General features: G+C 33.8%; 1 protein-coding gene and 1 pseudogene across 1 annotated transcript; both read left to right on the plus strand.

Moving 5' to 3' along the window:
• The first annotated feature begins 34511 nt into the window (after positions 1 to 34511).
• On the plus strand, positions 34512 to 35247 carry LOC149574935 (UPF0481 protein At3g47200-like). Its single transcript, XM_089815980.1, has 2 exons — positions 34512 to 34800; positions 34931 to 35247. The coding sequence occupies exons 1-2, from the start codon at positions 34512 to 34514 to the stop codon at positions 35245 to 35247; spliced, it is 606 nt and encodes a 201-aa protein (XP_089672106.1).
• A 1929-nt stretch (positions 35248 to 37176) lies between these two features.
• LOC149574936 (UPF0481 protein At3g47200-like) lies at positions 37177 to 37770 on the plus strand (annotated as a pseudogene).
• The last annotated feature ends 34319 nt before the right edge of the window (positions 37771 to 72089 follow it).

A 72089-nucleotide genomic window follows, 5' to 3' on the forward strand; every position in this document is an offset into this window, starting at 1 on the left:
TTATAATTATATGCAATTAGATATCCAATGTCTCATCTCTACAAAAAAATCATTTATGTTTTTCTTTTAAAAATTCATGGCCTCCAAAAAATAGGAATGAAAGAATGTCTATATGGTAGATGATCCATCTCACCAAAATGCATAGGTATTTAGCTACTACAGTCACCTAGTACATAGGATCAAATACTGGATACATAGCTCACTCCATCGAACCAAGAATGTAATAGAACCAATATAACCCCCTATAATTCTTAGAAGTAAGACATAAGCACTAAAACTAAATGCAATAGCTCTTGTAGAAAGAAGAACTACAAACATCAAGAGTGCAAAAGAAGTATAAACACCTATAATGACACGTACAATTGAGACATCATTAGACTAATGTCATGGAAGTAACACTCACTTGACAAAGGAAGATGGAAAATATGGCCAACATGAAACCCCCCAAGGTACTTTATAATGTAGTGCAAGTACAACAAAACACAAAGATGTTCAAGATCCCCAAATGCAATAGAGGGACACCTTATCTTAGTGTGTTTATAAAAATGCTAGAAAAGGGTGTCAATAAATATATAAAATGGCATAAAGTTGATACAAAAGATAATACAACCCATGAAAAATCATCTGAATAAACATAATCAATCTAAAGACTTGAAAAAACTAGGATATGCACCAAAATGAAAAAAAAACAAAAAAACAAATTGGATTTGACTAGACTAGAATTTGGAAAATAAAATGTCTTAAGATGTGTCTCCCAAAGTACAAAATAAAACCTTTGAGTCTTTCCACATAAACTGGCAACCAAACAACATTTAAATTCCAAATAAACTACACCATCATGATGATCTTGAAACCAACTTTCTGACAATATCTCAATTGTGAAAAATAGAGTCCATATGAGCAAATTATGACCAAAAAACCACATGTAGGTCAAAAAAAGAGCTAGAAGGGTAAAATAATTTTTTTTACCACCTTAGGATCTGTGCCAAAATGCCTCAAAAAGCATGTCCACCAGTATAAAAAATTACCTCTAGAAGTGTGCCAATTTTGTACTAAAATGATCTTGGTTCATGTGCAAAAATTTTGATTAGTGTGCAAAAAATCTTGATTTGCACACAAAAAAATCTCAATTTTTGAGAGGAAAAACAAGTCTTGATCTCTCTGCTGAAAAATCTTAATTTCCATGCCAAAAATCACAAAATCATTGCATCAGCAAATGTGTCCAATCTTGGAGCAATATTTTTTGCCTCAAATTTCAACTGTGTCCAAATTGGACAAATTTGATATGAAAATAGGGGTTTCTAGGCACTCTAAACTCAACAGTGATGTCTGTTTAGGCTCAAAGTACACCAAAAATTAGTGTCCCTTTGATTCAATATAAATAACTCTAAAAAAAGGCATAGATCTAAAAGCCAAGCCAAATCTCTCATAAAAGGAATAGGGGCATGAAGATCTAGAGCTCTGATACCATGTTGAAGTTAATAAAAGTTCAACCCCATAGCTCCCAAGGATCACCTATGGGTAAACACCTGTCACAGAAAGAGAGAAGCAAAAACAATGGAGGATGAAATTCCTAGATCAATAGATGAGACATTCTTGATGAGTAAAAAGAGAGATCGCTATTATCAAAAGTGGATTAATGTTTACAATGAGGGATCAATCCTTACAAAGGAGATCAAAACCCTAACATAAATAAAACCTAGGTTGCATGATAATAATTAATTACAAAGTTAATTATTATATGCCCAAAGTTTAGCTTAAATAAACTAGAGATAATGAGTGACTTAATAATTAAATTAATATGATTCAATTAATAAGTAAATACTTTATTACTCTACATAAATTTGTCTACATATTATATAGGAATTGCATTGGAAAATGGCTTAAGCATGATCAATTAATGTAAAGATTCATGAAAATACCCAATAATTATGCTTCTTATAACCTATCTATCCTATAGTCCATGATTATCCTAGTTAAAAAAATCACAATGGTAAAAATCTATCTTAGACTGGTTTCCCTTAATGAAGAATAAAATTACTATCCTATTTTAACACAAATGACATCATCAAGATGTATTTGTAGAAACATGATTTTCAGTGTCTAGTTTTTCCTTTGGTATATATACTTATTTGCCAATTTTTTCCTTATCCACTACATTTTTATATTGATTCACTAACTCTCCTTTGCTAATGTCATCTTTTTATGCCTTTTCTTTTCTATATTCTTCATTGATTTTTTCTCCTATTAGTTTGATTAATGTTCTGAGTTCTAGATAAGCCTCTTATTGTGATATGGAGCCTAATCATACTTCAAGGTTAATTTCTCTCACTTTAACCAATGCAATTTTTGCTAGATTATTACTACGAGGGTTTTCAAGGGTAATACCCCAAAAGCTTAATAAAAGTTATGATTGGAAAATGCGTCGACTACTATTTTTTCTATTGGATAACTTATTCTAGCCCTCAATTTTTTAAGAGGGAAAAGACTTGTATAAAATGGATTAGGATTAGGGATTTCATAATGTATGATAAGATTGTACCTTCTTCTAGAAATATTGAGTTGCAATGGATTGTAGATTGTAACTGGTGGCTAATAATAATACTATACTTGTTATTCATTGGTGTAGACCAATAATTGAGTGAACCATGTTCAATATTTGTATCATGTTCTCTTCTATGTGATTTATTATTTTCTAATATTGGTTATATTTGCATATAATTATTATTTCTGTCTATGGTTAATCCTAACAAGTGGTATCAAAGCAAGGTGTTACATTTGTTTTGGCTATCCTTTGTAGGAAAATCTCACTATTGAGTGGGACTAATGACATATGAGGGTAAGTTGAAGGTTCTAAAGTTTAATGGGAAAAACCTTCAGCTATAAAAAATGTAAATGGAGGACTATCTTTATTAGAACTTATGATGATTATTGGAAGAAAAATCCAATAAATTGGCAACTATGACAGATGAAGCCTAGAATATTTTGGATCAAAAGGCACTTGGAAGTATTCATCTATGCCTGATACAATAAGTGGTGTTTAATATTAAAAAATAATAGATGATTGAAGAGTTGATACAAACCCTAGCAAGGTTATATGAAAAGCCCTCTGTTTCAAACAAGGTATTACTCATGAAGTGTTTATTTAATATGAATATGGTAGAATGCAAACTTTTTATAGATAAATTAAATGATTTTAATATGGCTACTAGTCAATTATATTTTGTAAATGTTAATTTTGATGAAGAAATTAGGTCTCTCTTGGTTTTGTGTTCTTTGCCTAAAATCTAGAATGACTTGGTAATTTGGTTTTTTTATCTAATACCCTTAAAGGTGATGATTTGTTTGGTGTTATTTTGAGTGAGGAAACTCCAAGGAAAACCTTAGGTGTATCTATATTAAGAAGTGCTTTGAAGGTACAAAGAAGAGGAAGAACAAATGAGAGGGGGAACAATTCTAGAAATCATGGAGAATCAAAGGGAAAAATGTTTGAATCCAAAGGACCAAGAGATTATTGGCACTATACAAAACTAGGGCATAAGAAGAAATATTGCTAGACTCAAAAGAACAATGAAGGAGACAAACAAGAAGGAAGTAAGGAGACAAATGCAGTAATTAAAAATTTGAAAAGGATTTTTTTGTGATGTGGAGCCTAATCAGACTTGGAGGTTTATTCAGTGTAATTTTTGCCCATATTATTTCTGTGGGGGTGTGGGGGCAACACTCCCAAGATGGATTCAAGGGGCAACACCCTTGCAATGTCTTGGGGTAGTGCAATAGTATGTTGCTGCTATAGAGGAATCTAAGGAGATGATATGGGTTTATTTTTTCATAGAAGAATTGGGACATCCACAGAGGGATAATTATTTTCTTATAGATATCCAGAGTGTCATTTATCTTGCTAATAATTTTTCTTTGTATTTAAAGACAAAACACATATAGTTGTGGTACCATTTCATTTGGTTAGTTTTGGATGATAGATAGCTAAACCTAGAGAAGATACATATAGATATAGATTATAATCTAGTAGATATGTTTACTAAAGTAGTAACAAGGGAGAATTTGAACTCCTCTTCCACTTTTATTGGTCTTCTAGATTGAACAAAATAAAAGAAAAATAGAGTTCAGGGGTGGTTTGGTTTTTTGGTGGAAGATACAGGTTTAGCGGTGCTATGATTAGTCTCCAAGTGGAAAATTATTATGATGTGGAGCCTAATCAGATCTAGATGTTTATCTGGCATAATTTCTCCCAAGATTATTTCTATGAGGGTTTGGGTGTAGCAGCCCCAAGATAGGGTCAAGAGGTAATCACCCTGCAGGGTCGTAGGGTAGTGCCCTAGATGCATAGTATAGGGTGGGATCAAGGGGTTATACCCCAATGGGGTTTTTTAGGGGCAATGCCCTTGAAACCAAAAATGACCTTATATTGTAAAAGGTGTCAACTTTTACTTTTTTATATTGGATAATTTATTCTAGCCCTAATTTTTTAAGAGGCAAAAGCTTGTATAAACTGGCTTAGGATTAGGGATTTCATAATGAATGTTGATATCATAGCTTCTTGTTTGGTATGAGCTATAAGGGATTGTGATGCAGGAGCATCCAGAGGTATAAGGGCAATCCCGTGTCACCCAAAAAAATATACTTCGACTTAGTTTCTATTTCATGTCTTTACATTTTTGGATACCCATTTGGCTCAAATAAAGGTTCCAACTCTCATATTTCAACTATCAGTGCATTTGAAAATCCCAAAAAAATAGGAGCATGTATTTGGACCATCATTTTCGTAAACTAGAAGGTGTGAATTGGCCAGATGAATGTAATCATGATTTAGAGCATTCTAGAAAAAGAATCAGGTCAATAGGCCCCACGGTTTGAAAGTTATTGCAGTTTTTTGGGTTTTGGAGACCTCCTAAGAATGCTTCAAAGTCAGGTTTGGGGCATTAAATGACCTTGAAAAGGGTTAAAAATGGGGGACAAGCTAAGATTGTCCACAAGGCTATAGAGCACTTTGAGAGCTTTCTGAAAATGTAAACGGTTCGTTAATCGGAGCTACGGTTCAAAACTTATGCCTCCCGGAAGTTCAGTTACTGTTTCTGGATTCTTCTAGATTTGCACTAACTTCTAACGCAGCTTCCGGAACCTTCTATTTCATCGGTGGATGCCTACTAGCACTTTCTAGAATGTACTCCTAGTCCTTAACCCTTCGGGGTCTATTTAAGGAGATTTTTGGCATTGTAAAAGGCAGTTCGGAGTGGAGTTTGAGAGGGGGTGCTAAAAGGAGAAATATTCTCCAGATTTATGCTATTGTAAGCCCTTAGGGCATGTTTCGAAGTTTATTTTCTCTGCAATGTTGTACTAGCTTATTTTCTCAGTTAATATAATTTTCCCTTTCTGTTGGTTCCATTCTGTTCTTGGGCTGTGTCTCCATCAAATTGTGGATTGTAATCACTAGATAATAATAATATTAGAATTTGTTTTGGTGGATGTACCCCAAGGATTGGGTGAACCATGTTAAATCTTAATCTATTATTTTCTAATATTGGTTATATCTACATGTAACTCTTATTTCTATCTATGGTTAATTTTAACACATGTTTTTCTTCTTATTTAGAAAATGTTCATGATTAATGGGTATTAGATTCTGGAGCTTCATTTCATGCTACTCCCCATAGAGTTTATTTTCTTGATTATATCTAAGGGGATTTTGAGCATGTTTATCTGGGGGATAATGAACCCTATTAGATTGTTGGAAATGACAAAATTAATATTAATTTACAGAATGAGAATCATTTACTGCTACAAGAGGTAAGACATTTTCCAAGGTTGAGTGGGAATTTAATTTCAGCAGGACATCTAGATGATGAGTACACAGTTACTTTTAATGATAAAAATTGGAAGGTTAAAAAAGGTTCTCCTATAGTAGAAATAGGTGTAAAGGTAGGCACTTTATATCTTTGTACATGTCATGTTGTTACTGTTAGAAATATAAGAGGAGTAATTGGGAGGGGTGAATTAGTTACCACAAAAATAAATCCTAGATCCCTTAGATGTCAATACAAATCAAAATTCAATGAAAAAAAACTCTATTGCAACTCAACAAATACACATGCACTTAGTTTACACTAACAAATATTGAAGCTCGATAAACACTTAAATAACTCGTCAAATTCTTACCATGAAAAACTTAAGGTATTATCTATGATTGATCTTACTTTAACTTAGTTGCAAATACAAAAAGGAAATAGCATGAACATAATTGACACCAAGATTTTAACATGGAAACCCAATTTGGGAAAAATCACCAATTACAAGTTCTAGTTATAGATTTTCACTCTTCTAAAGTGAGCTCTATTAGGAGCCAACCCTATTAAAGGTTAAAAAACATGTTGTTAGGTGTGAAACTATTAGAGGATTTAATCACCCTATTAGGAGTGGCCTTGTTAGAGGTCTTTAGATAATTCAATAAAACTGTCACCTTGTTAGAGGATTTACGAATAGCTGTTAAGCCAACTTTGTTAAGAGATTTAGATCACTGCTATAATGGTTAGAGAGTAATAATGAGATGAATTGATTTCTAATACATCTATATTTCTAATTAAAAATCTCCTGTATACTTGATGCTTCCTTATCAAATGTATCTTTGCATCTCAACAAGGATATTCCATTTATCCTTCTAATTTACTTCCTCTAAGCATCATCAAATCCTCAATTTTATTCCACACATTTAATCCTCAAATTTAGCTCTTACACATTTTCAATTTGGCTTGAATATAAGTTAGAATAATTAATATTTATCTTTTTAGTCAGCTAGAACCAAAAAACAAAACTATTTAACTCAATAAGCCAAAACAAGAAAATCCTTCATTAGCCGACCATGCTTGGTAGATACTGACTTCAAAATTGATTTTTATGTGTTAACCAAGTGAACTTATTCAAAATTTCATATTCACAAAGTTCCTTTTGTAACTAAGAGAGCTTGATTAATACTGGCTCCATCCAACATTTCCTTTATTAATTGAGTGAGCTCGATTAACACTCAACTTTTGCAAACTTTCCTTTATCACATGAGTGAACTTAGTAGGCACTATCTTATGAACTAGGAAAACTCTACAATACTTGACATATATAGGAAACTATCTTTAATGCCCAAGTGATCTTTGCATACAATGATTGGAAATGATATAACATTTTGTGTAACATCAAAGACAATACACAATTAATCAATTATTTCCAACAATCTTCCTCTTTGGCATTGATGACAACATATGTCATAATACAATGAAATTTTAGAGAAAATATAAAGTAAGGAACATATACTTAATTTTTTTCTGATTCTCATCCTTGAGAACTCAACTCCCTCTATTAGTTTGAACCCTCTCTACCTTCAGTTCCTTCCTCTATTAGCAAAACTCTTCCTTCAACATCTTCTTCTGATAGAAAATCCTCCCTCTTTCGTATTAGACCAAGTTCTTCCTCATTGATATCAAAAAAAATTTCTTTTGATATGATAGCCAAACTCACCCTCTTTGACATCTCATGCCGAAGGCAATGTTTAGTGAATTTCAATATACCTTATGTATAGATTCATTTTTGATGTTCCCTTGTCAATACCATATCAACAAATTTTCTTCAACATGCTCTAGTTGATGCATCACTAAACTTTATTTAGCAATCTTCAAATAAGGAAATGACCCCTAACTTACATCTTAGATACATAAATGCATCCTTAGGTAACGGCTTAGTGAATATGTCTGCAATTTATTCTTTAGTATTCACATATTCCAATCTCACCTCTTTATCTTGTACCAATTCTCTCAAAAAATGATATTTTATAGCAATGTGTATTTTTTTGGTATGCATCACTAGATTCTTTGATATATTAATTGAATTGGTGTTATCATAGCATATAACCACTAAATCCTTGATCTTTATCTTCATACCTACCAATAGTTGCTTAAACCAAATTATATTAGAACAATTAACTATTGGTACCACATGTTTTTCCTTTGCTACGGATTGAAAAATACAATTATGTTTCTTGCTTGTCTAGGATACTAGTCTTTTACGAAAAGAATGCTCCACAATTGGTGCTTTTTATGTCATCAACACTTCCTACCCAATTAGCATCTGTGAATACTTTCAAATCCAAATTGCCTATTTTTTTATACCATAAATCATAGTCTTCAGTACCTTTTAGATATCTTATGATTCTATTGATTTCCATCATGTGATTTTCAATATTAGGCCTTATATGCACTACATACTACATTTTTTCAATCATTGACAAGTATGTGGTCTATTCTACCTCCTTGGAATCATCATTTTGGAAAGCTTATGTCCACTAGACATAGGAGTTCCAACTGGTCTTGAATCTTTCATTCCAAACTTTTTTAGTATATCCTTGATATATTTAGATTGAGTAATGTAAATACCACCTTTCTTCTCTTGGATTTGCAATCCAAGAAAGAATTTTATCTCTCCAAATATAGACTCAAACTCTAAAATTGCTTTGCAAAATTCATCATTTCCTATGAATAAAATGCCCTCCACAAATATTTCTTCCAACACAATCTTCTTATCAGGTCCTTCTTTGATATATAGACCGATGTTATCATTTGCTTTTTGAAAATCAATCTTTATCAAGTAGTTATGAAGTCTTTCATATCAAGCTCTCAGAGCTTTCTTGAGACCATACAATGCTTTTTGTAATTTGCAAAGCATATCTCTTTTGTTGGGATCTACAAAATTTTTAAGTTGTTCTATGTAGACTTCCTCATCAAGAATTTCATTCAAGAATGCAGATTTTACCTCTATTTGATAAACTTTAAATCCTTTGTGAGCTGCATATGCTAGTAAAGTTCTAACACCTTCTAATCTTGCAACAGGAGAAATTTTTTCACCATAATCAATACCTTCTTCTTAAGAATAACTTCTACATACTAACCTTGCTTTGTTTCTAGAAACTTCTCAATCTTCATTTATCTTATTTCTGAATACCCCCTTTGTGCCAATTACATTTTATACTTGAGTGTAGGAACAAGAGTCTATGATTTATTCTTCTCTATCTATTCTATTTCCTCATTCATTACTTCAATCCAACTTTCATTATCCAAAGCATCTTTAACATTTCTAGATTTAAATTCAGCAATTAAATATGTAGCTTTCAATTTGTTTCTTGTCATTGTTCCATCTAACTTGTCTCCAATGATCTGATCCAGTGCATGATGCCTTTTGATATATCTTGCTAACACAAGTAATTTAGATTTGGAGGTTTTTCCATTAAGTTCTTCATGATCTTTTGTATTAAGCTCGGGTCCCACTTTTGTGACTCGAGTCCATCAAACTTAGTTTTCTCTAACAACAACTTAGTAGCTTCTAACTATGACTCAGGTTCTTCAGACTGTGACTCGGGTTGCACTAGATGGAACTTGGTAGCTTTTGGAGATTTTTGGGACTTGGGAGGTGAGGCCTCTAGACTTCCAAATAGATTTGGCACTATATCAGGTTCAAACAAAACAATCTTATGTAATTTTGATGCCCTGCTTGGAGATCCTTGGAACAAGGATTAAATACAAGCCAACATATTTTTTTTTTTACAAGTATGAATGCACAAGAAAACATCATAAATGGATCACAAAGATTGCAATGGAAGAATTTAGGGTGCCACAATCCTAGCAACCAATGAATCTCCAAATGCCACAACCAAACTAGCACACACAAACAGAGGCCAACAATGACCACACATAGGATGAGGGATCAAAGAAACAACCACTTATCAACTAAACACCATGCTAGAAGCTAAATGCAGAATCTTGAAATTTGGCTAAGTCTAAAATCCTGAAGCCCTAAAATGTGGCTAAGCCTAAATTTTTAAAGCCCATATATTTTCTAGAATCTTTATTTTATCTCAAAGAGGTCTGAAACCTATCTCAAAAGACTCGTTGCATATATTAACATATATCTTAAGTATAAGGAATTAAATATACACCAACTTATGCATAAAAAATATATTTTTAACCTCTTAGAAATATTTTTTTGAACTAGAAAGGTTGAAATTCAACAAGCTGTCCAAAAATAACTTTCAAAACTTCTTTGGCCAAGCGTAACTGCTCCTTATTTCTTGCTCGAGTAATTGCACTAGTCTCAAGTTTTGTGCAAGACTTTGAATCAATGCACACAAGAAAGTGTATTTCTCCATGAGAGGATATGTATTACTCCATATGAGGATTTGCATTATTCTACATGAGAATTCACAACAACTCGCATGAGGCTTTATTTCTTTGTGCAAGGAAGTACATCATGAAATCACTCAACTGCCCTCAGTCTGGGAGTATGGATTCTACAAAAATCTCAATGATGTAACATGGCCAACCATCATAAATTTAATCAACTAACATTTTTCTAGGGGTATGGATTCTACATGAATCCTAGTGTCCACAAAAAAATAACAAGGGTCCAAAAGAAATAATATGACCAGGTATAAAATCACTCAACTGAACACAAAGTCAAGAGTACAGATGTGGAATGCATCCCAATGCAACCATAAACATACAATAGTGGTCTGATTGACATCCAAATGGATGATCTAGATCCATGACCAAACTCATGCCAATAAAACTTGAGAAAATAAGTTGGCACACAAAATGAGGTATAAACCCTAAAAACTAGAAAACTTCAAAATTAAAACCCATTTGGTCTTTTTGGCACAAAAAACCCATAAATCCAAAAAAATTGGGTTCGAACACTGTATGCAAAATTGAATACCATAATGGCTCAAAATCCCAAACCCCCATCCCAAAAATAGGGAAATTGTTCATACACAACTAACTGAGTAGAACTAGCAAATAGAAATGAAGGGGAACACTAGTTCTTAGCCTCCTAACAAATGGCTACCAAAAATAGAAGCTGGAATGGAGAAAAAATGATAAATGGGAGAGCCCTACCTCACAACCAAAAGGGAAAATAGGAATTTTAACCATAAAATAAAAATCCCACAAAAGTGGCCAAAAATTGCGACAATCTAAGGTCTCCCTGAGCTAGATCCAATGAGACCAACCTTACAATGATCCTATGCCCATAGCTTCCACAATGAATAAATTAGTAAATCCTCATGAAGATGATTTTGTTTTTTACTCTCAAACTTTCTAATTCAAAAGTGGGAAGTGAGGAATTAAATTCCTTTTTGGATACTTATTCACTTTTTGAGTGAATAATTGATTAGGAGAACTAACCAACCAACATAGTTAAACCTTGAATTGACCCAAAAAAAAATAGGCTATTCCTAGTAATTGGAATTCATCTATGAAAAAGCAGGCAAAAATTAAAATAAAATAAAATAAAGCCTAAAAACCCCAAAATCAAAAAAAATTCCTTAATAACTTTTGCAATAATGTGAATCTCTAGATGCATAGACACACTCATTGGTCTAATTACATAATGCAAATGAGTTTGGATTTGTTGAAAGGATTAATTAAATATTTATAATAAGGATAGGTCGACCATACAAGGATGACATTGGTAAAATATGTGTAAGAATTTTCCTTAGGGAAAAATTCACCCAAGATCAAGAGGCTCAAACACTAGCACAAAAATGGACCAAAGTATGATCAATATATCAATAATGAGAATTCTCTCTATTGTACAATACACACTAGGAGTGCCTGTATATAAAGGCCTCTAAGATGCATCTAGAATGTCTCTAGAAAGAAATAGGAGATAAGCATAAAAACTAAGCACATGTCCTCCATTGTGCATGAATGAGAGGATAAGTATGACAAGGTGTGTCTCATGTAGAGATCTTTTAGACACCATGTTTTTAATTAGAGTGCTAACTCTTGTGTTGTCAACATGACAAGTGAGATGAGTATGCATGCTCCTAGGTGACTAACTAATAAATAATAAAATACTGCATTGACCTAAGTAAACTTAAGTATAAATAGTGAATACTTATTTACATCAACACTATGTTCTCAACATGACAACTTAGATGAGTACACATACTCCTAGGTGACTAACTAATAAATAATAAAATAATGCATTAACCTAAGTAAACTTAAGTATAGTGTAAATAGTGAATACTTATTTACACTAACACCCCCCTTAAGTGAAACTTAGGGGAATGCACTTAAGCTCACAAATGCATGATGGGTCCTACCTACGAGGCCATGTTAGGTAACCATGTACAAAAGAAATGCTCCATAATGTGATACAGTGCAATCTCTCATAAAGTAGAGAAAGAGGGAAAACCTCATGGGAAAAACCCTCCTCCAAAAAAGAGAGATAAGTACAATAAAGAAGATGAGAGAGAAGAAGACCTCAAATGAGGAAAAGATCCCTCCTAGAAGAAATAAGAGATAAGTCAAGAGATTCCCCTCTCTGCAACATCCCACACCCCCAAGAGATTGCACAAATAAATATACTTGACCTTGATGAAGGGTTTGGTGAAGAAATCTGTGACCTACTCTACTATAGGAAAATACTATAATGAAATGATCTTCTCATGTATCAGCTCTTTGATATAGTGCATATGAAGCTCAATGTGCTTGGTTCATTGATTCTAAACTAGATGTTTTGAGATTGCAATAGCACTCTAATTGTCATAATGTATGATTGTAGGTTTAGATAGTTCAAATTCAAACTCCTCCAAGATGTGTTGTAACCAAAGAGACTTTGTCACTGCACTGACAACTCCTCGACACTTAGCCTCAATTGAAGAAAGATAAACATTATTTTTCTTCTTACTATGCCAAAAAATGGGGCCATAACCAAGGTGAAACATGTAACCTAAAGTAGACTTGCAAGAATCAAGATCCACTCCATAGTCTAAATCTATATATCCAACCAACTGAAGTCCTATACCTACTTCATAGTGTATCCCATGTGTATGTGTACCTTGTATGTAGTGCAAGATGCACTTGGTGGCCTTCCAATGAAGCTCATGTGGCTCTTGCATGAAGCAAGAAACCATACCAACTATAAAAGCTATGTCAAGGTGTGTATGTGTCAAGTAGATAAGGCTCCCAACCAATTGTCTATATAATGTAGCATCTTCAAATAGAGTGGTGTACTTGGGTTCTAACTTGACACCTAAAAGAAAGGGAGTAGGAGTAGGCTTGCAGTCACTCATGTGAAATCGGGAAAGAAATTCAAGAGCATACTTGGGTTGAGAAAGATTGATCCTTGTTGAAGATTGTGTGATCTCAATACCAAGGAAATAATGTAGTAAATCCAAGTTTATCATTGCAAATCTATCCTGCAAAGAGGTTTTGACACTAGCAATGATGGATGAAGTACTTCCTAAAATGATTAAGTCATCCACATAAAGCACGACTATCAAGTGTGAGTCATCCCTCTAAAGAATGTAGACATTAAAATCAAAATGACACTTAGTCAATCATGCTAAGAGTAAGAAGGGATCTGTCTTGGCATACCAAGCCCGAGGAGCCTACTTAAGACCATAGACAGACTTCTTCAATCTGCATACCATAGTAGAATCCTATATCAACCCATGTGGCTGCTCCATATAAGTCTCCTCATGAAGATCACCATTCAAAAAAGAACTATTCACATCCATCTGATGTACAACCCAACCATGAGCTGCAACAAGAGCTAGTGACAAGAAAATGGAGTTCATCTTGGCAAACCTGTGAGAAACCTTTGGCAACTAGTTTGGTCTTATGCTTATCAACACTTCCATCCATTGCAAATTTGGATTGATAGATCCACTTACATTGAACAAAATTTCTTCCCTTAGGAAGGGGAACTAAGTCCCAAGTATTGTTTTCCATAAAAGAGTTATATTCTTCCTCCATATCCTTGTCCCATTCTAGAATCCCTGATGCTTCCTTAAATGATTGTGGATTTGAAGAAATGGCAATATAAGCATGTGGAAATTATTTGTGTTGTAACCTTGTCCTCTCAGTATCTAAAGGATTCCCCACCAATGAACCTAATAAATCAAGGGTTTGTAGTGCCCAACGACGTTTAGTGGAAGAAGGATTGTCATCAACTATTTGTGGACCTTGTGAAGGTGGTGTCTTGTGAGTCAAAGTTGAAGGAATCTCATCTTCTAACTCACTATCATCACTATTATCACTTTCCATGAAAGAGGAAGGAGGAGGAGCTGAAGAAGCCAAACTTGGAAAAGTTTCTTCAAAGTGAACACTCCTCTCAAAATAGATTTCGCGTGTCTCTGAATCCATGAGTTTGTAGTGGGTTATTTGGTAGATGGAAAGGAGGTTGGTGCTAAGGTTAGGAACATGAAGAACACCCTTGAAGATTCCATTGTCCAACTCACCATTCCCTTTCCCTTCAACTACCAATTGAGTGTTATTGTCCACATAGATGTAAGGTACATTTGATGTTTTCAACGAGGAAAAATGCTCCCTTGAAGCACCCATATGATGTGTAGCTCCTAAATCAAGAACCCATTCCTCAACATTGTTTGTACTTTCTACCAAAGATTTTCCCTTACCCTTTGAAGTGGTTGAAGGTCCCTTATCTTTATAGACATTTGGTACATCAATTTTGTGTTTCCTCTTTAGGTTTACCAATTCAACAATCTGCTTATCCTTACACTCATGCTCATCATGACCATTCTTCTTACAATAGGCACAAGTTTTTTTCTCCCTTTTGTTGGAGTTGTTCCCCTTTTGGTTATTTTTGGAAAAAGACTTGCCTTGTTGTGAGGAATATTATTGAGTGGAAGAAGATTGATACAAGGAAGATTGTTGTTTAGAGGAGGATTGTTGCATGTCATCTTGTGGCTTAGCCTTCCACTGCTTCTTCTTCTTGTTGGAATTTTGACCTCTTGAATTCCCTTCATTAGCTACCAAGGCTTTGGTCTTGGAGGAATGGATAATTCCCATACTCACTAAATTGTCATGTTCTAAGACCAACATTTCTAAAAATTTCTTGAATGAAGGCTTAGTGCAGGAACTACCCATCGTTAATTTCTGAGTATTATAGTTGGAAACAAAAGGAGCATATTCAGGTGGAAGATGAGTCATTATGTGTTTGATCATCTTTCCATCCTTGATGGGTTCACCATAATCCTTAAGTTGTTCGCTATACATGTCTACTTGGCTAAGATATTCTTTGATGGTGTCAAAATTCCTAGGACCCAACTTGAGAAGTTTTTCCTCAATGGTGTAGGTCATGTCTTCATCTACAGTCCCATACAATGCTTCAAGTTTAGCCCATACCTCTATTTGATTGGAAAGTTTCCTAACATGATATTTGATGGGATTTGAGATATTTTTAACAAGGTTCCTAGGGCCATTTCTTGTTTGGATTCCCAATCTTCTTTTTGAGCCTCATCAATATTAGCAAGAGGTTTCTTTGCTGCACCAGTTACATTACATTGTAAACCTTTTCAACCAATGGTTCCTTTATGTTTTCTTTCCAAATAGCATAATTATGTGGAGTTAACTTTGAAAAAGAATGCATAATGCAAGATCATAATATAAAGGAGATGCAAAACACAATACAACCCCACCTTTTTCACTCAATAAAAAAACCCACCCAAATGAAATATTTTGGCACTTTATATGTAGTGCATTTACAATAGGCCACTTGACAAAATGGGCTTTTGATTTTTCTATTTACATCCTCTTTTTAAAGTACAAATCGAGAACTTTACAATGTAGCTAATAAAATACAACAATTGTAAAGCAATATAATGCAAATTCCAACCTATTTCTGAAAGTGGTATTTTTTTTGACACAATCCTATAATTTGATGGTAGATTTGAAAAGTAGATGAAAAAATATGCACTTTCAAAAAAAATAGAACTTGTTTTAGAGTCTAGATGAGCTCATACAGAGCATTTGAAGTTGCAAAATGCAAAATTGGACAGGTATAGTTGCCAAAAAATGTTATTTCTAACAAATCTATGTATCAAAACTAGAAAAGAATAGCACCATTGAAAAGTTTAGTAAATTTTACCCAAAATCAATAAAATTGCACTTGATTTGGAGTTTAGATGACCGCGTTATGGTCTCTCAAAGTCAGACTATCAAATCAAAACTAAATCTAGAAAGGGGTTTGGAGAGGAAAATATGATGTTAAATTTGAAAGTCAAATGGTCATCAGAGAAGTTTAAATTTTCCTCTGGATGATAGTCAGATGATTGTCAAAATTTAAGAAAGTGAATTGCTGACATCAGCAAAAATCTACCTCCCTGGATGACGTAATAGTGACATTAGCATTGTACAAAATTGTATGGTTGTATGGAAAAAGACATGTGTCCTACATGGTTATTGAACTAGTAGTATGACATGTTCTTGTACGATTCCTACTTGTTAGGCCACATAGCGATACACAGACAGGGCATTGTTGACTATGCTGGAGGGTACTCAATCTACGTGGTTTGCGTAGTGTTTGCAGGGTAGATCATCTAAATACTGCTTGGCAAAGGATTTTAGAGCCATGTATTTGGAGTTGTGAATGAATCTCTACAAATGGCACCAAAAAAGGTGAATCATCATCGGAGGGATGTAGACTCACCACTAACAGGTGCCAAAAATTCTACAGTGCTAGATTTAAAAAAAAAACATCTCATTACAAAATGGGAGGTTTAGTCCCACATTTTTTGTGGGAGGGATCTCAGAGGTATGTAAAAAAAATGGCCCATGGGTGGTAAGAAAATCAAGCTGCCATAAGATGTGGTCTTCCACAAAGGTTTGGGCTTGCTGACCAAAATGTGTGGTTGCCAGACTTTGTGAGATTCAGTTGTAGGTATGCTAGTTATGAGCTATGGTTACCATGAAATGGCTTGCTAAATTTTGGTAGAATGTGTGTTAAGACACTTCATAAATTTCCATTGATTAAAACTGAAATAATTTCTGCTAGGGCCAAGGTTTCACTACCTTGTTCATGCCAAAAAAAATTCTCTACAGGCACTTCTGGCCTTTTTTTTTTTGAAAAGATACTCTAAAAATGGTAGAGAAATTTAAAATGATAGATCTAAAACTTAAATGAATAGATTGATAATGACAATACTGAATTTGCAAATTGGGCCTTTAGGTTCTAGTTTGCAAAAGAAATTTTCCTCAAAATTGACTATGGCAAAAAATAGGCAAATTTATAGTCAATTTTCACCGAATCGACACTTTGGATGCAATGGTGAGGTCCAGTTTGGCTTTAGACACTCCCAATGATTGTAAATGCTCTAAATCTAAATCAGGTCCCTTCGAGAGATGAAGCAACAAGGTCTCCAATGGCTATGTGAAGAGAATCTCCCTCAACTCTGATACCATGTAAGAATTTTTGTTAGGGAAAAATTCACCCAAGATCAAGAGGCTGAAACACTAGCACAAAAATGGACCAAAGTATGATTAGTATATCAATAATAAAAATGCTCTCTGTTGTAAAATACACATTAGGAGTGTTGTATATAAAGGCCTCTAAGATGCATCTAGAATGTCACTAGAAAGAATTAGGAGATAAGAATGAAAACTAAGCACACATCATCCATTGTGCATGAATGCACATGCATCAATGAGAGGATAAGTATGGCAAGGTGTATCTTGTGTACAGATGTTGGAGACACCATGTGCTTAATTAGAGTGCTAACTCTTGTGTTGTCAACATGACAACTCAGATGAGTATGCATACTCCTAGGTGACTAACTAATAAATAATAAAATGATGCATTAACCTACATAAACTTAAGTAAAGTGTAAATAGTGAATACTTATTTGCACCAACAATAAGAATAGCTGAACCACTAACTCCATGTGCCACTACAAAGGTTATACATCCTACATAGTAAACAACACAACCAAGTGCAATTGCATATAACAACATAGTCGAAGCAATAAATTCTTTAAATAACTTGATTTAACCATTTATTCAATTATACTAAAATAATTTTTTTACATCACTCATGTTCACATAGCATAAGTAAATAACCATAGCATTAAATCTATCTCAGAATATAATCAGAGATATGTCCAAATATCAAATACCCAATTATCATCATAAAATACACTGTCATCTCAAAATGGCATCCTCATGCAATATGATCAACTGAACATCATAGTATTCTAACATCTATGATATTGAAATCAAAGAATAACATCTGACCCTCAGGTCATCACAAATGTAAAACATAACATGATTAACAAATATCTCTTAGGTCAAAATACAACAAGGTTAATATCTATAGAACATAACCAAAGATTCAAACATGGACAATCCATTTCTAATAATATAAGCATTTAATAGTGGTTTATTAAACAAAAAGAAAAGTCACTTAAAACACATAAGTGAACATTTCCATAAACATGATTAACCACTGCTATTGGAACCTAGTCTAGTGTAGTGTGGTAATAGTGCACAGTGCAATCTCTACACACATCTCAGGGTAACCATAGAACAACATCATGATACCACATCAATCCTAGTAACCACTAGCACAAGCCTCAGTGAACCATAAATCACATCATAATCTCATAAATCACCCATAAGCATAATCAAAGCAACTGATATAGTAACATAAATCCAATCACCTCAAGCATGTAGTCTATTCATGGTCCCAAACACAATTGCATCTCAAGGAGAGATCAAAAAAGTTGCATCCATTAGGATGACTTATAGAAGTCAAATGGGAGAGGCACTATAGTAATCCTTAGGTTCCTTTTGCTCTCTTGTTCACTCTTTTCTACAAACTCATCAATTCTCACATGTGCACTTTCTATGATTTTATGAGTAGACAAATTCAAACATTTGTATGCTTTACTTATTCAGGAGTATCCTAGGAATATGCTTCATCACCTTTGACATCAAATTTACCTTTTGTAGATTCCTTCAAGTAACTTACATTAGGTTTTTAGCAATATCATAATTCATAAGGTGTTTGATTTGAATCTTTCTTCAGTTTTACTCTATTCAAGGTATGCATTGCAGTACTAATTGATTCCTTCCATTATTTGATTGCAACATTCTTTTCTATCATCAATGTTCTTGCATAATCCATAATGGATATGTTTCTTCTTTTAGCTATACCATTCTTCTGAGGTGTACCAGGGGATACCTATCTCTTAATTCTTTTTTCAATGCAAAATTCATTGAACTCATTGGAAATGAATTCACCACCTCTATTTGATCTCAAACATTTCATCTTCTTTCTAGTTTTTTCTTTACTCTTGCCAAATACCACTTGACTTTTTGAAAAGCTTCATATTTTTCTTTTAGATACATTAGAGTCATCATTCTATAATAATCATCAACAAAATGAATGAAAAAACTTATCTCCACTATAACTCTCTATTCCAATAGTTCCACATAATTTTGTGTATACAAGCTCTAAGACTTCTTCAGAATGATAGTTCTTCCTTTTGAAACTAGTTTTTCCCATCTTACCAATTTGACAATTTTTGCATGGATGCATATCGAGTTTCCTCAAGATAGGAATACCTCTTACTCTTCTATTTTTTCTTATCTTGACTATATTATCAAAGTTTACATGACATAATCTTTTGTGTCATAGCTAGCTTTCTTCTACCTAAGTAGTAAAACATGAATTTTCATTGAGATTTAGATATAATAGACTACCTTTTGTTTGTTTTCCAGATCCAACCAAATTTCCTTTTCCATCTAGTAGTTTGGCCTTCCCATTCAAGAATTCTACCTTAAATTGAATGTTATTCAACTATGCCACACTTAGTAGATTATGCTTTAGTCCTTTAATCCAATAAGCATTGTCACATCTAAGTTTATTGGTTAATAAGATATATCCTTTTTACTTTATACAACAAGGTTCATTGTTTCCAAATCTCACACCACTACCATCATAATGTTCAATGTGTTCAAATTTTGTTTTATCACCAGTCATATGATGTAAGAAGCCACTATCAATATTCCATGTATCATTTTTCCTAACATGAGAGATAAGTTTCATTTTATCTCCTTCATCATTAGATTCATCTTTTATAGCAATATATATCATTTTAGCTTCACTGTTATCATAATATTTAGCCATAAAATAATATTTCTTACCGTTGTCCTTGTAGTTTTTAAATTCCTTCTTTCCTTTGAACTTATTATTTTTCTTTTCAACTTTTTCTTCTCTGTTTGGGCACCTTGTAGCAATGTGACCAACTTCTTCACAAGAAAAATAGATTAGAGGAATTTTACCTTTCTACATTCCTCTACCTTTGGAATATTTCCTTGCAAGTAGGGTTTCAACAACTTCAAGATCATTGTCTAAACTTTCTTATTCTTTTTCTTTACTTTCTAATTGATTGGATTCTGATTTCTTACCCTTTTTCTTGAGAGAAAGCTTCACTTCAAATGAAGAATCAATACCTTTGAAACTAGGGACATAGTTATTGTAGTTATCCAACTCAAAAGCTGTCAATCTTTTGACTAGAGAATCCAAAGTTATATTGCTATTTGGATCACATCTCATTTCTTGAGTAGTAGATACTCTAATTGCATTGATAGGAAGAAGGGTTCTAAGTATCTTGCACAACTATTTGGTCATCAATGTCTCCTCCAAATTCTTTAATTGACCTCACACTTGCTTTAAGTCACTCAACATATTTTGTTTAATGTTTTCATCTTCTCTCATCTTCATCTAATCAAACTGTCCTCTGAGACTTTTGAATTATCTCTTCTCACATAATAATCTCCTTCATAGATGGCTTTCAATTTGATCCACATATCATAAGCTATAGTGCAACTTTTGACTTCATCAAATTCAACATAATTAAGGGTAGAAGAAATGTCAATAATCATGATGTTATGATTTTTCTTTTCAACAATTTGTTCAACCGATAATGTTCCAATAGGAGTCTCACATTCACTATCAAGATATTTACAATCCGAATCAGTAATAGTTTCCAAATGTAATCTCATAAGTCCTTGCCATGCAACAAAGTTGTCTTGGTCCAACTTGGGAATCTCTCTTCTGTAAGATATCATAATCTTTAGCTTTGGTCCTTGAAACCTTATCTATAAGCACCAAAAGCTCTAATACCAATTTTTGGAAATATAAGAGGAGTAACTAAGAGGGGAGGGTTGAATTAGTTAGCATAAAAATAAATCCCATATCCTTTAGATGTCATTACAAATCAAAACTCAATGAAAACATAACTTTTTTGTAACTCAGAAAATAAACAGTCACTCAGTTTACACTAACAAATACTAAAGCTCTGTAAACACTTAAATAACTCATCAAATGTTTATCATGAAAAACTTAAGATATTATCTATGATTTATCTTACTTTAAATTAGTTGCAAAAGCATAAAGGAAATAGCACGAACACAATTGACACCAAGATTTTAACTTGGTAACCCAATTTAGGAAAAACTACCACTTAAAACTAGTTATTGATTTTTACTCTTCTGAAGTGAGTCATGTTAGGAGTCAACCCTATTAAATCTTACAAAACACACTGTTAGGTGTGACCCTATTAGAGGATTTAATTACCCTGTTAGGAGTGACCTTGTTAGAGATCTTTAGACAATTCAATAGAAATGTCACCTTATTAGAGGATTTATAAATAGTTGTTAAGCCAACTCTGTTAAGAGATTTAGATCACTGCTACAATGGTCAGAGAGTAACAATGAGATGACCTAATTTCTAATGCAACTAAATTTTTTTATTATAGATTTCAATTCTGTCTTGTATACATGATCTTTCCTGATCAAATGTATCTTTTCACCTCAATAAGTATATTTTGCTTATCCTTCTAATTTTCTTCCTCTAAGCATCATCACATCTTCAATTATGTTCCAAACATTCAATCCTTAGCTTGACCTCATATTTATATCTTACACATTGTCAATTCAACTTGAATATAACTTAGAATAATTAATATTCATCTTCTAATTTGGCTAGAATCAACAAACAAAATTATTTAACTCATTATGTAAAAACAAGAAAACCCTTTGTTAGTTGACCCTGCTTGGTAAAAACTAACATTAGAAGTGATTTTCCTATGTTAGCCAAGTGAACTTAGTTAACATTTCATATTCACAAAGTTTCTTTGGTAATCGAGAGAGCTCAGTTAACACTGGTTCCATGCAACATTTCCTTCATTGACTCAGTGAGCTTGGTTAACACTCAACTTTTGAAAACTTTCCTTTGTCACCTAAGTGAACTTAGTAGACATTACTTTTTGAACTAGGAAAACTCTAGAATGCTCGGTAGACATAGGAAACTATCTTCAATGCTCAAGTGAGGTTGACATACAGTGACTGGCAATAATATGACATTTTGTGTAACATCAAAGATAATACACAATTAATCAATTGTTTTCAATAATTACTTCTACTTTAGTTAGTTCAAAGAAAATTGGTTATTCATAAATAATTGTTGCAATCGAGTAAGGGGAACAAATAAATATTATAGATTCTGATGTAACACTATGACATAATAAAATTGGGCACATGAGTGAGAAAGGTGAGATATTACTCGATTCAAATAAAGTTTTACCAGGCCTAAAATCTGTCAATATGAATTTCTATGATAGTTGTATATATAGAAAATAATAAAGAATTAGTTTTGTGAAGAGTGAAAAGGAAAAGAAAGATGAGAAATTAGAGCTTGTTCATATAGATGTGTGGGGACCAGTTCAAGTGTCTTCCTTTGCTAGATGTCATTATTATGTTACATTTGTTGATGATGCAACTAGAAAAGTATGGGTTTATTTCCTTCGAAAAGAATCTTTGATATATTTCAAACTTTTAAGAAATGGAAATGCTTGGTTTAGAATGAGATTAATAAAAAGATAAAATTTCTATGATCTGATAATGGTGGTGAGTATTGTAGTAAAGAATTTAAAGATGATTGTTTCTCTAATGGTATTTATTGACATAAAATCATTACAATGACTCCACGGGAAAATGAAATGGCTGAACACATGAACAAGATAACAATGGAGCATGCAAAGAGCATGAAGTTAAATGTTGGTCTATCCTTAAACATGAATGAAGAAGCTATCAATACTATTGTGTATTTTATCAATAGAGGCTCTACTCCTTTAGGCTCTAGTATTTCAAAAGAGACATGGACTGGTAAGAAGGTGAGTTATTATTTTCTTAGAACCTTTGGTTATGAAGCATTTGCACATATAGATTGTGAAAATAGAACCAAGTTAGAAGCTAATTCAAAGAAATGTGTATTTTTTGGATATGGAATTGATTAATTTGGTTATAGGCTTTGGGATTTTGAAAATCATAAAATTATCAAAAGTAGGGATATCATATTCAACGAGAAAACATTGTACAAAGATCTATTGCAATAGCATGAGAAGAAAGAAAATGATTATGTAGTGTTGGATGATACTCAAAAGCATGAAGCTCCAACAGTCCCTCATGCTCAAAAAAAATCACAACAACAAATACTGCATACCTTCATAAATATTAGACATTCGACAAGGCTAAGTAGACTTCCAAAAATAATTTCTCCCTCTTTATATTCTATTTTATTAACAAATATTGGTGAACTTGAATACTATGATGAAATGGTGTAGGTAGATACAAATATTTAATGGGAGTTTGTAATGATAGAGGAAATAGACTCCTTGATGAAAAATCAAAATTTGGATTTATGTGAATTGCCTACAAGTAAAAGGGTTTTACCAAATAAACGTGTTTATAGGTTTAAAGAATAGGATGTAGGTAATAAAAGATCTAAATTCAGGTTAGTTGTAAAAGGATTTTCACATAAAGGGGGTATTGATTTTGATGAGATGTTTTCTTCTATTGCTAAAATGAATTCTATTTGCATTGTTTAAGTATTGTAGGATGTTAAAACAATTTTTCTTCATCATGATTTGGATGAAGAAATATATATGGTACAACCATGGGGATTTGAGGTCAAAGGTAAGGAGAATTTAGTGGGGTAGATTAAGGAAAAGTTTATATGGCTTGAATCAAATACCTCAAAAATGCTATCTTAAATTTAATACTTTTATGCATGACCATGGTTACAATAGGTGTCATTCAGCTCATTGTGTTTATTTTAAGAGATCAAATGATGACAGCTACATTATTTTATATTTATATGTTGATGATACACTTGTAGTTGGGTCTAACATGGATGACATGAAGGGGTTAAAATAATACTTAGCAAATTCATTTTCTATGAAGGATTTGAGAGTAGCACAAAAACCTTTGGTATGAAAATTTGCAAAGATAGGAAGAACAAAAATTTGAGATTATCTCAAGTTGATTATATTGAGAAGGTGTCACAATGTTTTTCTATAGAGAATTTCAAAGCTAACAACACACCTTTGTGTAGTCATTTGAAATTGACTAAGAAAATGAGTCCAAAGACACAACAAACATAGGGTAAAATGTCCAAGGTACCTTATGCTTCAAGTGTAGGAAGTTTAATGTATGTTATGGTATGTATTATGTCATTATGCATGCAATGGGTGTTGTTAGCATATATATGAGTCATCTACGGATAAAGCATTGGAATGTAGTCAAATAGCTTCTTTGATATTTGAGATGTACACATAGTAGATGTTTACATTTTGGTGGCTCTACTACTAATTTACAAGGCTATGTTAACTCAGATTTGGTAGGAAATCTTGATACTAGGAAGAGTATTATAGGTTATACATTTACTATTTGTGGGATAGTAGTGATTTGGATTTTTTGGATGCAGAAGGTCAATCCATTATCCACTACAATGGTAGGGTATGTTGCTACAATAGAGGCAAATAAGGAGATAACATGACGTAAGTTCTTAATGGAAGAATTGGGACATCCATAAATGGATAATTATTTGTTTATAGATAACTATCTTGTTTTATTCATCTTGAAAAGAATTCTTCTCTACATTCAAAGAAAATAATACATACAATTGTGATGTCGTCTTATTTGATAGTTTTGGATGATGCATAGTTAAAGGTGGAAAACATAAATATAGATGATAATCCAACATATATGTTTACCAAGGTAGTGAAAAGGGAGAAGTTGAACTCCTCTTCAGCTTTAGTTGGTCCTCTAGACTGAATAGAATAAAAAAACAATAGAGTTCAGGGTGGTTTTACATTCCAATGGAAGCTAGCGGATCAACAATGCTATGATCAATCTCTAAGTGGGAGGTTATTGGTATGGAGTTTGATTAGTCTCCTAGTGGGAGATTGTTGTAATGTGGAGCCTAATCAAACTCAGAGGCTAATTCTTCTCACTCTATTTGGCATAGTTCCCACTCAAATTATTATTGTGGGGGTTTTAAAAGGCATCACCCTCGACAGGTAAATCAACTTTATTATTGTAAAAGATGTTGACTACTATTTTTTTCTATTCAACAACTTATTCTAGCCTAAATTTTGGTAAATGGAAACAAGCTTCTATAAAATGGCTTAGTGTTAGGGATTCTATAATGTATGATAAGATTGTAGCTTCTTGTAGCAGTATTTAGTTGTCAGGGATTGTTGAATGCAATCACTAGATAATAATAATATTGGACTTGTTGTTGGTGGATATAGCCTAGAAATTGATTGAACCACATTAAATAATTGTGTTTTGTGTTCTCTTGTGTGCGATTTATTATTTTATGATATTGGTTATATTTGCATGATATTTTTATTTATGTATGTGGTTAATCCTAACACCTGCACCATGGTACTAGGGTTTTGTCATTTGATTTCTTCTTTTACCTCCATTTAACAAATTATAATAGTATACTCAATCATCAAATTTTATAAATATACTACTATAATAGTCTATGGTTTATTACTTTTAAAATATAGAAAATATATTTTCTTTAATTGAATTATAATAAAAATTGTATTAAAGTCATCATTATTTATATTACATTAACCAAGACAAGAACCTACAACACAATGATTGATTGTGAGCATTTGATCTTTGGGACAAGCCTACACAAACTTAAAATAGAATAATAATAAATAAAATAATCTAAACTTTAATCCATTAGCTATAGACAAAAAAAATTACATTATTCAAAATATTAGTCATTTAAAGGTTCTGACCAACGTTTGAATAAGGACATGCATTGAGTGAGGGAAATTTAGATAAGGTGGTTGCAAATATAGATTATTAATACCTCCTCCTACCACAACTATTGGGATTGGAAATGATGTAAAAGGGAAAGCTTGACTCAACTTCTTCTAAGGAGGTCGTCGAAGCAGCAGTTAAATCATCTTGGAAGAGCAACGATTTTGAATAGTAGGCAAATTGTGAATGTGGAGGAGTGATTTCTCTGCAAATAAGGAAGTGAAGTAATCTTGGAAGAGAATCAATTTCATCATCTTGGAATTAGATTACATTGAAGGAGAGCTAAATCATCTTGAGGGTGCAGTAATTCACAAAATCTAAAATTTGAAGGAGCAACAATTTAAACATTCTAGCAAATTTTGTTCAAAATCAAATATTCGAGGCATCACCATTGGCATACTTTTAGTTCAAACCTAAGTGTAGCATACTGTTAGTTTAAACTTGAGCGCAAATTAGATTTTTTCCATTAGTGGACTTTGATATGCACATCTCATAGACAAACATGGCACAGAGTGGGAAAAGGACCAGAAAGGTCAATTGGATCGATTCACAAAAGGGTTATGGATTCATTACCCCTGATGATGGCAAAAAATATATTTTCATTCACAAGACATTGATTCACTATAATGGATTTAGATCTGTAGCAAAAGGGGAATTGGTTAAGTTTCCTTTTGAGCATGAGCGATGTGAAAGGACTAGAGCCCTTGATGTGCATGGGAGGTTTTTAGACTAAGCTCATCTTCCTATTCTTTGTCATCATGGTGGAAAAATAGGTGTAAAGGATTTCAATATATCATATGGGTCTAGCCATAGTGGATGTGGTGCAAAGAAGTAAAAGCATGGTCTCAAGGCTAGCAAACCCCAAATCCAACCAATTTTTGACATTTGTTATGGCCACTTCAGTGGCCCACGACTATTTTTTCTAAAACTGGTAAGGAGATTAGACATTCCAAGTATCAACTCACTTCTTATATGTCATGGCCAAATAACATCTCCATTATCAATCCAAAATTTTTGTCTTATCCCAATAATATTTCACTTGGAGGTAAAAAATTTAGTGGAAATCAGCCTACCAAAGTTTGGAAGGAAAAATTGGGGTCTACATCTTCAGTAAGATCAACTGATTCCAATAATAATTTGGATAGTTCAAATACCACACTCAAATATGGTGATGCCCAACTTCTTGTGGTTGAAGACTTCTCAAATCATAGATCTCTTACATGCTCAACACAATAATCATCAGTAAGATTTGGTCCTTCCTCGCAACTACATGTCTTCTTCTTGGATGAAGCATTACTAGTATGGTGTTACTAATTTACTCTACATTGATCATGAGTCCTTTTTTAAAATTTCTATATTTGATTCTAGGCTTGCTTAGGATAATGTTCTTCGAGTTAAGAGTTGGTTTTGTAAATAGTTGGGAATATATAACAACATTTGGTCTCTAAACTTTAAACCTAGTCATACAGCTTGTGATTTTATGCCATTTTGGATAGAGCTTCCTACTTTACCAATGGAATATACAGATCTACAAATTATTAAATTAATAGAAAATAAATATTGGGTATTCATCCAACATGATCTAGTGCCTTTTGATGAACCACCTCTTTCTATAAGGTTTTGTGCCTTGCTAAATCTGAACAAACCATTACCTTCTTCCTTAATTATGTCATCTAAATATGGATGTTGGAACCAAATAATTATTATTTAGGACAAAATGAATGTGCTTAAGATAGGAGGCTGGTTGGGTCATTTTACTAATCAATGTTGAGATCAAAGTTGCTCTAATATGATAATTTGTAGTAACCATAACTCTGACCCACTGAAGTGCACTTTTAGGACACAGTCTGTTCATTTTGCCCCTAATGATGCTTCTGCATCTCAAGCTAAACTATCAAGTGACCCATATCATTTCTCATTTGTAAATCCAGTTGTTTACCATTTGCAAAAGGTTCATTGTTATACACAAAAATATCAATCCCATGGAGACTATTCAGGTCCTAATAACTCCCAGTGTTCATTTTTGGGGAATTCTTTTTCTCTTATGGTTTTTCCCAATTTAGGGACTTTTTCCTCTGATTTTTCCAAAACCTTTATGTTTTTTGTGACCCATCTTTTCTCTAAATGGAATACTCATCGATATAAGTATATAAGTCTAGATCAGTCTATTTTTACATCATCAACATCTTCTAAACTTGTAATTACATATCCAAATATCAATATAGAAGATGTTATTTATCCCTCTTAGATGGATGTTGTTGTTAATGAGTTCATTTTTAATGATCAACCTCTTTCTTTATTATCTAGATTGGAAGTTGCATCAATTTCCCAAGGACATTCATTGTCTTTTGAATATGCCCAAATCTTAGCAGTAGAGTGTAGTGTACCAATTCCTCCCAAATTCTTTGATGAAGATAACATGCTTCATGAAATACTTGAGGATAATGTACACTTTAAATTAGAACCCCCTTCACCTAGGATGGAGGACTTTATGAATGTTTTAGATGTTGGCTTGGTAGTCAAAAAGTCTTCTACTCAAACATATAGTATTGGTCAAACTAGGTCCTACTTTGCTGATCCACTTCTTACTAATGTTAGTTTTGATTTCTCTTAGAAATTGTCTATGCTACAAACCCCCCTCTCATCATCTCATATAACTAGGAATTCTTCAAAGCCTAGGGGTAGGCCATTGAAAGCTTCAAAAGTGAAAAAAGAAGTTGATGCAGGGATCTAATCAACTTTGGATGTTAATTATCCTACCTCTAAACGATTGACAAGGAGTGCCAAAAGTGCTCCTTGTTGGTTATTAAGATCGTCTCATGGAATTTTAGGGGCATTAATGCCCCTGAAAAGCATAATAGGATCAAATAGTGTCTTGATTCTATCTAATGTGATATAGTCTTGCTTTCGGAGACCAAGCTATCTACAAATAACTTTCTAAAATTTGTTGGATGTTGTTCATTATGGAATTCCTCACATGTTCCTAGCTTAAATGCTTCTGGGGGCCTTGTTGTATTATGGAATCCTCAGACTATCAAGGCTCAACATCTTCATCAAGGAACTAATTGGAAAATGTTATCCATTCAACACTATGAACTTTCATTCCATTTGATTAATGTTTATGGCCCTACCCCTACATCAAATAAACAAAGTTTATGGCTTACTCTTACAAGTTTTATCGAGCAATCAATAGGTGTCAAATTTATTAGTGCCACTGACTTTAATGCCATTCTTCATCCTAGGGATAAGTATGAAGGTATTATTTCCCCTCCTAGAGCTACTCAAGAGTTTAATTGTTTTGTTGACAACAATTCTCTATTTGATGTTCCACCACAAGATGGATCTTTCACTTGGACAAATAGAAGAGTTGGGTTGCACCAGATTGAAGTTAGATTAGATAGATTTTTTTGTTCATAATGTTGGAAATTTGTGAATTATACTATCCAATCGGATATACTACCATATTCAGAATTTGACCATTTCCCTATTTAATTGTCCATTCTTCCATCAAATTATCCTCTTACTAGTTTTTCTAGACCATCTTTTAAGTTGGAAAGTGTATGGTATCATCATCTCCACTCTGATGGCCTCTTAAAAAAATCATGGAAGGATGCTCTACTAGAGCTAGGAATCGAAATGTTTGAGTTTCACAAGAAAATGCAGAATGTCAAAGGGCTTATCAAGATATGGAATAAACATTTTTTTAAAAATATTTTTGAGGAGAAAAAGGTGGTAGAAGAAAAACTAGCTAAGATTAATGAACATATTTTACTCCATGGTTTAAATGCGAATATGCATTCAAGATAGAATAATTTGCAAGAGGAGTGGTCTAAATTATGTAAGCGAGAAGAAGAGTATTGGGAAAAAAAAGTACAGAGAATTATAGCTTCAACAAGGGGATCATAATACTAAGTTTTTTCATGCATCTACTAAACAAAAGAATGCTAATAATAACATCCTTACAATTCAAGACCATCTAGGAAATTTGATTTCTGATGCTAATGGCATTCAAAGTGAGAGTGTAAGGTTATTCTCTAATCTAGTTTTCCCTCCACTATAGGATTCACCCTCTTCTCACGTTATGGATGAGATCTTGGATTTCATTCCTTCTTTGATTATGCAACAAGACAATTTGATTCTTATGGCCCCATTTACTAATTTTGAGATTCGTATTGTAGTCTTTTCTATGCCTATTGATAAGGCACCAAGCCTTGATGGGTTCACTGCATTGTTTTTTCAAAAATGTTGGGATGTCATTTGTTTTGAATTGGTTGAAGAATTGATGAAAAATGTTTCCATTTTGAAGAACTTTAATACCACCAATATTGCTCTCATCCCAGAGGTTAATGATCCCTATTCTTTTCCAATTTCTGTCCTATTTATTTATGTAACACTATCTATAGGATTATCACAAAGACTATTTATTTGTGACTTAAACCGATTATTCCAAAAATTAGATCGATAGAACAAGGGGGTTTTGCTCTGGGTCAAGAAACATCAAAGGGAGCTATAATAGTCAATGAGACTCTTCATTCCATCAAAGAACATAATATTGCAGTCTTCGTTGCCAAACTAGATATGATGAAGGCTTAGAATAAACTAAATTGGTCTTTTATTCTTCTTGTCCTTCATTAGTTTGGTTTTTCTTCTAGGTGGTGTAAATGGATTAAAGCTTGCATTTTAGGTGCACATTTCTCCATTCTCATTAATAGTGCACCAATAGGTTTCTTTACCTCTTCCCGAGGAGTTTGTCAAGGTGACCCTCTTTCTCCATTCTTGTTTATCATTATGGCAAAGGCTTTGAGAAAACTTATTAACTCTTCTAATAAAAATGAGTTGTGGAAAGGTATCAATATTGTAGGTACATCTTTGTCCATAACCCATTCTCTTTTTATTGATGATACTTTACTCTTTGGATCATTTACATATCAAGAAGCACAAAGTATGAAGAAAGCCATTGATCTATATATACAAGTTTTAGGTCAATGTATCAACAAAACTAAATCTAAAATTTATGTTTTTAATACATCCCAATTGGTTAATTAAGAATAAGCCATCATTTTGGTTTTCTCCATGATCACTCACCTTCTACTTATCTTGTTGTTCCCTTTTTTATGGGATTAAACAAACCCTGTTATTGAAAATCTATGACTGATCATATCAATAGTACAATTAGTGCTTGGAAGGTTCGCTGGTTATCTCTCTCGAGTAGAATTTTTTTAATCAAAATTGTTCCCTCTGCCATTCCTAATTATTATGTCTCCATTCTACAAGCCCCCAAAGGTATCATCTCTCAAATTGAAAGTTTAATCCACACCTTTCTTTGGTCAGATAGTGTGAATTTTTAGAAGAAAATACTACTAATTTCTATTCATGCCATGTCTACCTCTTATAGAATAGGAGGTGTCAGACTTCCCAACATTACCAATAGGAATAAGGCTTTTTGTGCTAAACTTTTTTTGAAAATGTATTAAAAATTCTCTACTAAATGGTGTCGCCTTTTACAAGAGAAATTTTTAGATAACTTGGAACCTTCCAGAGTTCTTACTATGCTAGACCCACCAAAGGGGTTTGTCATGTAGGATTCCATGATGGCTTCTAAAGAAGTTATTAATTCATTCATATCATGGCAAGTGAACAACGAGATATTATCAATTTTTAGTTTGATTCACGAAATGGGTTCCCCCCCCTTACCACTTTTGATTCTTTAAAGGATTTTTCAAACATAGTGATTAAAGCTTGGGGAACATCTTTTTCTCCTTATGTCTCAGCTATTCATAGATTCATAGGGCTATTCATTTGGTAAGACCCCTCAATTCTTCCTATATCCCACAATCAATTTGCTTCTATTAAACAAGTACCAGCTAAAAAGAATATTTTTATGTCTAATCAACCAGATTGGCTCTTTTGGGTTCCAGCTAAAGATGGTAAATACTCTATTAAAGTAGGATACTTGGCTCTCCAACACAACCAGTTTAATTAGACCACATATCATATTTCTAAATTCTATTTGAATACCTCAGTTTTGGAAAGAGTAGGATGCTTTTCATGGCTTACACTAAAGAACTAAATTTTAACTAGTGATCATCTTCATAGATTGAACATTTCTAATGCCTTTAACTATGTGCTCTATCTGGAAGTTATAGAAAGAACATACCACCTCCTCTTAAACTGCCCTTTTGCCCAAGTTTTTTGGTATTTTGTCCATAATGTGCTTAATTTTCATATGTCATTACCTAATTCTCTATGAGATTTATTCCAAGAATGGCCAATCTTATACTCTAAATCAATGTTTTCATGTCTTTGGAAGTGCATCCTTGCATCTGTAGTATGGGCAATTTGGTGGAAAAGAAACAAGAGAATTTTTAGATAGACATCATCTCCAATCCCTCAATTTTTTAAAGGATTAGAGAGATCAATTGTTGAGATTGTTAATGCTTTAGTAAGTAAATATAAGTGTAAACATTTTTTTTTCTCCTTGGGATGGCTATGTTATTCATTGGTTGAAGGGTTTACTTTTTCCTCATCTAGTTGCTCCATTGTGTCCATCCAAGATTCCTCTTATCCGAGCACAAACCAAGTGGATTCCTCCAAGTGAGGGTTATTTCAAACTCAATTTTGATGGGGTCTCTAGAGGAAATCTAGGAAACTCTAGCTATGGCATAGTTATTGGAGATTTTAAAGGTCATGTGGTTGCAGCAAAATCATCTTCTCTCCCTCAATGTACTAATAACAAAGTTGAGGCCTTGGCCTTGCTTTTTTGTTTGGAACTTGCAAAATCACTTTTCATATCTAAGTTACATGTTGAAGGAGATTCATCCATTAATATTAATGTGTGTATTAAACATCATGTACATAATTGGTCTATACAATATATATTACATCAGGTATGGTCTCTTCTTGATTCAATCTATGAACATTACATCATGTATACTTATAGAGAATGCAATGGTTTAGCTGATTATCTAGGTAATTTGGGTACTGATAGGGTTTATATTAACTCTTTACTTTCCACACTTAACTTTTTTTTATCTCCCCAACTTGGTTAATCTTGTGAAAAAATAATATGTTTAGAATAAGGTTGAGTCCTCATATTTTATTTGATAGTAAATCATGAGTTCTCTATGATTTCACATGTTCTTTCTTTTATGGATCTCATTTGTTCTTTTGAGATATTGTATGTAGGTCAGGGTCTTTTATTGCACTTGCATTAGATGGCTTTCTAATATCATGGTCTCAATTGGAGTTTTGGATGTAGATCAGTGATGGTAATCTTTATGTTAGTTTTTGGCTAAGCTCTTGGTTTTCTCTCTAGCACCAAAAAATGAATAGTATTTATATGATTTTTGGCTCTTTTTAATCACTATATTCTCTATTTGGAAATATCTAAGACACAATTCATTAGTGGTGATAGATTCTCTCTCTTGATGCAGTGTTTCTTCTTCTACATCTTTTTTGTATCAGCAATGACCCGAGGTTTTCTTTTCTAGTTTTTTTTTTCTCTGGGAGCTATTTTGAACTAGTTATTATTAATATAAATATAATGTTTTGCCAATAAAAAAAGAGGTTCTAACCAAAATTTTCACAAGAAATATATTGTAAAATGCTTGGCAATCACCTCAAGCCTTTTTTTTAAGCTCTTATTTTTTGTCGATTTGTCATCTCTATTTTCATTTAGATTGGTTATTGCCAAGTCTTTGAATGCTTTCTCTTTCAATGCACCTCTTCTATTTTAGGGGAATTGTATGTTTTCTTGATTTTGCAATAGCTATGAATATGGTTGCTAGTGGAACACTTATTAGTTAGCAATGCCTTGACTCGTCAATATTTGGATCATACTATTTAGCACTTCAAATCGGATGCAATCTTTTTTTCATCAAGTAATCTAATGATAAAAAATATATTAGACATCAATTCAATCAATGTTATTACACCGATTAAAACATGTTTTCTGAAATCTTAAATTATTAATAATTAAGCCTACTTTGAATGAAATTGACATTGGTGTGAGGTACAACCCACCATTCGAGATGTGGAATATGCAAATTCACTAAAGATCCGTTTGGTTGATGGCATTGGAATTAAAAATTAGAATAGAAAAATGGAATGGGAATGGAATTAAATTTTATTTATTTTTATAAAAAAATTGATTGGGAATAGGAATGGCTATTCTAGTTCCAACTATTTTTTGGCATAGACATATGCTCATTTTAGGGGCAAAATTGGAATATGTCTTCCTATTCCCAATTCTGATTGAGTATACCAAATAGTAAATATAAAACATATTCTAATTTTCTCTTCCTATTCCAGTCCTATTCTAGCAACCAAATGGGCCTCAAATTCTTGAAGGGCAAGTGAAACACGACATTTTGCAGTGGAAATTTTCACAACTTTAGTCTAGTTTTTTATTAATAAGCAATGTGTGATTGAGCATGAAGATTCCCCTCCATGAGTATCTTTATTGTGAAGTAGAGAAAACATTCATCATATTGTAAAGAGTGCAGAGTGGATATTTTAAGTTAGGAAATGGAAATGGAGCCAAAATACTCGTGGGTTGTTGAAGTTGAATCGAGTTTAAAGGATGAAATGAGACCAGAAGAATCCTACAATGGGCAAGACAAGGCTCCCTCTGGTCTGATTCATAGGGTTCTAGAGTCTCTACTGAGAGATGACACTAAGGAGTTCTATCATCCTCAAGCCCGATTCTTGGGCCCTTACCATTTCAGAGGAAAGGAGAAACCGCCTACCCGGATGGAATCCCTCAGGGAAAAAGTGGCAAGATATGTGCACTTTAAAATCAAAGATGGCTTGGAGAGTCATAATTAGTGCATGTCATATCGAAGAGGGAGACAATGAAGGGGATGAAATGCTAGAGCAAACAAAGAAAAAGAAAAAGGTTGATGTTAAGAGAGAAAAGGAGAAAAAGGAATGCTATATTAAGAAAGAAGGTGGCTTGATATCAGTGATGGAAAGTTTCAAGAAGGAAGAGAAAATAATAAAGAAGAGCTATGCCAAGGGATTTGAAGTTACAAATGAAGTGTGTGCGTGGATGATAGCAAGGGATGCTTGTTTCCTTGTACAAATCCTCCAAAAGTTTGGAGATATTGATGAAGATGAAGATGATCCACAGAAAGGGCCGTTGGCCTCCATCAATAGTATTCTAAGCAGAGAGTTAACAAATATTGCTAAAGATGTCCTCAAGATGGAAAACCAACTACCATTTTGGACTTTGACAGAAATTAGGCCAGATATTGAAGACTAGTTTGAGTCAACACTGAAGAATTTGTCTCCCATCAAAGTAGTAGATAAGGTGAATGATTGGTAGTACAAGCCCGAGAAAAAGGTCGAATCTCATATCTTGCAATTACTTCATGACTACATTGTTGACAACCAAACGCATCAGGGAATTTCTCTTGATTGCTTTAGTTGCCTTCTAGGGACTTGTTCCTATATTATTTTTTCTTGTTGTAGCCAACTGCATAGATGTCATGACTACATTATAACAGGCCCAAAGAATGTGAAACTAAAAATATAAAAAGAAAGAGAAAAAATATAAAATGCTGAAACTATCAATTTAGATTTTCTAGATACATTCAAAAATATACAGAATTGAAACTAACAATGATATTGAAATGATACTAAATATTATACTGAAATGATATGAATATTTACATTGATGTCTGAGCATCTTTATATAGTCTTATTTTCCCTTACATCAACTACTTATAGGAATAATTTCCCACAACTATATATTGAACTAATTTTATTTATCTAATCTAAACATAGAAACTAGCCTAATTAATGTAATAAATCTAACATTCCCCCCTTATTACATTAATTCAACAATCTAACATTCTCGCTTATTATAAACTAACGTAACCTAATTAATGTAATAAGTCCAACATTTTCCCCCCTTATTACATTAATCCAATAAAAGTGAAAAGCCTTCACCAATATTATTCCTTTGGAAACTTTGATGAAGCTCTTTCACCAATCTTTGAAAGTAGTTTGCACCTTCAGATTGCAAATCCAAATCCTAAAGTTGAGCTCCTTCACCAATCTTTGAAAGTAGTCTCCCTCTCTGCAACTTCATATTGCAAATCCTAATCTTGAAGTTGCCCTCCTATCCCAATATCCCAACTTCAGACTATAAATCCTGAAGTTGACCTCACAATAACATTGTTTCCACCTCCCTTACACAATGAGACATAGTTCCTCCACAATTTCACATCTCCATGGAGTGTGCCTGATGCCTCCTCTGTGCTGCACATGAGACGCCTTTCCTCTGAAAGTCCACATCTCCTCCGAGTGTGTCTAATGCATCCTCAAGTGTCATAGAAACAATCACCACTAACATATGGACATCTTTCTTCCAAAAGGCAACATCTCCTCCGAGTGTCTCTAATGCTATTTTTGAAATCCTGCCCCCCCTCACTCAATAGAAGGACAATCACATAGCCAAGCCCCCTCTTTTCTTCAGGAACACAAATCCATCAAGTCCCCTCTTATCTTTAGGGATGAGTTTTCCAAGTCCTATCTTTACAAGGACACAAATAGTTGCTTTCCATGCAATAATCATCTCTAAGTGAGAAGCTAGCTCGAGATGATTAGAAATCCTCCAATGTCCATTACCTCCAACCTCCTATTTTATTCACAACAAATAGGGTCTGGTCATCGAAAATCTATTAAAAGCACTCTTCTCCCCATTCATTAACCTACTTTGATACCACTGTAATAGGTCTAAAGAGTGTGAAACTGAAAATATAAAATGAAAGAACAAAAATATAAAATGTTGAAACTATTAATTCAGATTTTCTAAATACATTCGGAAACATACAGAATTGAAACTAACAATGATATTGAAATGATACTGAATATTATACTGGAGTGATATGAATATTTACATTGATGTCTGAGCATCTTTATATAGTCTTATTTTCTCTTACAACAATTATTTTCCCTTGCAACAATTACTTACGGGAATAACTTCTCACAACTATATATTGAACTAATTTTATTTATCTAATTTAAACATAGAAACTAACCTAATTAATGTAATAAATATAACATACTTTTTTTTGACAGCCAACCGCACGGAATCTCTCCTGATTATCTATCTTGTATAAAAGGGCTATTGAAGGTATTAGTATATGGGACAATCTTACTAGTTTTGTCCCCAGTTGTTTGCATCATGTGCGTCAGAAATGCCATTGGGAACACATCGAAATATGTTCCTACAACTGTAGAGGAACTAAAACGTGTGGGGGTGAAATTCAAGAAATTGGAAGGTAAAAAGAAAGGAATTAGTCATATTGAGTTCTAGGAAGCTAATCACACACTATATTTGCCTCAATTTAAAGTAGATAATAGATCAGAAGTGATAATCAGAAATCTAATTGCCTTGGAAATCTGCTCCCAAGACGAGGAAAAACCCATTACAAGGTACGCCATTCTGATGAATGATCTGATTAACACCAGTGAAGGCGTGGCTAACCTGAGAGGAGAGGACATCATCATCGTCAATAAGCTTGGAAGTGACGAGGACATTGCTAAGCTTTGGAATTCTATGGTGACAGACACAGATATGCCCAAATTCAAGCCAATTGATGACGTTGTTTTATGCATAAATTGCTATCGCAAGAGTTGGAAAGCTCTGTGGGCTCAATTTCTTATGACTCACTGTTCAAAGCCATGGCCGTTTCTATCTCTCTTGATCGGAGATATAGTTTTAGTGCTCACAATTGTACAAGTAGATTAATTGTTTGAATCCTGCCAAATCAAGTAGACACTCCATCTACTGTTATTCAGCTGCAGAGACATCGTTTTGTACTTTACCCTTATATTGTAATGAATTCAGTACTATTTCTACACTAAATATTGATATACTCTGACATGCGTCTACTTGAATTATGAATATTTATATTTTCTAAATTAAAATAATAATAATTCTAAAATAAATAATTCATAGCTTACTGATTTATCCAAATAAGAAGCTTAATCACTGATGTCTTCTCTTATGCATATTTACTAAGTTTGTTTCCAATTGTTTTCAAAGCTGAAGAAATTTGTTTGGCGTTACCATTCATACTTTTTTTGGTTTATCACAAATAGTCACAAAATTAGAATGATAAAATACTAAATGAAATCTATATGAAGCCCTGTCTCCAAGGTCATTGGAATGAACTTCATCAGGTCCAGCCCAACCACAGAGTGGTTAGCTCTTTTTGAAATGAAGAACTCTCCGACCTTGGCACAGGGAGCTAAACAACTTGGGATGATTGGACCAAATGGATATGGTGCAGCCATATCACTAATCTACTATGCAACCATGCACCTATGTAGCATCTAAACATGGATGTGAAAGAGAGAAATAAAATATAACCCAACATCTTAGTCATGACTCATATGCATTAAATTTTTAAGCTTGGCCAAGAAAATACCCAGTGTAAGCAAAAAGCCAAATAGGTAGCAATGAAAGAATATCATAAGACTTTCAATTTTCTACCTTCCCCATCTCACCCACATTCATACCCTTCCAAATAGAAAATTAAAGCAGTACTTAGAAGGCATCATGGTTCATACAGCAAGAAACTAATTATAATGCAAAATACATATTTCCGATAAAAGATGTTGCAAGGTATAATTACATATTATTCTTTCTAGATTTAAGTTTTCTCAAACTTCTATCAAAATAAGGATGTGTGTACATGCAATATTGAGAAGGGACACAGGGACTATTCTTCATTCAAGTACTTAAGAGTTTGCATGCTTAACATATCAGCTTAATTGAGCAAATCACTACACTTTGCCAAGACTTCTTTAAAAGGATAATTTAAACAAAATAAGTGCAAACATTAAAACCAAAATACTTTTTCTATTAAATCGTTAACTTATTTGTTCTTACAGTAAAGAAAAGAACAAATAAACAACTGACTAAATCTTCTTTTATATAATTTTTTATTTAATCAAAAAATATTATGATAAAATTAATTTATAATATATTTTAAAATCATCAAAATTAATTTATATGGAAATTTCCTATCGGTTGCATAGACGCTTCTCTAAATAAGCTTCCAATTAACAATTATTTCTCCTTTAACAAATAATTCAAATTATTACTCGCATTGAAATTATCAAGCTTTTCTGAAGTCTACAATGATTTAGCATTGAAGTTAGCCAAAAGATTTTTCAGTGACGGCAAAACTTTGTAAAAACCGCAATTTGATTTCTAGCTATATTATGTCTCAAAATTCCAAAGTTTAATTTAATATGACAAACATTGAAATGGAAATCAGACATTTAATATTCAAGATTTATGCATGCATAATTGGTAATTATGGCAACTTAACTTAACAATCCACAACCTATGACTAATTTCTGATAGATGGCTCCACAAGAAAAGTAGCAGTTCTCAAATTGGCACATTAAAAAAAACCCTAAATAGAGAGAGAGGATAACTGCATAAATTTGCATGTAAAAAAAACTAAACCCTATATATATAGAGAGAGAGAAAGAGAGAAAGTAATTGCAACAAACCTTGAGAGGTAACTGATAAATGATACCATTATTGTCAATTAGGCACGTCATATGCATCTATGGCATTTTCTAAAATAAGAATATTCTTCAAAGGAACGTAGCCTATAGTACTCAACCTTAGTTGTAGCGACTGTAAAAAGGAATGAAGTGTTATGTTAAAAGTATATCACTCAAGACGACAATAAAATAACAGGCTATCATAAATCAACTAGAGTCTACCAACCCTTTTACATTTTACTTGCTTAGCAATTTGACCAACTTAATAGATTTAAGGAAAAAGATTGGTATTTAATGATGCAAGCAATGGTTCCTTTGTTCCAATGCATATCTAAGATGCTACAAATATGGTGGAAAGTGTAACAATGTTACCTCAAATGGCATACAAAGATTTGATTTAAGATACTAAAAGAATGATAGTAGGAAATGTGCTATTTGCTTTACCATACTCAATCTCTATTATGCAAGAGTCAAAAATAGTAGGAGGTTTATATTGGATAGCTATATTTTGAAAAATCTATTGCTCTTTTCAAAGCTGAAAGGAAAATACAATCAGAATGCAATGATAGTAAACTAGTCACACAACTTGGCTCTAAAAAGAATCAAAATATGTTTCAGAAAGAATTTGTATATGCTACATTTAGACAAGAATTTTGGTCAGGTTCTAAAGATCATTACGTCAATCCAATACATTCATCTACCAAATTTTCTTAGAGATCCAAACATATTGGAATTTGTATATTTCACACACTTCCTTAAGTCTAAAGCTTGTAATTTTATTTTATTTGTTCTTGCAGTCAAGAAAAGATAGACTATAATTTATTCCTACTTTGAGACAAGAACCAAGATTAAATAGTGATAACCTCAGATGATACTCCCAATTATGAAACATTTCCCTTATCGCGTTTACTCTTTTTCAACAGACATGTTCGTTTTAGGTAGCTTGGACAGTTATTCATCCTTATGTGATTAATTAGCAATTTTTTGTTAATTAATTGACTTCTTTTAGAAGCAAGTAGCAACCTATTAGTTAGGTTGTCTTGATCAAGAAGCAACTAGAAACTTCTTTGTTAGGTTGTCTTGATCAAGAAGCAACTAGAAACCTCTAGATTAGGTAGTATAAAAGGTGATCAAGGGAGGCATTTGGAGAATAGAGGAACAAGAAGTTCTAAAAGCATTTGTAGTATTAACAAATGAGTTTGTAGTGATAGCAAATAGTCTTATAGTGTTAGCAAGGGCACAATGATAGTAGTGTGAAATATCAATAGGAGAAATTAAGAGGTTGTCTAAATTCTACTAGTGAGAGGCAAGAAATTTTGTATCTATTGATTTGTTGAAGTTAATATATTTTTCATATGCAGAACTGGTTTTCCCTTGGAGTTTTTCTAGGGATGATTTTTCTAAAAATATTGTGTTTATTGAGTTGTGAATTTCTTTCCATATTTTATTTGTGAAGTTGCAATTGTGTTATTTTTTGATATTAGTTGTGAATTTATTTTCAGCAGTTTAATAATCATTTAAGATAGAAGATTAATAACTAGTGACTGCAATAGTGTTAATTTTCTCATGGTATTAGAGCGGTGTTTGTTAGAGTAAATAATTAATATTTAATTATTTATTCTATTACTTAAGCTTACTTAGGTCATGCATTTATTTAATATTTTATATTTAATGCATGTAGTGGTTAGTTGTTGACAACTCGGGAGTTTTCTCCTTTTTTAGCATATTCCATTTTTTGTGGATATGTGCTGAGTTGTCATTTTTGTCCTCTACCTCCTTCCAGCTTGTTCTACAAGCTTCCTGGAGCTCTTTATATTCGGGCTCTCTCTCATTGTAAAAGATCGATCATCATATCATTTCATTGTAAATACATTTTTTCATTGTGTTTGCATTTATGATGGCTCTCATGTCCGTTTAGGGTTTTTGCCCGTGCTCCATGCTCTTCCCTTCTTTGGCTTCTCTTTGACAGGTTCGCATGCAGGTGATCTTGGCGTCTTCGGAGTTGGCTTTCCTCAACTCCAACATGGTATCAGAGCCTTCCTGCTGCTGCTTCGTTGAAGAAATTTTGAAGCCGTGATTTGGAGTCACAAACCCTAGTTTGTTTGTGCAATTTTTCTTCAAATCAGGGGATCAGCGAATTTTAGGAGCACTTTGGGACCAAACGGACATCACCATTGGATCCGGAAGGCCGTTTGCAGTCAGGATTCATATAAAACTTTTCGATTTCGAACACAGGGCAATTTTGGCGATTTTTTGAGGAGTCCAAGAGTCTGCCGTATGGATCGTACGGACGCAGAGCGTAAAAAATTTCAAAAAAAAGAGGGTTTTCGGTCGCCGCCGCCGCGCCACCTGCGCGCCGCCCGCAGTGGCCGCAGCAGGCAGCGTCGCCCGCGCTCCGCCGCAGCTCCTCCCGGCTCCGCCGTTGCCCGGCCGCCGCTCGTCCGCCGCCCTCCGCCGGTGGCTCCTCCCAGCTCCGCCGCCCTGCGGCCACCTCCACCGGCGGCTCCTCCCGGCTCCGCCGCCCTGCGGCCGCCTCAGCCAACTCAGCAGCACAGTCAGCACCAGTTTGTGCGTGACACGTGGCAGGCGCGCCACGTGGCACATTGCCACGTGGCACCTGCCACGTCATCATCCGTACTGCCACGTGGCAATGCCACATGGCACTTTTTTTGCGGCGACGGCCTCCAAGCCGTCAAATTTAATCACCTGAATTGCTGACATCAGCACTGCATCATCATCCTTGCCTTGCACCTCTCCTGATTTGGTTTTGGACCTACTTGTGGTTTTTTGGCCACAACTCTTGCATACGGAGGTATTTTTCCGATCCGAAAGAAGCGCCGGAAAGCTGGTTCCGAGACGGAGATTTTGGTGTAGGTATTTTAAGGTTTTGATGCTTTTTTATTGCTCGTTTTTTCAGTTAAAGTCCGAAGTCCTATTTTTGACTCCGGCATGCATATCTTTTGCGTCCCATGCCTGTTTTTTGAAAACTTTATATTTTTGGAAAGCTGGTTTTATCATCTTTTCAGAAATGTAGTCCTTTTTCTTTGCTTTTGGCCTCTTCTCTTTCTATCATAGTTTTGTCATTTTTGCTCTATGGTTGATATTTTGAGTGTTTTAGTCCCGAGGATCGTATTCCTGGCATGGTTTGCTTTCTTTTCAGCTGTACTTTCTTTTGGTTCAGCTCTTTTTCAGTTCTGATCATTGTAGCTATCTTTTTGAAGCACTTTTTCTTTTCACACTGAGATAAACTGTCACTTTTACATTCTGGGAGTCATGAACGTTGTTTTGAGTCAGGTGTACTTGCACTATTTCATAAAGCACCATGGGGGGGATTATTTGTTTGCTGTTTTAGGCATTCTCCCTTTGTCAAGTGAGTGTCCCTTCCACGACATTAGCCCATGCAGAGTCAGTTAGACCGTGTCTTTATCGGTGTCTGTACTTCTTTTCCTCTCTCCTCGTTCTTGGTTCGTTTGCAGAAGATTTTGGCTCACCTTCTCAGTTGCCTGTCATCACACCCCGTCTACATTAAGGGGGGATTATGCTGTGTTCTAATGCATCCATGGTTCGATGGTTCGATAGTGTGAACTATGTATTCAGTGGTTGATCCTACATACAAGGCGATTGCAGTGGCTGGCTACCTATGCATTTCGGTGAGATGGATCATCTACCATATAGACATGCTCAGTTCGTGCCTTCTTCTTCCATGGAGGTTTCTTCAGATCAGCAGTTTGACAGATTTGCGGCTCTTCATGCTTCAGTGATGCTGCTTCTTCATGATCACTCTTTGTTCCTGTTTTAGGGGACATTTTCCCTAGTTGGAGACTTCTTCAGCTCTTCACTGGGTTCTTACCTCTTTTTAGGGGAGGGTTTTTCCCATGTGGTTTTCTCTCTTTCCCTGCTTACAGAGGTTTCATCTTCTTGCATTGTACTTGGGTACCTAAAATGGCCTCGTTGCCGGGACCCATTATGCATTCATCTTAGCTTTGTGAGCTTAAGGCATTTCCCTAAGTTGCACTTAAGGGGGGGTGTTAGAGTAAATAATTAATATTTAATTATTTATTCTATTACTTAAGCTTACTTAGGTCATGCATTTATTTAATATTTTATATTTAATGCATGTAGTGGTTAGTTGTTGACAACTCGGGAGTTTTCTCCTTTTTTAGCATATTCCATTTTTTGTGGATATGTGCTGAGTTGTCATTTTTGTCCTCTACCTCCTTCCAGCTTGTTCTACAAGCTTCCTGGAGCTCTTTATATTCGGGCTCTCTCTCATTGTAAAAGATCGATCATCATATCATTTCATTGTAAATACATTTTTTCATTGTGTTTGCATTTATGATGGCTCTCATGTCCATTTAGGGTTTTTGCCCGTGCTCCATGCTCTTCCCTTCTTTGGCTTCTCTTTGACAGGTTCGCATGCAGGTGATCTTGGCGTCTTCGGAGTTGGCTTTCCTCAACTCCAACAGTGTTGAGGGTGGAAAAGTATTTCCCTAGGAAACAAATTAAGGGTTGATTTTTTTAGATTTATTATCGATTGAATCCCTCGAGATGGCTTCAGCTAGTTTGAGAGATTGAGATAGACTCGATGGTGCCTCAAATTTTGGTGTGTGGAAGGCCAAAATTTCTTTATTATTGGAAGAGAATGGTATCAAGGATTACGTTACCAGTGTTGTAGTTATACCAATAGATACAACATAGCTTGCAGCATATAAGAAGGATGATGACAAGGCAAGGAGGATTATTCTTGATGGTTTCAAGGATCATATTGTTCCACATATCACGGAGGTAGATATAATGAAGAATATGTGAGACTCTATTTTTAATATGTACCAAAATGCTACCACCAACAAGAAGATGATTCTCAAAGAGAAGTTGAAGAATACTCAGATGAACCAAGGGGAAGACATCACAAGTTACCTCACCAGGCTTAGACTTGTTAAGGATGAGTTAGCATCTATTGGAGATAGCCCTAGTGATGATGAGCTAGTGAGAATAGCCCTAAATGGGTTCTCTAAACAATGGAGTATCTTTATTCAGGTTGTTAGTGGACAAGATACCTCATCGAGTTGGGACCAACTATGGAATGATTTCACTAAGGAGAAGTTTAGACTAAGTCTTGTCAGTAGGGCCAACAAGAGTCCAAAAAGTGAGGTAGAATAAGAAAACATTTCCCTTGTAGGGAAAGGAAAAGAAAAGAAGGGATCTAGGAAAGGATTGAATTCACAAAGTGAGAACAAGAAGGACCTTTCTAAGGTCAAGTGCTTTGGATGTCATGAGTATGGTCACTATGTCAGTGATTGCCCAAAAAGGAAGAAGGCAATGAAGCAAGTGGCAATTTTAGCAATTGTAGAAGAACTCTCCAATAGAATGGAAGATGAGTTTGCACTTATAGCTTGTATAGTAAGCTCAACCTCAAAGACTATCTAGTATATAAAGAGTGAGGCATCATTTTATATGATAGGAGTTAGAGAGTACTTCTCTAGTTGTAAGGAGGAGAACACCAATTTCCATATTTCTATGGGAAACTTGTCCAAACTCAACCTAGTTTGGAAAGGGATTCTTTAGTTCCAAAGGGAGAATGGAAAGATAATTCTAGTTCATGATGTATTGCATGTTCCAAGCTTATATATGAATTTGATTTCAGTATCTATTCTTCAAGATCAGGGGTATAATGTACTCTTTAGAAGGACACATGTGTTGATTTAGCACAAGGATTGGAAATCACCCATAACTATTGGAGTTAGGAGTGGTCACCTTTATAGGTTGAGGTTTTATACTCCTAAGGAACTCATGAGAAGCAGTAGTCCTAGAGATCTTGGAGAGCTATGACATAGGAGGATGGGTCATATTCATCATGGAGTGCTTAAATTGCTTCGTGAGACTATGATAGGTGTTCTAGAGATGAGCACATAAAATGATAATGTATGCAAGGGATATGTGTTGGGGAAGTTTGCAAAAACATATTTTCCAAGGATTGACACTAGATCTAAAGGTTTTCTTGATCTAGTACATGCAAATGTTTGTGGACCAATTTTGATGAAATCTCTCAAAGATATGAGTACTATGTTACTTTTATCAATGATTTCTCTAGGAAGACCTGGATATACTTCTTGAATACCAAGGATGAGGTTTTTAGTCAATTCCAAGAGTTCAAGGCTCTTGTGGAGAACTCAACAAGAAAGAACATAAAGGTTCTTTAGTTAGACAATGGAGGCGAGTACAAAAGAAATAACTTCGAGGAGTTTTGTACTAGGGAAGGAATCAAGAGAGTGGATTTTTCCCTAGAATCTATAGTGGAATGGTGTTGTTGAGAGGAAGAACTATTCTATATTGGAGGAAGCAAGAGCTATGCTACATGACTAGGACATGCCCCACTATTTATGGGAAGAGGCATGTAGTATAATAGTCTACATTCAAAACAAGCTTACACACAAGGTACTAGGGAAGATGACACTAGAGGAATCTTTCACATGAAAGAAGACAAATGTTGGTCATTTCAAAACATTTGGGAGTTTGGCATATTGTCATATTCTAGGTGATACATGTACCAAGTTAGATCAGACTATAGAGATGTGGTACTTTATTGGCTACAGTAAAAGTTGAAAGGCATATAGGATTTTTATCCCTGGGAAAAAAAGAATTATTGTTAGGCATGATGTAAAACTCATGGAGGACAAGGCATTTAGAAGGTCTAGATATTTTCTAGCAGATGATCAGAGTGATCAGCTAGCAGAAGCTCCAAGGCCTAGTCAAGGGTAGCAAAGCATAAGTACATTTACTAGTACAAATGTAGGCTCAAGTGGTGAAGATTCATAGAGTATGGAGCAATAGGTATGATGTGAATTGCATGTAGAAGAATTAGATGTTAATATTTTTTCCTCTACAGTTGGTAGCAGTAATTGTGAGGTTTAAGAGAGAATAAGGAATACTTAGGAGTTTGTGGGAGTTCCAAGGAAGAGTACTAGATAGTGGAGACAACTAGCCAAGTTCAATGACTATGTGGCATTAATTAGTCAATTGGTAGATAGTGAGCCTTTCATCTATTAGGAAGCTACAGAGCATCAGGTATGGAAAGATGTTATGGTTGAGGAGTTTTCCTCAATAATGTAAAATGATGTGTGTGAGGTAGTGCCTAGACCAATAGATAGAGCAATAGTTGGATCACACTAGATCTATAAGATAAAGAAGAGTGCAGATGGTAGCATCAAGAAATAAAAGGCAACATTTGTGGCCAAGGGGTTCTCTTAGAAGGAGGGAATGGACTATGAGGAGACATTTGCTCCAATGACTAGGTATACTTCTATATGAGTTGTGATCTAATTTATAGCATAAATGGGATGGTAGATCCATCAAAAGGATCTCAGGACAACATTTTGTAATGGTGAGTTGAAGGAGGAGGTATACATAGATCAACCAAAAGGCTTTGTAGCACACAACAAAGAGACACACATGTGTAGATTGAAGAAAGCATTGTACGGGCTCAAGTAAGCTCCTAGAGTGTGGTATGAGCACATTTATACATACTTGCAAGAAATGGGCTTTGTGAAGTGTGAAGCAGATGTTAACCTCTAATACTTGGTGGTTGGGGGTGAGGTTCTCATTCTAGTTCCTTATGTCGATGACCTCTTCCTTTAAGGTGCACTAGGGCTCGTAGAAGACTAAAAGAGGGACCTCATATAAGAGTTTGAGATGAAGGATTTGGGACTCATGCACTATTTTCTAGGCATGTAGGTGTGGTAGATAGATGGAGAGATTTTCCTTGGTCAAGGGAAATATTGCATTGAAATCTTGAAGAGATTTGAGATGGACGATTACAGAGCTATGCATACACGCATGCTCATGAATTGGAGAAAGGTAGATATAACTAAGGAGAAGGATGTAGATCCCATTTTATATAGGTAGTTGATTGGTTTGATTATGTACTTGGTAAAAAATAGGCTAAATATTGCATTCGTAGTGAACTCACTTAGTCAGTTCATTGGTGAACCAAAGATAGTGCATTGGATAGTGGCCAAGCATGTGTGGTACATTTGAGTATCGGATTAGATATGTTCAAGGTGAAGGCATCAGGTTGATAGGCTATACTAATGGAGATTGGGCAGGAAGTATAATGGACAAAAGTAGTACTTCAAGGTGTTATTTAGTTTGGGATTAGGAGTTGTATCTTAGTTCAGTAGGAAGTAGAAATTTGTGGCTCTGAGTTTACTAGAAGCAAAACACATAACAGCTAGCATGGCGACATGTGAAGCTATATTGATTTGTAAGTTGGTGGTAGCCTTGTTTGGGCAGAAGGTTGAGACTACTATGATACACTGTGACAATGAGAGTTGCATCAAGTTGTTTGAGAATCGAGTGTTTCATGATAGGTCTAAGCATATAGACATCAAATATCACTTCATTAGAGATTGTGTACAATGGGGGGTTGTTTACCTATAGTACATACATAAAAAGGAAAAGGTAGCAGACATTTTGACTATGGCATTGGGGAAAGCTAAATTCATCTTCTTCAGAGATAAGTTGGGTGTCATACAGAACAACTTCCTCACTAAGAGGGAGTGTTAGTTTTAGGTATCTTGGACATTTGTTCATCCTTATGTAATTAATTAGAAAATATTTTTTAATTAATTGACTCCTTCTAGAAGCAACTAGTAACCTATGGTTAGGTTATCTTGATCAAAATGCAACTAGAAACTTCTTGGTTAGGTTGTCTAGATCAAGATGCAACTAGAAACTTCTTTGTTAGGTAGCATAAAAGGGGATCAAGGGAGGCATTTGGAGAATAGAGGAATAAGAATTTGTAGAAGCATTTGCAGTGTTAGCAAATAAGTTTGCAGTGATAGCAAACAGTCTTGCAGTATTAGCAAGGGTGCAATAATAATGTTGGGAATAGCAGTGGGGAATATCAGCAAGAGAAATTAGGAGGTTGTCTAAATTCTGCTAGTGAGAGGCAAGGAATTTTTTATCTCTTGATTTTCTAAAGTTAATATATTTTTCCATCTATAGAACTAGTTTTTCATTAAGGTTTTTTCTAGGGATGATCTATTCATTGTGTTTTCTTTCCATATTTTATTGGTTAAGTTGTAGTTATGTTATTTTTTGTGAGCAGCCCATTAGAGGATTTACAACAACCTATTAAGACTACTCTGTTAAGAGATTTAATTGATTCACCCATTATAATGTCTTAGAAATGATCTTGTGATTAGCACTCTACTACTAGATAATAGATCACCTCTTTGCATCTATTATTGATCCTACTTTGATCAAATGTATATCTTATGTCTTTTAACCTATATTCTCTTTTCTCTTCTAACTGATTCTGCAATATATTTCAATTCACAATACCTTAGTCACCATGAATGCTCTATTTTTGCATGCAAACTTCTCCCTTTTCTCCTTCTAAATTCATAATTTTTTTAGGGTTTGTCCTCCTTAAGAAGACCTATGTGACTTAGGGGTAGGTATGAATCAATGATTGTAATTCATTCATCTAGTCGCTTAATCCTTCTCTTTAACTGATTGGTTGCATGTACTGCATAGTGATTCTCAATAAAGATTCATCCTTATCATCTAGAATCACAAAGAAATCCACAAGTTAGCTCCAAAATGGTTTACATAGTATTTTGTACCATTACAAACAACTATGTCAAAACTATATTACTCAACACTTGAAGTCCTCGATGCTCGACATTTACTGCAAGTTCAATTTTGCAACTCAAAATTTGAATGACTTAGCATCCATTGGTTACTTAGTATGTGAATCACTTGACATCATCTCTCTATTTAGAACTTGAATGACTTGGCACCAACTATTTACTTAGCACATACTAAGTATCTCACCCAACATGCACTATCTAATATGTTATGCTTGACATACATTACTTGTTCGGCATGAACTGAGTTATAATCAAGTCTATAGACACTCATATTTCAAAACCAATTTGAGATTAACATACATCTCCAATAGTTAAAGGTAAAATGAGGTTAGGGTAAAGAAGTGGAGATAACTAGTGATCGTAGCATCACAAGGGTAAATCATGAGCTAGATTTTATGAATGTAAAATCATGAAAAAAAGGTGATAGTTAGTTTTAAAACAAGTGTTCACATCATTGCATGGGTTAAGGATGATATACTACTAGTTGTTGTGAGATAGAAAAAGGGCTAAGGTAAAGGTTTCATAGCATCACCAGTATAAAAAATGTTCACTCATAAGTCATGGAAACTCAACAATAGGTACTTCATAAGGATAAAAAGTGAACAAAGCTAGCAAGTTGTGATGAGGAGATAAGTATTTTTACACCTTCGTAGGTGTTAAGCCATGATAATTTTTTAGAGGAGATATATTGTGATAAAGATTTAAGTTACTCTTCAAGTTATGAATCAATGGTTCACTATGGTTATGAAGATAGTAAGCTGAATAGTTGCGAAGCTACAAAATGATTATGATAAATGAGATTGATACTCCACGGGTTGTTTACAAGTAGTTTAATTTTGAGTTGTGATGGAGTGAAAATGTTTGTTCTAACAGTTAACACTACATCTTAACTATGTTAAATGTTAAGCCCTTAACTACTGTGATGTTATGAAGAAGGTTAAGTAGCATGTTTTGCTACATTCCTACTCTATGTGATGGACAAGAAAACATTGTGGCGAAGAAAAGATAAATGATAACACAACATCGTATGCTAAAATGGCAATTTGATAACTAAGTGAAAAAGATGCAAAATGGTTGCAGTAAACATGTTCACATCATCACAACTAGAAGTAAAGATAATTATGAAGCCACTAAGAATTGGAGAAAAGAGGTTGATTGTCACATTACTACTTTTAGTTTCAAAGGAAAAAATAAAGGCCAAAGTGAATGTCCAAGCTAGAAATAGATGATGAGCTAGAGGTACAAACAATGTAATGTTTGAAGATATGGCAGCTTTTGAAGCATTGAAAACATTGTGTGCATGTTTTTTTAATGCAATTAATGCCAGTTATAGAGTGTTTGAAAATACATAGTAGAGTTAAAGTTTTAAAGAAAATCCTAGTATACTAAGTTCAACAATGTTGTGATAAGTTGAAACAATGGCATAGCAAGAGGGAGAATTAATTGTACAAGCTCAAATTGAAGAAGCTCCATCAAGTTCTTCAAAAGGAAAAAGCCCTAGCCCTTTCACTGAAGAATGGCTACATTTCCTACTAGGTTCTTCAAACCTTCAATCTATAAATGACCATGCTTTTAGGGACCCATACAATTTCTTTAGAGATGTGGAGGTGCAAGACAAAAATGGAATTGAATTGTTTTAGTACTTCTATAATAATAGGTTAGAAAAGGTCCCTATGTCTACCCTTGGAATTGAAATTTTGTTAAGTTGATCATGCTTGAGGTCTTTGTTGATGTTGATTTGATGAAGGAATTGATTAAAATATACAATCCTATTAGGGAAGCTTTACAAAAGTATGTTGTGTGCACTAGATAAGGAGACCTTTACTAAAGCTTTCGATTTAGGGGGACCTATTTCACTACCAATTGACTTGGAAAACTTTAGTGAGAATTTATAGAGCCATACAAATTTTTTGAGACATATCCCAAAATCTAGAAAGGAACAAGGGATATACCAAAGAAACTAAGAGATTTTATGCCTATAGGGTAGTTGCAAAGATATCTACATAATAAAGTATTTGTTTAAACAAGATCTTAGGCTCAGATGGGACTATGAATGCTACTAGTGGAAACTACATCATGCCATTTAATATTCAGGACCCACACTCCAATGTTGGGTACGACTCTACACCTATATGGCCAATTGGATTCATGATGAGATTGTTATAGCTCAAGAAGGAAAACTAGAGAATTTCAAATTTCATCATTATTCTTTGTTGATGCATTTAATTATGTACAAGAATATTTGATACATTGATCAAGGTTTCATCAAGGGCACAAAAGAATTAGGAGAATATCTTCCTATACAACGATGGACTAGGGTATGGAAAAGATTCTACCCGTATTCAACTACTATTTCAATTTATAATTATTTTTTCTACCTTGTTTTAAATATGTTGGAGGATGTAGTAGAAAGGGTTCCTAGAAATATTAGGAAATTGACTAAGCCCTCTAGATGCTATGATGAAGGAAAATAGTTATGGCATGACTAGGGGAGTGTATTTTTGTTTGAAAATAACACAATTATTAGGGTTTTTGGGTACCCTTAGCCACCACATGTCCTCCCTAATTTTTTTCCAGAAAGGTTAGAAATTGTTGAATTCTTTTGATAGTTGATATCAACAAATAGAAAATACTTAGGTCATAATGTCAAGAATGGTTACAAGATTGATGTTCAGACTATGGCAATATGGAGCTTGGCTCTAGAAAATGAAAACCCAACCCTCATGGAAATCAAAGAGTACCCTAGTGGGAATTTAATCTTCTAGCATGTTCATTCCACATCAAGAAGTCAAATTTATGGGTTGATGACTTCAGCATCATTGCTAGGAAAGAACAAATTTGATGTGTTGGAAGAAGAACTATATGCAGCGTATGAGAAGTATGTGGATACAAGGAGACATTATGAAGAGGAAATGAAAAAGACATATGTCTTAGTTAAGAGGAATATCCTATTGGAAAATGAAGTAGGAACATTAAAAAAATACTACTAAACTTGCTATTGAATTTGAAGATAAAGGTATGAAAATATAGGACTATACACTAGATACAGGGGATGTAATAGGCTAGTCTATAACTACTGATGAGGAAGAATTAGAATCAAGGAAAGAGATAGAAATTAGAACTATAAAGAATTTCTTTGAAAAAATCTTCACAAAATGTCCATAGTAGCTACATTGTCTTGCAGGGAGTTGAATATCACTGTTATGAGGTAAATTCATTATTATCTCCCTTATTCACAACATGGGACTCATACAGATAGTTTTTCAAAATCTTATACCCATGTTGGCACAAAAGAAAGAGTTGCTCAAGGGCTTAATTATCTCTATAAGAAAATTGATCCACAAATTTAAGGAATTAAATTGTTTCTTTTTAGGGAAATTACAATTGGTTCAAAATAAAATGAAAGAAATTACCATAGGAACTCCTAATTTTGTGCCCAATATTGATAGTGAAAATGGAAATGTGAGGGACTGGTAGGAATGGTCATCTTCCTTTGATGCCATATTAAAACATGATGGATTTATTTCATTCTGTAACAGTGAAGCATATGTTATGGTAGTGTATGACATGATTGATGTTTTGTATAAATTGGAGTTAGAGATGGGAAACATAACTGCAAAGTTCAAATCCATCACAGATGCAAAATCAAATAAGTTCCTCAAGAAATTGAACTTGAATAAAGATGCCACATGGCTAGATGCCCAAACTAATATTTCCATCTAATAGGTCATAGTTGGCATAAAGACCTTAACATCTAGAGATATTGAGTAAGCACTTGGAATCATAATTGAAAGGTAGAAAGGACAAATAGAGAAAATACAACTATTATGATAGGTTGTTAAAGTACACACATGCTCATTTTGAAGACACCTGAAGAGGAATTTCCACCTTCCAGTTTTTGAATTGCTTCCTTTTTTTGTTCAAGTACAAGGAGTTTTTGTAAAGAGAAAATATTTGAAATGTTTTTGTATTTGTTTTTGAATCAAATTTTGACAATTGTCCTCCCATCTAAAGCTTGTTGCAATTCTTGTCAACAAAAGGATTCCCAAGATGTGGAGTAAGGGTTTGAATACTATATTATTTTATTGCTTATGCTATTTAAATTCAGTCTAGATTTTATGTCAAATTTGTGTTGTTCCAAATTTGAGTTATGAGAATATAATGGATATTGAATGACAAATTTGCCAAGTTTTGAGTTATATTCTAAGTTTTGTATCAGTTATGTGTGTTTCTCTGAAGAAGATTAATACAAAAGGAATTTTTTGAATATCTGTGTCTTTAAATTTTGTCTCCATTTTCATATGTTTGTCACTTTGAGGTTAAATGAGCAAGGTTCATTTTAGTTTAATGCAACTTGGATAAGTTTTATGTCGATTCATTGTTTCTTTTGATTCAAGCAATTATGTAAATGCCTCTATGAATTGATAGAGTTTCTAAGTATGTGGGAGGGATATTGTAAGAGTGGAATTTAGTGTTAATAGTAGATATATTTAATTGCAAATCAATTGAACAGATCAAATTTTACTAATAAGACTCTTGTGTAACAATGGATAAGGCACTGCTCACCAATTAAGATGCAAATTGTGGTAGTCATTTACTTGCATAATTCACATTTAAATCAAATCAATATTCTAAAATTTATAATAGAGAATTACATGTTGGTCATCCACTTATTGTTATAACTATTGAATTTATAGTTAGCTATTGTAAATCAATTGTTAGTTTCAATTTTAAGAAGATATTTGAATTTTTTTTTCTATAAGGGATGAATAATGGGAAAAGAGAGTAGATAAGTGATAAAATCCCTAGGTGTAATCACCTTGGTCTTGTAAAGCCTTAACTGTAGAAAGCCCTTGTGCTTTGTCAAGTTGGCCAAGATTTGAATAGGTTTTTACTAAAAATGGGAAGTATCTTATCCCTAGGAATCCACTTTTATTTTTTATCCTAGTGTTGTTTTAGATCCATATCTTTAAAAAATCAACATGTCTAATTATTGAGGAACACACTATCACCAGCCACCAAGAGAGCTCTAACTTGAACACAAACAATCCAATAGTTATGTGAACATAGGAAATGATTCACATATATATGTCCCAAACATAACCCTAAGCTTGTTGAACATAAGGTCTACAAATATGTAGTTGGATGCTCTTGCATCAAACTTCAACCAAACTAAACCAAAGCCTTGTAATATAAAGTGGAAGCCATCTTTAAGATAATATCAAAAGATTCCATATCTAAATGAGAGAATATATTTGATAACTATTAAGATTTCAAAAAAAATGATGTTACTGCCAACAACTACTTCGTAAATCAAGATTCTAATATGCAAATAAAGGGTTGGGTCAAAAAGAATTAAATTATTTATTATTTTTGCTAATTGTCGACTAATATTTTACAGAGGATATACTCTTGCATAATGTTATGGTTATATGCATATATTATATTGTCCTAAGTGATTATATTAGGATCCAATACTATTGAATATGTAATCATTTATATAATTTTTAAAAAAAAAATTGTTGGTGAACAACCATTTTACATGTCTTGGAAAGTGGAACAACATGCAGTACTCAGAGAACTATTCACATTCCATTTCCATTTTTTGGGTCATCAAAACATATTTCTACATACTCAAGTGTATAATAAAATTTTGAGCTCTTCTCTTTTCCTTCCTTTGACAATGAATATTAGTGGTACACATCATTGAATATTAGTGGCACACAAAGTTGGATTTTAGAAATTATTCCAAACAAAGAGGTAGTTTAGTTCTTATTTTTGACATTAGTTCATCTAACATTACATGATTAACTAAATAACTATAAACATTAATCCCTCCATATACATTTCTCTATAATAATTAGTTTTTCTAAAATAACGAAAAATAAGTTCAGTTCTCATTGTCTCTAATTAAAGGTAGATTCTTAGCCATTATAAATGATATTCTAATTGTCATAATCTCAAGGTTGTCTCCTAAATCCTAACTTTAATACAACTAACAAAAGAAATAACAGTCTTGCCCAAATCACATAGTTCAATGACAAAAACATTTTTAGGAATGTCATAACCTTTCCCAAAAGAATCATAAGATATCTCTAAAATAGAGGTATCTCAAAAATATAATAGTATCAAATATATCTATTATCATGAAAATTCAATATTAAAGTTAATGTTGCAAAGGTTTAGAGATTGAAATTGATAAATACATACAACCAACTCACATAATAGAACTAGAATAATCGATTACATATTTTTGAGATGGAACAAATCTAATGAAAATATAAGCCAAATTGATAATTTATTAATATTAATATGACATATAACCATTTCTACATATTGATGGATGAAACAAGCTCCTCACTAAGCATGTTGCTTGGAATCTCTCTTGATGCCCAAGTAGGATTCCAATGTTGAGCAATCAACCAACTCATCACTAAAATAAATATATAGCTATGTCAAGTGGGAAAAACTAAGACACACATCTTATCAAGGGGTCACTTATTTCAATCAGTATTACTCATTTAGAGATATTTGTGGGATCTAGACTCAAGTTGCATGTAATATCCATCAAACACATCTCCTCAATTTGTGAAGAAATAGGTCAAAAATAAACAAACTTCTCTATGCACTAGAGCATTTTATATAGTTAAGGGTCAATCTATTTTTCTCTTCTAAGTGACTTTGAGCCAAATGAAATGAACTAGATTTTTAATAAGTAGAATTTCAATCACTCGAGGAGTACTATATTTGCAAATCAAATAACAATTGTGAATGAATTCCTCCAAAATACCATTTTGTGGATCTTCAAGGAAATTCTAGGTTACAATTTGTTCTTGCAAACTTTTTATTGAAGCATTTTAATACATTGTAATATATGTGGTATTGTCATTTGTTTGTTACATACATATTTCAAGAATAGACATATGAATTACTATGTATGTTCATTTGTTCACTACTATATTTTCTACTATATATTTATGCAAAACTTGTGTTCCTTTTAATTTTATCATATTTTATTTTTTAGTGTACTTGGGATTTTATAACCCAAAAAATAGGAATCGGTCCTTGAAGTAACCATACACTATGCACTCTGAATGAGAACATTTTTTACATTTAGATTAAGAGTAAGGGTTAGTTTGTATATACTTCATGTTTCAATTTAATAACTAAGGAAGTGTATTCAATTATCAAATTTGTTTTTTTACCATTTAAAGTGTCAGACTATTTATTACTACATCACATGGTTACAAAGTGATGGTGTTATCAAATTAATAGGTGTTATAATAGTAAGTTAGTCAATGCCCTAATGATAAATTTTGGTTAGGAATATAATACCTATACTATTGACCAATTTTATCCACTTGTCGATCACCAAATGTGTTTATTCCTATTTAGGATACCTCTTCCTATGCTCAAATTGAAAATGTCTTATTTCCTCAACAAATTCACTTCTAAAGTTATCCTCTTAGATAATAAATTAGAGTATTTCTTCTTTTAAGTTTGATAAGCCAACACTTATAAAATAACCTAGTTTAAGTATTTGAGAGCCTACAACTATGTGTAGCAACATAATGCCACATCATTTTTGGCCAAGAGGTTTGTAAACATCTTGATGAAATTAGAAAAGAAAATTAACATAACTATTGCTTAAGTTACATTTATATCCTTTTAGCTTACACCAAAATAATGATGTTATTATGAAGATTTAATTTGGAACATATTGTGAAAATATTAACAATTTAATAGAATTTTATTGTCATAATGTTACTTGAAAAAATGTATATATTTACAAGAACATATTGATGCAATAAAGGAAACAAGAAATAAATTTTTATTTTATGTTTAAAAATTTAAGTTGTAGAGGAAAAGAAACCTAGCTACAAGAAAGACCATGATAAAGATTATCTCTTCAACAAAGACAACATCCTAGGAGAAGCAAGAAGTTGGGTCTCAAAAGTGTGAAAGTCCATAGATTAAGATCACACTCTTAAACATAAATTAAATTATTCATTTTATAATTTTAATAAAATAGAATCATATTGCACTCCACTAGGTTTTAGCAATAACAATTGATGGATGACCTTGTTAATAGACATTTCTATGGATGTCACCCATAGAATTCCAAAGTTAAGAAATCTCATTATCATTTCAAAAATTTGTAGACTTTTAACAAAATAATAATATATCTTTCTTTGATCGTTTATAATCTTAAATATAAAATCTTCATGTTGGATCACATTTTGAATATAAAAAAATTGTTGGAATTCACAAGTGGGAAGATTTACTACTAAGAGGTGGGAGAGGGGGAAGTGAATCAGAAGTAACAAACTTTGACCTCTAAAAATTTTAGCTGAAATTAATACATGCATGTAACATATCTAATAAACATGAAAGTAAAGGCATGCATGAAAATAAACAACACAATATTTGATCACCCAGAAACCCTCCAAAATGAGAAGTTAAAATTGGGGTGGGGATGACACCCACAACTTATCACTGTAGAAATATGTAACTAATCAAGGTTACAATGTTTTGACCATCATCAATGGTTTTCCTGTGAGAGGCCTGCCCTAGGAAAGGGTCAACACCCTATTAAAAGTGCACCTATCTAAAGGATTTACAAACATTCACTTGGAATGTCACCCTGTTAGAAGATTTACAAAATGGTTGTTAAACCAACCTATCATAATAGGATTTTCATTCTCTTAATACAATGGCTAGAAAGTATAATAGAATGTTTTGACCTGATCACTTACAATCTTTAATTTCTAATTTTAGATCAATGCTCTATTCATTCTAATCCGATCCTCTTTGATCTAATATAATTATATATGAAGTGTTGATGCTCTATTCTATTGTTTAACTGATTTCATCAATTCCTCTACTTTACTAAGTCACTTGTTCTCTTCACCCTTCTACTCTTCGCTTTGTTCCACTCTTCTTAATCTTCTCAACACTTGAATTATGAGGCTTCATCCTTCTTAAAAAGTTTTCATGACTTAGGGTTAGCTATGAATTAACGATTAAGATTCATTCATTTTTCCTCTTTCGCATTTCACTTTTTTGATTGGCTGCATGCAGAGTATATAGGAACTCTAAAAGATTTGATCTTATCTTTATAATTCTAAATTTGTCTATTAGTTGTCATGCAACATGATCTACATTCGAGTTTGTGAAGGAACAAACTCATATGTTAATACTATATCACTCGACACTTGTTGATTTTTTATGCTTGACACTTATTAATTATTGATGCTTGACACATATAGGAATTATGTCTTGCTCGGCACCTATAGTTCACTTGGCACATATACTGCCTTAGCATCCATTCTCACTCAGTAGTTGAAACTTGCTCAACACTATCTATCTTCTCGGCATCTGAATGACTCGGCACCTATTGAATTTCTAGCTCGGCACATACTATAACTTGGCATCTATATTATACTCAACATCAACTTAAAAAATTTCTTAAGTGTGTTGACACTCAATTGTCAAAACCAATCTGATACCAACAATCTCCCCCTTTGACACGAGTTTCAAAAACACTTAGCTATACATGATGAATCTAATCTCTTCGAGTATAATATACATTTTGTTTGGTATATATATCAAATTTCAAAAATCTTCAAAATTTTGTGAAGATACCACAAAATTTATAACTCCCCATGAGCTGATGTGCCTTTTTTGTATCCAAAAATTCTCATGTTGATTCCATTCCTTGCCTTGTCATTCTTTCCCTTATCTGCCCCATTCTATTTGTTCTATTCTAAGCTCCCCCTTTCACACATCTTCCCTTGTAGTTATAATTTCCTTTTGGCACACACACACACACACACACACACATTTCTCCCCCTTTTTATTATAATCTCCCCCAAAAATGTTATCTCCCCCTTTTTGACACTTATGTCAAAGGGTTCTATACATTAACTGAATACTTAGCCAAAAAAGATTTATTTACCTCCATTACTATTTTCAAAGTAGCATCCCAATTGTCTAGTGCAATTTCTAGTGCTTTAAGTTGGATGGTTGTCTCTCCTACAAGGTGAACTAGGCCTTCTAATGTAGAAAGATTGGGGTCTTTCTTTAATGCATTTTCAGTGTAGGCCAGTTCCTTCTACAAAAATTCCATGTGTGGGGTGATGGAAAATTGAATTTGTATCAATTTGGCCTTTATATTTTCCTCATCTAATGTTAACATAGCTAATTCCTTCTGACTGTGAAGCATAGTTTGAAAATGCTTCTCACTCTGAGCTAGATCCTTGGGTAGCTGCATGCTTGATATCTTAAGGTTTCTCTCCTACCCCATTATCCTTTGGCTGGTCTCTTGTGTGAATAATGATGGATCACACAATTTAGAGTACAATGAGAATATGTTCTCAAGTATTGTCTTCACCTTCTCTATCTTCTTAGCCAACTCTACCTATTAGAGTGCTATTTCACTAGATATTCTTTCATTTACCTTTATTTGGAACTTCTTTTCTGACCATTCTAACAATTTGGCATTAGTATCTAGGTCTTCATTTTGTACCTAGTCCACTATATTTGATAATTGTTCCATGATTGCCTTGATTTCATTAGGTACCTACAAGCTGAATGCATCTAGAAAGATGTCTTTGATTTCAATTAATGCTTTCCTTTGTTTATACTCATTTTTGAGTATCTCCTATTTCTTTTTCTTTTCCAGTGCCTCTTACACTTCATTTATCTGATCTATGTTCATGGTTGCATAGTCATACTTGGGAATGATTATCTCTTCATCTAGAGTAGGGTCTCCATAGTGAAGTACCCTTGCAACCTTTGTAAAGCTCAAGCCTGGTGCTAAAATTTGGAGTGGTATTGCTTTAGTGCTTGGCTATTGATTTATTCTAGTTGGAGTCCCTATTGTAGGAAAATTTATCAATGTTTGTATTGCCTCTTGTTCCTTCTCCTTAGGGATTTCCTCCTCTATTCTATCTTGATCAATTATTGTTATTTGAGGTGGTGCTCCTTGTTCTTGTGTAGTAGGAACAAAAGTGTCCATCTATCATGTTTGATCCTTTTCTTGCTCCTGAGCAGTTGTAATGTCTAGTAGTATTGAGTCAACCATAGTAGATGTATCTTGTGCAACTTGCTCTTGGGGTTTTCCACTTATAGCTATTGGAATATGTGAAGGTGGTTCTTGTGGATTCACCTTCTCCTTTTTAATTTCAGCTACAGCCTTTTGTAGTTCTTCCACACTCACCAAGATTGGGTTTGTACATAGTTGTGCTTGTAGTGTAGTCTAGTGAAGGATCCTTTTAAGGTCCTCTGTAGTCAACAAGTTTCTGTTCCAACTCAAAATGTTAGGAGCATATTGCACAATTACTGTAATTGCAAGTATGGGAGTTACATGTGGAGGACTTGGAGGTGGAAATTGTATGTCTTGCACACTCTGATATGTTTGTTGTTGTTCTTTCCATATCATCTTTTTGTGTTTCCCTCTCCATTGCAACATTTTCCTTATCTTTCTCACCTTCATCTTCCTTATCATTTTCATCCTCTTGACCATTGTTTCTCCCTTGTTCTTCTTCCATAGTTGTGAGGCCATAGATTAATTTCCACATTAGAGTGGACTTCTTCACAACATCCTCAATCTTATTTTTTAGTATACTGAATGCTCTAAACTTGGGTGCAAATTTTCTCCCATGTTTCTTATTTTCTTTGCTGATTTTCCCTTTAGTAAGTTCAGTCATAACTCGAGCCAATGTTGACTCTCTTATTTCTTTTTCTATATTCAAGAAATAATGCCATTTATTCTCTACAATAGAATATAACTCCTGAGGCATTGAATTGTCAAGTTCAAGTGGATTGTTCTTGAGATTCGCCATCATGGTGTAAACTGACTCTTCAACCATGTTTTGTTCATCTCTATTCAACTTATTAAAATCAATGTTAGGATAAACCATAGACAAAAATAAAAACTACATGCAAATATAACCAATAACAAAAAATAACAGATCACATAGAAATGAACACAAGGCACCAAGATTTAACGTGGTTCACCCAATCCCTGGGCTACATCCACCAAACAACAAGTCTGATCTTATTACAATCCAGTGATTACAACCTGATTATAGTCCGTAATCCCTTAAAACTCAATATCGCCACAAGAAGCAATTTTTCATCATAACATAATGAAAATACCCAACCCTAAATCCTTTTATACAAGTATTAAACCACTTTAGGGTTATAAAATGTCAGCCATAAATTAGCCATAACTTTAGTGGTGAATCTATGAATAGTACCAATTTTTTTTTTTTATGGAGTATGTATAGTACTTTCTAGATCAGTTACCACAATCTAACAGTCTCCCACTTGGGGACTAATTAGGCTCCACACTAAACAACAATCTCCCACTTAGAGACTAATCCTGTAGCAATACCACTACCACATGGGGCTCCCACTAGATCACACCACCCTAGACTCTATTGTTCTTTTATTTATGTTCAGTCTAGAAGACCAATCGAAGCTGAAGAGGAGTTCAACTTCTCCCTTGTGACAAAATTTGTCAACATATCTGTTGGATTGTCATTGGTATGTATCTTCTCTAGCTTTCACTGTCCATCCTCCAAAACTGACCGAATAAAATGGTACCACAACTATATGTGTTTGGTCTTAGAATGCAGAGCTGAATTCTTTGAGAGATGAATGTCACTCTGACTATCTGTGAACAAATAATTATCCATCTGAGGATGTCCCAATTCTTTCAAGAAGAATTGAATCCATATCATGTCCTTGGCTACCTCTATAGTAGCAACATACTCTGCCTCTATAGTGGATAGAGCATTAATCTTCTGTAACCTAGAAACCTAGCTCATGGCTGCCTCGCCAATAGTAAAGACATAACATGTAGTACTCCGCCTGGTATCAATATCCCCTGCCAAATCTAAGTCAACATAGCCTTGTAAATTAGTAGTAGATCCCCCAAAGTGTAAACACTTATTGGACGTTCCTCTCAAATATCTAAGAATCCACTTGACAACATTCCAATGCTCAAATCCTGGATGACTCATATACCTGCTAACGACTCCCACTGCATGTGTAATATCTGGCCTAGTGCATACCATAGCATACATCAAGCTTCTTATAGCTGAAGCATAGGGTACCTTGGACATCTTATCCTCCTCTTCTTGTGTCTTAAGATACATCTCCTTAGTCAATTTCAAATGACTAGGTAAAGGTGTGTTGACAACTTTAGCATTCTCCATAGAGAAACGTTGCAACACCTTCTCAACATAATTAGCTTGAGATAGTGTCAATGTTTTGTTCTTCCTATCTTTGAAAATCTTCATACCAAGGATTTGTTTTCCTGCCCCCAAATCCTTCATAACAAATGCATGTGCTAACTGGCATTTTAGCCCATTAATATGATTGATGTTAGACCTAGCTACAAGCATATCATCAACATATAAACATAAAATAATGTAGCTATTATCATCCAACCTCTTAAAATAAACACAATAATATGAATGACACCTATTATAGCCATGCTTATGCATAAACCTATCAAATTTTAGATACCATTTCCGAGGTGCTTGTTTCAAGCCATATAAACTTTTCTTCAATTTGCACACTAAGTTCTCCTTACCTTTGACCTTAAATCCCCATGGCTGAGCCATATATATTTCTTCATCCAAATCATCATGAAGGAAGGCTATTTTAACATCCAGCTATTCTAAAGGTAAATATTTAGTAGCCACAAGACTTAAAACAATACAAATAGAAGTCATTTTAACAATAGGAGAAAATATCTCATTAAAATCAATTCCCTTTTTTTGTGCAAATCCTTTTACAACCAACCTGGCTTTAAATCTTTTCTTAGCTCCTTCCTCTTCTTTCAACCTATAAACCCACTTATTCTATAAAGCCTTTTTACCTACAGGAAACTTGCACAAATCCCATGTCTTATTCTTCAGCGTAGAGTCCATTTCATCTTTCATTGCATACTCCCACTGAATCTTAGTATCCACCTGCACAGCTTCATCATAACTTTCAAGTTCACCAACATTAGTAAGTAAAATAGAATACAAAGAGGGAGAAAATCTTTGTGGAGGTCTAATTTTCCTTGTTGACTATCTAACATTCACTAGTGCGTGTGGTATTTGTTGTTGTGGTTGTTGCACATCATGAGGAATGGCTGGAACATTAGCTTTTGGAGTATAACCTAGCACTACATAATCATCTTCTTTCTTCTCATGTTACTGCAATAGATCTTTGTACAACACTTTCTCATTGAATATGACATCTCAACTTCTAACAATTTTATGATTTTCAAAATTCCAAAGCCTATAACCAAATTCATTAATGTCATATCCAACAAAGACACATTTCTTTGATTTAGCTTCTAGCTTGGTTCTATTTTCAGAGTCTATATGAGAAAAAGCTTCACAACTGAAGGTCTTGAGAAAAGAATAACTCACCTTCTTACCAGTCCATGCCTCCTCTAGAATACCATAGCCCAAAGGAGTAGAGGGACCTCTATTAATCAAATATACTACAGTATTAACAACCTCTGCCCACATGTGTAAGGGCAACCCAGCATGCAACCTCATGATCCTTGCACACTCCATTATAGTCTTGTTCATGCATTCAACCACTCCATTTTCTTGTGGAGTCCTTGGAACAATTTTCTATCTATGAATACCATTAGTGGAGCAATAATCTTCAAATTCATGACTGCAATACTCACTACCATTATTAGATCTAAGATGTTTTAATTTCTTACCAGTCTCATTTTCAACCAAGCATTTCCATTTCTTAAAAGTTTGAAACACAACAGATTTCTATCTAAGGAAATAAACCCATACTTTTCTAGTTGCATCATCAATAAATGTAACATAATAATGAGAGCCACCAATGGAAGATACCTGAGCTGGTCCCCATACATCTATATGCACAAGCTCTAATTTCTCCTTTTTGTTTTCCTTCCCAGTCTTTACAAAACTTACTCTCTTTTATTTTTCATACACACAACTTTCACAAAAATCCATATTAACACATTTTAGACCTGGTAAAACTTTCTTTGAATGAAGTACTTTCATACTTTTCTCACTCATGTGCCCAAATTTTTTGTGCCACAATGTTGTATCATAATCTACAGTAGCTATTTGTTCTCCCTACTCAACTGCAACAATTGATCCTGAACATTCATTTTTCTCTGAAACAATCAAAGTAGAAGGAACAATATGACCTGTACAAAGATATAAGGTGCCTACTTTCACACCTTTTGCTACTATGAGGGAACCTTTTGAAACCTTCCAATTTTTATCATTAAAAGTAACTACACAACCCTCAGCACCGAGTTACCTCGCTGAAATTAAATTCCTACTTAGCCTTTAAACATGTCTTACTCCATGTGGTAGCCAATGATTCATATTCTGCAACTTAATATTAATTTTTCCCTTTCCAACAATTTGACAGGGTTCATTATCCCCCAAATAAACAAGCCCAAAATCCCCTTGGACATAATCAATGAAATAACCTCTATGAGGTGTAGCATGAAATGAACCACCATAATCTAAAACCCATGAATCATCAACACTTTCTAAAGATAGAAGCAAAGCATCCTCTTTGGATTTGTTACTTACCACATTTGCCTCCTTGTCTCCATCTAATTTATCTTCTTCATTTTTATTTTGATTCCAGAAATATTTCTTTTTGTGCCATAGTTTCCCACAGTACCAGCAGTCATTTGGTCCTCTCAATTGAGACCTCTTCCCCTTTGACTTTCCTCTTGATTTCTCACGATTTCTAGAGTTACTTCCTCTCTCAATCATTCTACCCCTGCTTTGTGCATTCAAAGCACTTCCTGATGTAGATCCGCCTAAGGATTTCCTATGAGTTTCCTCACTCAAAACAACACCGATCACATCTTCACATTTTAGGGTACTAAATCCAGGAACATCATTACTCATAGCCATTACCAAGCCATTCCAGCTTTCAGGCAAGGAACACAAAATCAAGAGAGCCTTAATTTCTTCATCAAAATTGATACCTATAGAAGATAAGTGACTAGTAATTGTATTAAACTCATTTAAATGATCTGTAATAGATGCACCTTCTGCCATTTTCATATTAAATAAACACTTTTTGAGAAATACCTTGTTTGAAGTGGAGGGCTTTTCATACAGTATCGCTAGGGTTTCCATCAACTCTTTTGTCATCTTCTCTTTTGTAATATTAAATGCCACTAATGGTGCCAGCCATAATCAAATGCTTCCAAGTGCCTTTCTGTCCAAAAGATCCCATTCAACATCTAACATAGATCCCTAATTCTTGGCTTTGCCTTCCAATGGCTTCCATAAATCCTTCTAATAAAGGTAATCTTCCATTTGCATCTTCCATAACTGGAAGTTCTACACATTAAACCTATCAACCCTCAGCTTACCCTCATCTACCATTGCTCCCACTCAACTGTAAGACTCCCACTTAACCGTGAGACTTTCCTGTAGAAGATAACTAAAAGACAACCTCGCTCTAATACCACTTGTTAGGATAAAACATAGACATAAATAAAAACTACATGCAAATATAACCAATAATTAAAAATAATAGATCACACAAATGAACGCAAGGCACCAAGATTTAATGTGGTTCACCCAATCCCTGAGCTACATCCATCAAACAACAAGTCCGATCTTATTACAATCTATTGATTACAACTTGATTATAGCCTATAATCCCTTATAGCTCAATACTGCCACAAGAAGCAATTTTGCATCACAACATAATGAAAATACCCAACCCTAAACCATTTTATACAAGTATTAAACTACTTTAGGGTTATAACATGTCGGCCATAAATTAGCCATAACTTTAGTGGTGAATCTACGAATGGTGAATCTACAAATAGTACCACAAACATTTTTTATGGATTATGTATAGTACTTTCTTGATTAGTCACCACAATCTAACAATCAATACAAATTAAACTAGAAAATTTTGCATTATCTCTAATATTGTCACATATGTTCTCCAAATCAGACCTAGTGGTGTGACTTACCACTCTAAACTAGCCATTGTCATTAGATTCTATTCTTTCTTCATTTGATTTAGGAGGTGCCACATATTTTCTTCTCATGTTCTTCTTGGCTAGACTTTCCTATTCAAATAGCCTTCTTCTTTTCCTGCTCCATTGCCTCTTTTTTTGTAGCCCTTGTACTTGCCCTTGTAGTAGGTTTTTTTGGGATAGACTTAGCTATTTTCTTGCCTTTGGGTTGAGCTGTAGGCTATTTCTGAGCTTTTCTCTTCTTTTCCTTTGGCTTGGCAAGTGCTTGCTTGGTTTTTTCTTCCTCCTTGACACCTAATTGTTCTTTTGTATCTTCTCCCATCCCTTCAGTTAATGCAAATGGCTCTTGGCCCTATTCCTCTTCTTCTTCTTCTTCTTCATCTTCTTCTTGCTTTTCTTCTATAGTCCCTTCACCAAATCTAGCCTTTATCTTCTTTACCAATCTATCCTTTTTCTTCAAGGTAGATGTAGTTTTCAACTCTATTTCAACTTTTGACTTAACAACATCAAAAGTGTCAAAAGGCTTTGCACTTTTGTCAATATCCTTTACAAGCAAAGTTGTGATTGTTGCAAATGCCTCATCAATGTTGATTTCGTATCCAAGTGGCCTAAGCCATCTTACCCTTGGTATTTCTTCTTGAATGTATGTAAAATCAATGTCCATTAGGAAACAAATGTCATTGATATGTTGCTCCATAAGAGAGATTGGTATTCTAAGTCTCTATTTCATTGACTTCTTGAAGTCTTCAAAGTACCTGGTCCTAATGGTTTCAAAGTTTGCTCCCATATACTCTATATACTCATTGAACTACACTACCACTGACCTATTTGTCTTCCAACTAACTTTGTCAAAAGAGGGGAATTCATTTTGTACATAGAAGAATAAGAAAATCAAAATTGATCCAAATTTACACTGTGCACTGTTGGATCTCTTTATAGCCCCCGGATTCTCCATGATTTGTTGTAATTGCAATTATGCTAGATCATAAGTATGATCCTTCTTAACAATTTTGTATCCAACATCCACTGCAATGCAGGGCACACTATTAAGTCAGCTAGACTAGTAGAATTTGTGAGATATAAATGTAACAACAAATTCTAGAAGAGGATCTTTGATTGTGTCTATGTTCATGCCTTTTTTGTTCCACTTTGCCCTGATGTTCTTTTCATAGCTTCTTTTGAATCACTCCTTAGGGTTTTTGGCCATTCTAGGGTTGGATACCTAGTTAGCCTATGTATAATTCTTTTGGATATTTTGATTGGTCCATCCTCTAACCATAGGCACCCATCATGGATTCTACTCAACACAATTCTTATCCATTCGATTTTGAAAATAGTTGGGAAATCTAGGACATGGGTTAAGCCCTTCCTTTCAACAATTTGAAACTCTTCTTTCAAGACCCCATTCTCACATAGCTTATTGTATGCTTCCATAATTTCCATGTCACCAATAGCACCAATTTTTTAGTTATAACATCTCTTAACATCTTGCACCATCACAACCTTGGGTGGAATTATAGTTAAAGCTCCAGCAGGGTTGTTCTTAAAAGAAACTTTAGGGATTGGTCTAAAACATGGTTGTTTTACTTCATTATTGACCAATTGGATGTCAAATGACTCCTTGTCCTAGGGTTTCCTAGAGTTGGAGGCCATTTGTGCAAACTAGGGTTTCAAAACGTAGAAATTGCTTAACTGCATAGCTCGGCACAAGTGTAAATACCTTGAATCGATGAAACAATGTTGAATATTTGCTCAAAAATGCTTCAATCTCTGCTTGGAAACCATTTCTACAATCTTCTTGATCTTTCCATGTGTTCGCAATGATGTAAAATGATTGAAAACTCAACCTTATAGCCTTCATTTCATAGCATTTAATTCTTAGTGCATATACAACTATCCACTCAAATTCTTAAGAAATTCTGCTTTACTCAGCTTCCATTGACTTTCCAACACTTGGCATACATTGAAGTTTCCCTTACTCGACTTCAATAGGAATTACCCTTCACTTAGCATCCACTGCTAACTCAGCTTCTACTAAATTTGGCAGACAACTCAACATATACTAGGATTTTACTCGGCATTTGAGGACAACATTTCTTACTTAGCAACACTAAGAAAAATTTGAAGATTTAACCTTGCATCTTTATTCATGCTGATCTATCCTTTGTAGTGCTCATTTATTTTGCAAACTGATGTATGATAAAGCATTTAAATATTAGTCCCACATACCTTCTTCTGCTTAGTAGGATGAAGTGTGACCACTTGACCTTTTAGGTGAAGTGATCCCTCCATTGGATGTGCTACTTCCATCTCTTCTTTTCCATGTATTATTCATCTCTCCTCTAAGGTGTTCAACATCAATTTTTCCTTTCCCTTTGTTGAACTCAAAGTTGGGTGCCTTTGACCTAGTTGGGCAATACTTGTTGATTTGTCCTATCTTTAGATAGCTAAAACAAGTGGTTTGCCTCAACCACCTATTGTACTTGCCACTAAAGTGTGTTCTTATGCAGTTCTCAGGAATGTGTCCATATTCTTGATAGTATTGATAGCTCTACCTAGTGTTGTAATCCCAATTGTAGTGATGTCCATGACTATTTGTCTTTGCTGGTCAATTTGGTGTCCACATAGGCTTGGACCTGCATTCAAAGGCTCTATGTCCATACTTCTTGCAATTTTAGTAGTGACCTTCAAATCTTGGTGTCCTTATGGTTCTAGTCCTACATTCATGTGTCTGATGTGACCCATGTTTTTATGCTTGTCATGTTGATTGACATTCTTTCTCTTATACACATTAGAGGTATGTCCCTTTTTACCATATAAATAAAAAGTGGGTTTTGTGTTCTTACCTTTGTCACTTATTTCTTCTGTAGTCTTAGATGACTCTCCTTCTTTAGTGCTAGTGTATCCTAGTCCTGAAGTGTCATTGTTGGATCTTGGTAATTTTGGTAGCTATTGAAAGTACTTGATAGCTTCATTAGGTTTGTTGAAGATATTTGAAATTTTCTTCTCTCTTCTCAAGTTATTTTGTAGTTTTTCATTTTGCATCTTCAATGTGGAGATTTCAATGTCCTTGACATTTAGCTCATGATGGGCATTCATTATTTGGCTTAGGGTATCAAGTTGCATGTTGGAAACTCTTGCAAGCTCAGTTGACTTTTCTCCTAGTCTATTGGTGAGGTTTCTCTTGTCATCTTCTATCATAGCTTTGTCTTCAATGGCTCTCTTGTTCTGTTCAATCACTTCACAGAGCATCGTGGCTTGTGATTCTTGCTCAATTTTGAGAGATTTGATCTCTTCTACTTGAGCTCTGTTTCTCTCCATTAGGTCTACAATTTCTACATCAAAATCCTTGGAATCTCCATTGGAAAACACTTTTGAGGTGTCAATCTCCTTGTACTTTGAATCATTTTCAGCTATAAAAATTTTACTTCTTCTGTTTAGGGATTTCCTTAATTCTTCCTTAGCTTCTTACAGAGAATGTAGATTGAGATGTATTTCAATCTCTTGGTTCTCTTTAATCTTCCCAAGTTTTTAGAATTCCATTTCTAGATCTTTTCTTCAAGTTTTAAGGCTTCTTCCGGTAAGAATTAAGGCTCTGATATCAATTTTTGGAATTCACAAGTGGGAAGATTTACTTCTAAGGGGAGGGGGGGGGGGGTGTGAATCAGAAGTAACAAACTTTGACCTCTAAAACTTTTAGCTGAAATTAATACATGCATGTAACATATCTAATAAACATGAAAGTAAAGGCATGCATGAAAATAGACAACACAATATTTGATCACCTAGAAACCCTCCAAAATGAGAAGGTAAAACTGGGGTGGGGATGACACCCAAAACTTATCACTGCAGTAATATGTAACTAATTAAGGTTGGAATGTTTTAACCATTATCAATGGTCTACCCTATGAGAGGCCTACCCTATTGAAGGCTCAACACCCTATTAAAAGTGCACCTTTATAAAGGATTTACAAACATTCACTTGGAATGTCACCTTGTAAGAATTTACAAAATGGTTGTTAAACCAACCTATCTTTATAGGATTTTCATTCTCTTAATACAATGGCTAGAATGTATAGTAGAATGTTTTGACCTAATCACTTACAATCTTGAATTACTAATTTGATATCAATGCTCTTTCCATTCTGATGTTATCCTCTTTGATTTGATATAACTCTATACGAAGTGCTAATGCTCTGTTCTGCTATTTAACTGATCCGATCAATTCCTTTACTTTACTAAGTCACCTATTCTCTTCACCCTTCTACTCTTTGCTCTCTTGCACTCTTCTTGATCTTCTCAATGCTTGAATTATGAGGCTTCATCTGTCTTAAAAAGGTTTCATGACTTAGGGTTGGGTATGAATCAACAGCAGAGATTCATCCATTTTGCCTCTTTCACATTTCACTTTTCTGATTGGTTGCATGTAGAGTACATAGGAACTCTAAAAGATTTGATCTTATCTTTAGAACTCAAAATTTTTCTATTAGCTGTCATGCAACATGATTTTCATCTAAGTTTGTGAAGACACAAACTAATATATTAATATTGTATCACACAACACTTGTTGATTGTTGATGCTTGGCACTTGTTAAATACTGATGCTCAACACATATAGGAATTCTATCTTTCTTGGCACCTATAGTTTACTCTATCTTGCTTCAAACCTATAGTTCACTTGGCACATATACTGGCTTGACATCCATTGTCACTCGGTAGTTAAAACTTTCTCAGCACTGTCTATCTGCTCAGCATTTGAATGACTCGACATCTATTGAATTTTTGGCTTAGCACATACTGTAACTTGACATCTATATTATACTCAGCATCAACTTATAAATTTTCTTAACTATGTTGACACTCAATTCTCAAAACTAATCTGAGACCAAAAAAAATAACACCAACATTATGTAGATTTCCACAAAAAATATCAGATGCTGCATTGTTCATGCCGTATTAGATCTGATTGAATTTTCACACTACACATTTGGAATATCAAAGAGAATCTCATGTCAATCTAAACTTTACTTAGGGTCATTTTAGTATTAACAAAGAAAAAATGCCTTATCACTATTTATGCTTGTGATGGCATCCCATACATAAGATAATTGGTGCAAAATTTTAGCTTAGCTTGCAATTACAATAGATATATCTAGATGAAAAATAAAGAATAGACTTGTAGGTGTATAAATATTATATTTAGAAGAATAAATAAAAGAAACAATTATTTTATTATTCACATAAATAAATTTATAATAGATATAAACTTGCTCAAAACATATAGAAAAGAAGAATCAATAAAAAAATACATATATTCCTTAACTTAAAAACTAAGCAACACCAATTTTATTTAAGAAATATGGATAAAGAAAATGCAATAAAAAATATCCTATAACATAGATACAAAAGAAAACAAAACATTCCTAATTTTAGTGGGCTAACACCCCACAAGTCTAAGAAGAAAAATGATTAAGGAAAAGAAAGACGAAAGTCCAAAAATCATGTAGGAATAAAATAGTACATTAATTAATCATAGAAGAACACATGCATATTTAAAGACATATCTTGAGCATACATATTATTTTCTAGAATATACAAATTTTAGTTTTTACAAATTTGGTATTCATTGGCAATTTGTCCATAGAAAAATTAAGTGTTTAAGTAAATATTATAGACATTTAATTAACTTTGACTATCTCAAGAACAAAATGAGTCACATGGATTGATTTGTAAAGGTACATCTTTTAAGTGGAGCTTCCAATGCCATAATTATGTATTTTTATGATGGACATATGTACTTTTATATCCTTGAGATCAATTTTCTTCACCTAAGAGGATCTTTGAATTATTATTTGTTCCATTGAATACTTAGAGTGTAATATTGGGTAGTTA

Source organism: Cupressus sempervirens, chromosome 2 (assembly GCF_028749045.1).
Source record: "Cupressus sempervirens isolate cs-2001-9-10 chromosome 2, ASM2874904v1, whole genome shotgun sequence".
Classification (NCBI taxonomy): Eukaryota; Viridiplantae; Streptophyta; class Pinopsida; order Cupressales; family Cupressaceae; genus Cupressus; species Cupressus sempervirens.

What these genes read in the sequence shown, in the direction of transcription:
- LOC149574935 (XM_089815980.1), top strand. Translation starts at nt 34,512, where the DNA reads ATGGAAATGGAGCCAAAATACTCGTGGGTTGTTGAAGTTGAATCGAGT. An exon ending in AATCAAAGATGGCTTGGAGA is followed by an intron (nt 34,801 to 34,930) that starts GTCATAATTAGT and finishes ATATTAAGAAAG; the next exon opens with AAGGTGGCTTGATATCAGTG.